This window comes from Oncorhynchus masou, chromosome 17, assembly GCF_036934945.1.
Source record: "Oncorhynchus masou masou isolate Uvic2021 chromosome 17, UVic_Omas_1.1, whole genome shotgun sequence".
NCBI lineage: Eukaryota > Metazoa > Chordata > Actinopteri > Salmoniformes > Salmonidae > Oncorhynchus > Oncorhynchus masou.
The window spans coordinates 13628604-13700692 of NC_088228.1; the positions used below are offsets into that span (position 1 = coordinate 13628604).

General features: G+C 41.6%; 2 protein-coding genes across 2 annotated transcripts in view; both read left to right on the plus strand.

The window, feature by feature from the left end:
• The first annotated feature begins 6961 nt into the window (after window positions 1-6961).
• Window positions 6962-38215, plus strand: slc25a36a (solute carrier family 25 member 36a). Its single transcript, XM_064992408.1, has 7 exons — window positions 6962-7354; window positions 13610-13774; window positions 18630-18707; window positions 27744-27844; window positions 33536-33602; window positions 33982-34274; window positions 34561-38215. Exons 1-7 carry the CDS (start codon window positions 7314-7316, stop codon window positions 34752-34754), a joined length of 939 nt encoding a protein of 312 aa, XP_064848480.1. The 5' UTR covers window positions 6962-7313; the 3' UTR covers window positions 34755-38215.
• Window positions 38216-44182: 5967 nt separating this feature from the next.
• LOC135558538 (SPRY domain-containing SOCS box protein 4-like) overlaps window positions 44183-72089 on the plus strand; it is a 136281-nt gene continuing 108374 nt past the window's right edge. Inside the window, exon 1 of the mRNA XM_064992411.1 lies at window positions 44183-44267. The gene's annotated coding sequence lies outside the window, so the exon portion shown is untranslated. The remainder of the gene's footprint in view (window positions 44268-72089) is intronic.

Consider the following 72089-nt stretch of genomic DNA (forward strand, 5'->3'; position numbering starts at 1 on the left):
ACCTCCTCTTGGAGCTATCCGTGTCGGGGTACCCAGCTCGTGTACTCCCAGCAGAGGGCCCCAACGTTGCATCATGTACCTCCCCTGTACGTGCTGGGATAGACGTGTGTGGTATCCTGGGGTAGACGTCCTAGGATACCACACTGTACTGACGTTTTGCTTGCCTTTGAGGGAATAACTACACTGTTTGTATACGACCATATTATCAGTCACCTTGCCATGGTTAAATGCGGTGGTTTGCGCTTTCAGTTTTGCGCGAATGCTGCCATCCATCCACAGTTTCTGGTTTGGGTAGGTTTTAGTAATGTCAAATGGCATTCTGTGTCTTTCTATTGATTGCTCTAATATGTCTCAATTGTAACATACAGTAGATAATCAATCCACTTAAGGTGTTCCCTCTTAAATTATCTTCAAAGTAATTTAATTTGTGATGATTAGGCTATGAATGGATTCATTGTGTCAAAATGTTCCCATGAGCAATTTGTTATATATCAAGATATCTGGGGTCAGTCTGCAATTTGTTCAGCAATGACTCAATGTATACATGAATCAGAAGTAAACATAACCCAGTGACTTTATCTCCCTATTTATAGAAGTACTACAAAGCTGCTGTCTGCATTACACACAGTGGATGAAGTATATCCTAAGTATAGTATCTCTTTCACACACACAAAAGCTCATACACACAGCCATTTTCTTGTGTTTCTATATCTTCCACACAAAATTGTGGAGATAATGGTTACCTAACAATGCAGTAAAATGTGCTTTTAATCACATAATTCCACTGCTGCAATCTCGTGATTCTCCTAAACTGTTAGTGTGAGCGACTGCAGACAACTTCGTAGTGGTAAAAAAATGTAATTCCATTTAATTAATTTACTGTGCAATCTTCCTCACAGCAAGGTGACTTACATAATGTACATTGAAACCATGATTATTTTAGCTATATATTTACTCTTGCCAAGAACCTCACTTGGGTGGGTAAATGTAGAATTATGATCAAGGTTTTGATCTGTCAGCCCAGATTTATCTATCTGGGTTGCCAGTCTGTTACCATCATTTGTCATCTCAACTGTCAATGGGAACACATAACCCCTTATTCATGCCCTGTATCGTGTTTGCCAGCTATCACTGTACTGCAGTGTCCATTGTTGCTGACTTGGAGATAACAACAAAGGGAGCTGGATATTGTTTAAAGGAAAAGTGTAAACTGCTTCCTTGGGTTGTCCAACTCTGAAAGTGTACATTTAAAACAGTTATGATTAGGGTTGGGTAAGGGTTATGGTTAGGGGTTTAGGGTAGGGACATCCCAAGCATCCCAGATAGCAGTAACCCTTAAGAGATTGGTGTCCAGGAAAACTATAGGCTTCTTCTCCTCACACATTGCAGACCTGATCACATGCGTCCTCTTTGCATATCAATGTTTTACTAACTCTGGAAGGAAAAGTGATATGAATTAAGTGTTGGCTATTTTCATTGGTGCAGTCTTTCAAGACGGTTGTACATGGTGGGAGCACACGCTATATAATCTATACAGATGAGCCGATCTTGTTTTAGTCTGCTAGGATATTCATAAATAACGTTAGCCTCCATGCATGTGACTTCAACTTGTAAAACTGTGCCTCCAATTAAGAAACCACGAGATCCATTCATTCCATATGAGTCCAGCCTACCAGATTTTCCCATAATGGATGTTACAACACACAGGAGGTTGGTGGCACCTTAATTGGGGCTAACAGGCTCGTGGTAATGACTGGAGAGGAATCAGTGGAATGGTATCAAACTGTACATCAAACACATGGTTTCCAGGTGTTTGATGCCATTCCATTTGCTCAATTCTCGCCATTTATGATGAGCCATTCTCCCCTCAGCAGCCTCCACTGCATTTTGCTGTAGCGTTGCTGGTGGGATGTGACAATTGTCCAGAGTCAAGTCAATTTCACATTTTGATTGGACCTCTTATTTCTAATTTAACTGTAAATTGTAATCAAGCCCTCAAACACAGATAACAGTTTACCTCAAACTGTCACCAAGATGACGGTAAGAGACAGAAGTCAGGCATGTTTGTCCCACCTGTGTGAAGCGAGCATTCGCTCAGCACTCGTCTTGGGGTTCAGCAGTGAGGGGTTCAGAGGTCAGGGGTTTAGCCTCCTGTCACAACTTCTCTCAGCTGATCAGGCTGCTCTCACAGGCAGAGACTTCTAGAGTAAGGTCAACTTTGAGAATTTAGAAAATTGTTTTAAATTTAGACATTCAGTTACATAGCATTGTTTAAATATTCCCAATGTAATATTAATGGGGAGCTAACATGGCTGCCATAGAATGTTAGTGTCATATAAATGCATCAATGCAGAAACCACATTGGCCCAACTCTCTAAATACATTTCTCTACTTACAGAGTTTCACATCATTGCCAGTCTGCAGGAAGCATGCTTTATAGGGCTATAGCAGGAAGCATGCTTTATAGGGCTATAGCAGGAAGCATGCTTTATAGGGCTATAGCAGGAAGCATGCTTTATAGGGCTATAGCAGGAAGCATGCTTTATAGGGCTATAGCAGGAAGCATGCTTTATAGGGCTATAGCAGGAAGCATGCTTTATAGGGCTATAGCAGGAAGCATGCTTTATTATAGGGAAGCATGCTTTATAGGGCAGGAAGCATGCTTTATAGGGCTATAGCAAGCATGAAGCATGCTTTATAGGGCTATAGCAGGAAGCATGCTTTATAGGGCTATAGCAGGAAGCATGCTTTATAGGGCTATAGCAGGAAACATGCTTTATAGGGCTATAGCAGGAAGCATGCTTTATAGGGCTATAGCAGGAAGCATGCTTTAGATGGGTATAGCAGGAAGCATGCTTTATAGGGCTATAGCAGGAAGCATGCTTTATAGGGCTATAGCAGGAAGCATGCTTTATAGGGCTATAGCAGGAAGCATGCTTTATAGGGCTATAGCAGGAAGCATGCTTTATAGGGCTGTAGCTTTGGCTCCCATGCCCCAATTCTCCTTTTTTATTACCACTTCCAGGCATAAATGTTGTCCCCCATATATTTTCAATAACAGTATAGTTTTTATGGCATCCCACAAAGCACACAATTTGCATACAAATGTTAAATGCAGTGTAGGTAAACCTAAAGATTGTGTATTTGTTGTAAATGTGCAATAGGCCACTAGGGCTCCATTTACACAGGCAGTCTAATTCTGATCTTTTGCCAATCATTTGGGCTAAAGAATGAATTGGGCTGCCTGTGTAAACACAGCCTATGAGAATATGACTAAGAATGACAATGTATTTTTATTTAAACGGAGCCACATTGAGATTACAAATATTTTACAAGAGACTTGTATACATTACAATAATTGAATTATTAAACAAATTCATTACAAATATTTAATAAAAGCAATCACGCTCAACTACATAGAGGTCCTCAATAAGTTAAACCGCTTGAGAGACGCATCTAACTGCAGTGAACTCCAAATTAGGGGCAAAAACACAGATTTTCCCAAATCTGTGGAGACTTAAGGGATCTCTTTTCTGTGGTTGCGGATCAGACCTGCACATTGATCAGGAGGATTTTGGACTATTCCTCTTTACAAAATTGTTTCAGTTCAACAATATTCTTGGGATGTCTGGTGTGAACTGCTCTCGAGGTCATGCCACAGTATTTAAATCGGGTTGAGGTCAGGACTGACTGGGCCTCTCCAGAAGGCATATTCTCTTCTGTTGAAGCCATTCTGTTGTTGATTTACTTTGTGTTTTGGGTCGTTGTCCTGTTGCATCACCCAACATCTGTTGTGGTTCAATTGGAGGACAGCCTAACATTTTCCTGAAAAATGTCTTGATAAACTTGGACAGCAGTGGCTTCTTCCGTGGTGTCCTCCCATGAACGCCATTCTTGTTTAGTGTTTTACGTATCGTAGACTCGTCAGAGATATTAACATGTTCCAGAGATTTCTGTAAGTCTTTAGCTGACACTCTAGGATTCTTCTTTCGGGCGGCAGGTAGCCTAGTGGTTAGAGAATTGGGCCAGTAACTGAAAAGTTACTAGATCGAATCCTGAGCTAGCAATGTAAAAATCTGTCATTCTGCCCCTGAACAAGGCAGTTAACCCACTTTTGCTAGGCTGTCATTGTAAATAAGAAGTTGTTCTTAACTGACTTACCGAGTTAAATAAATAAAAATGTACCTCATTGAGCATTCTGGGCTGTGCTCTTGCAGCCATCTTTGCAGGACAGCCACTCCTAGGGAGAGTAGCAACAGTGCTGAACTTGATCCATTTATAGACAATTTGTCTTACCATGGACTGATGAATATCAAGGCTTTTAGAGATACTTTTGTAACCCTTTCCAGCTTTATTCAAGTCAACTATTCTTAAGCTTAGGTCTTCTGAGATCTATTTTGTTTGAGGCATGGTTCACATCAGGCAATGCTTCTTGTGATTAAAAAACTCATTTTGTGAGTGCTTTTTATAGGGCAAGGCAGGGTAGCCTAGTGGTTAGAGCATTGGACTAGTAACCGAAAGGTTGCAAGTTCAAATCCCCGAGCTGACAAGGTACAAAATCTGTCGTTCTATTATCCACTGTTCCTAGGCCATCATTGAAAATAAGAATTTGTTCTTAACTGACTTGCCCAGTTAAATAAAGGTAAAAAATAGGGCAAGGCAGCTCAAACCAACATCTCCAATCTCATCTCATTGATTGGACTTCAGGTTAGCTGACTCCAATCAGCTTTTGTAGAAGTCATTAGCCTAGGGGTTCACATACTTTTTCCAACCCTACACTGTGAATATTTATATGATGTATTCAATACAGATAAGAAAAATACAATAATTTGTGTTATTAGTTTTAGCACACTGTTTGTTTATTGTTGTGACTTAGATGAAGATCAGATCAAATTTGATGACCAATATATGCAGAAATCCAGGTAATTCCAAAGGGTTCCCATACTTTTTACTGCCACTGTATATTGAGAAATAAGCCAAATTAGGCCTCAATTTATAGTGCAAATATGCAGGTTCTCAGGGTCAACATTTTGTGACCTAGAGAACAGCATGAACTTAGTTTTACTTGTATTTAACACTAATTTAAGATCTGTAAGTGATTACTGAATTGAATCAAAGTCATGCTGAAATTCACGAATGGCCTGCTGCACTGAGGTGGCACAGGACTACAAAACTGTGTCATCTGCATAGAGATTAATGTTACAAGTATTAACAGTGTTTCCTATGTCATCAATATACAAGGGGAATAATAATGGACCCAGCATCGAACACTGAGGGGAACACCTTTTTGAATCTTAAGAAATTCAGATTTAACCTGTCAAGATGGCCTGAGTTATGTCGCCAAGATAAATCTGAAACCATAAACAGGCTGTATATCCCAGGCCTATTCCTGATAACGTCTTCAGCAAAACAGAATGATCAACAGTGTCGAAAGCCTTTGACAGGTCAATAAACAAGGCAACACAGCTCATTTTAGCATCCAAGGCATTGACAATATCATTAACAACTAGCGTGGTTGTTGTGGTAGTACTATGCCCAGGCCTAAACCATGATTGGTTTATATTAAGAATCAATTATCAGATTAAAAGGAACGAAGTTGTACATTTAACCAAGGATTCATGAATCTTAACTAAACAAGGTAGTCTTGAAATAGGGCAATGATTGTCAATATGAGTTCTATTCCCACCCTTATGGAGTGGTATGCAGATTTACATGCTTCTTGAATACTTCCTGATAAATGTTAAATAAAAAATGTGGGCTACTGCGCCAGCAATAAGGGGAGCTGCACACGTAAACAGACCAGGCTCCAAAGGACCAGGCCCCGTGGATGTTTTTTTGTCTGTCTAATGTTAGCAAAGCATCCAGGACTTCTTTATCGGTGAATTTCCCAAAAAAGAAAACTCCTGACCCAGCATTTTCAGTATCATTCAATAGATTTTCCCCATCAACCTTCAAACTACTATTTTCAAAGCTTTGAAATGCATTCAAATATATAGCCCACTGAGATAAAATTGTGATTAAATGCATTAATGATATAAATTCTGTCAGTAATAGGCAGAAGCTAAATGAATTTCTGGGGGGAGAGAAGAGGAGACACAAACCTTCAGTGATGTAACAGCTTTCCAAAATTTAGCTGACTTCCCTGTACATTCAGGTAGTGTATTAACATAAGAATCTGATTTTGCTTTTTTAAACTAATTTAACACATATTTCTCAATTGCCTGAAAGACTACCAATCTGGTCTGAGTCTGTGAATCTAGCTTTAGCCCAGACAGGCATCTGTGTATGACTTCAGATAGCTCTGGACTGAACCAAGGCAAGACCTATTTTTAATTCTCAGTTTTTTAAAGGGATCATGTTTATCTCCAATACAATTGAAAACATTTGAGAACTTGTTCAGAGCCAACTCTGGGTACTGTATAGATGCAATACAATCAAAGTCACCAAAATAAAGGTCACAAAAAAAACCTGTTCATTGAAATATTTAAGATTAATCTTGTTGATAAAACAAGGTATGGCCCTGGGCATCCATATATCCCTGACACATACAATGGGACAGTGGTCACTAATATCCAAAGCAAATACTCAATATTTCTCTGGAGTATTTATCAAATATGAGGTCAATCAAAGTCAATTTTGTAGGGTCCTTATGCATTCATGCAGTGTGCATGACATGTCCATACAGTAGGTTCATCAGCAAAGCATTTTGAATAGTCAGGTATGACCACCAGCCATATTCTCACAACAATACTGTTAAAAAAAGAAAAAAAGTTAATCAGTTATTTATTCCCATAAAGCCTAAACTGCACCCTGTTTATTGCCCTGTGGCTGATTGATCGCGGCGTGATCATGTGAAAGATGCGTGATCGGGCGGAGACAAAGTGACGTACTTACGCTAACTGGCCAATAGCCGGCTCTATCTTGCAGACTATTCTACAGTACATACTGTGACCTATCCTCCCTCATTGCAGCGATGAACAGATAAGAGATACAAGCGAGGGTGACTGTAGCAAATACCGATGGATAGAACTGAGAATACACAGAACATGTCAAGTTAGAATTCCTCATGTTTTGTAGTTTAACGTACATAGGAATTAAAATAAAACCTATCCGTTCAAAGAGGGGATTGTACGAAACAGAAGGGTTTGTGTGACGTTAGATGACTAGCTAACGTTGGGCAACGGCAGTCAAATCAGTTTTACTGATTTTATAACCGACGTCGCCGATATTACGAAGTGCGCATATCGTCATCCAACCCGGTCTTCCTCATTGACGCAGTCCGAAGAGTGTACTGGTTCGGAGAATGCTAAAGAATGAGTCAAAGGGATACCCTGGTTCATTTGTTTGCCGGAGGGTGAGTTATTTGTTAGGAATAATGTTAGCTAGTTAACATGACCTGACTGTCTTTTATAGAGTCAAAATAATCTTGCACGGAGAAAACATGACATTTTTCCAGACGCGCGTGCATGTAACATTAGCAGCTGTCACTACCTATGCCATCCTCAGCAGCTAGTTAGCAAATTAGCCCTGTCTTGCAGCATCAAAATAGGCAACCACGGTTTAGCTAGGTAGCCAGGCGCTAGCCACTAGTTTATTACACATCGCATTATTAAATTCGACCGAAAACAGGTTGATATTAGTACACATCACACTCGACAGGGTTCGTGGTTTGCCTTACGACAGATGAGTATGCTCGTGAATGAAGTCCACGACAGTGACGCACGAGCCTTTGTTGTCCTCGAGCAGCCGTTGACCGAGTAGCTATATCGTCGAATATTATTACATTTCTTGACACTTTGTGCTTTGGCATACTCCGACAGGCCTTGTAAAACACACCATTGAAAGATGGAGAACATGTCTTGGCCTATGCAATGCATCCTCTGTATCAACCACTATTCCCTGTATCAACCACTAACCTACAGCAATATCTACCTTATTTGCCTTCCGAGGTTTTCAATGGACTGGATGAAAAGGTCAGGTCAAAACACAGGGTTGGATTCAATATAGCTAGCTACATCAATCAATCAATTGTGTTTATAAAGCCCTTCTTACATCAGCCGATGTCACAAAGTGCTACATATAAACCCAGCCTAAAACCCCAAAACAGCAAGTAATGCAGATGTGGAAGCACGGTGGCTAGGAAAAACTCCCTAGAAAGGCAGGAACCTAGGAAAAAAACTAGAGCGGAACCAGGCTCTGAGGGGTGGCCAGTTGTCTTCTGGTTGTGCCTGGTGGAGTTTATAACAGTAGGTGGCCAAGATGTTCAAAAGTTCATAGATGACCAGCAGGGTCACAGTGGTTGTAGAGAGTGCAACAGGTCAGCACCTGAGGAGTAAATGTCAGTTGGCTTTTCGTAGCCAATCAATCGGAGTTAGAGACAGCAGCTGCGTTAGTCTAAAACAGCAGGTACTGGACAAGGAAGCACGTCCGGTGAACTGGTCAGGGTTCCATAGCCACGGGCAGAACAGTTGAAACTGGAGCAGCAGCAGGTAGGTGGACTGGGGACAGCAAGTAGTCATCATGCCAGGTAGTCCTCAGGCATGTATTTGACACTCACAGGATAGGCTTGATCTGCATGTCAGTGGAAATATTGTGTTTCCACAGTTTACACAGGTCTCCCGGTGATATCGTCAATGTACTGTAGCTAGCTTATTTTTCATTCTCATTGTAGGAAAAACACAAAAAGAACATCTGTTGCGTCTTTGACCACACTACAGGAGTGTCTGTTTCCATTCCTGTACATCATTGGCATCTTCTGTGTCAATGTGATACTGAAGTCATGTTCTACCTTTGCTACATTGTAGACTTTCACATTCAATACATTATGTTGACAATGAGGACATTGGAAGGGTTGAAGGGCACCTGTCTGAAGCCTAGATTGCTGAATTTACATGTTGTTTTTTTTGGAATCAATGCTCCAAGTAAATTGAGATTGTAGATTTTAATCAATAAGCTTAGTGTCATTGAAAAGCAACCTGTTGGTTATTGGAGCCATTCTCACAATTGGACAAGAATATGCCTACTTGTCATGGAAATCGAATTCTAGTATGGTTTTTGGCTCAAGACTTAGGATAGCCTAACACTAGATAGCCTGTTTTGTATGCCAGTCTTTTTTAATATATTTATACATCAGCCTCTGGGCAAACTTTAAAAATGTCAACAAGTAAGGCCCATCTTGTCGAACCAGATTTTTTATTTGAGTTCTGAAAACACAATGTTAGGGGCACAAATTGAGCTACTTCAGCGAGAAGCAAATAATCATTTCTAAATCCCCTTGATGTTCCTCACAACAGGTCTCAAGGCCTGTGTGTCTTGATCCTCTCACTGTCTGTTGGTCGTACACACAGGCTCAGGCGCAGGCAGCAGCAGCAACCTGGAACAGCACCCTGAATCTGGGCCGAAGGTCGCTCTTGCCTGTATTTGGTTCGGTCTTTTGAAAGGCAGCAGCGGTAAACGGTCTCAATCCCAATAACCCCCTTAGCCCTCCCCCTCGTTTTCGAGTGTCCCTTGGTGGGGGAGTGACTCTCAAACGGAGCTACAAGTGTTAGGGAGAGGAATAACCCTAGGTAATGGGACATCACCAATAAAAAATAAATAAAAAAACAATAGCGGGATATTTACAACTTTAGCGGCCTTTTAAGCATTCTAGTACAGTTAAATAGTTAGACCGCTGCGTCCCTGTGTGTGTGTTAAGGCACTGCATCTCAGTGCAAGAGGCGTCACTACAATCCCTGGTTCGAATCCAGGCTGTATCACATCCGGCCTTGATTGGGAGTCCCATAGTGCGGCGCACAATTGGCCCAGCGTCATCCGGGCCGTCATTGTAGATAATAGGTAAAAGATTACACACACACACACACACTGACCAAATCGTTATTTTGTTGGTATTTACATATGTCCCCATTACCAGTAAAACATAATCAAAACCAATTTCTTTCACGTACTTACTTGCTGTGCTGTTTCTTTGTTTATTTGTTCAGTTTCATTCTCAAGCAGGAATTCTATGGTACGCTGTTTGGCTCTTTGCGTGTCAAAAAAGTTACACTTCAAATGATACTACTTGACGTGTTAAATAACACAACATCTGTTTCAGTAGCTATAGTTAGCTAGCTAGATTATAAATTAAACTGTTCCACAAAAATGTATGTATGACAATCAGAACTGGCACACAGATCAGTAGAAATAGTACGATAACTTGACACTCCAAATGGGAAAAGTTTGGTGTAGCTTATTACTGGTAACTTCAGGTAGCAGAAGGAGAACAAATTGATGTTTTATTTATTTATATACATTTTTTTAAATCAGTGAAATCCTTTCTGGTCACACCATACCCAAACTGTCTGCAGGCAAATTGATTTCGTCCCCCTACACCAAACGCGATCATGACACGCAGATTAAAATATAAAAACAAACTCTCAACCATTTATATTAATTTGGGGACAAGTCAAAAAGCATTAAACATTTATGAGAATTTAGCTAGCTAGCTTGCAGTTGCTAGCTAATTCATCCTGGGATATTGAGTTATTTTACCTGAAATGCACAAGGTCCTCTACTCCGACAAATAATCCACACACAACTGTCAACTGAATCGTTTCTTGTCATCTCTACGAGAGGTCAACCGATTAATTGGAATGGCCGATATTATTATTTATTATTATTTTTATACCTTTATTTAACTAGGCAAGTCAATTAAATACACATTCTAATTTTCAATGACGGCCTAGGAACGGTGGGTTAACTGCCTCGTTCAGGGGCAGAACGACAGATTTTCACCTTGTTAGCTCGGGTGATCCAATCTTGCACCTTTACAGTTAACCTGTCCAACGCAATAACGACCTGCCTCTCTCGTTGCACTCCACAAGGAGACTGACTGCCTGTTACGCGAATGCAGTAAGCCAAGGTAAGTTGCTAGCTAGCATGAGTAACGCTGCTTCGATGGTGGCTGTTGTCGTTGTGTTGCTGGTTCGAGCCCAGGGAGGAGCGAGGAGAGGGTCGGAAGCTATACTGTTACACTGGCAATGCTAAAGTGCCTATAAGAACATCCAATAGTCAAAGGTTAATGAAATACCACTGGTATAAAGGGAAATAGTCCTATAATAACTACAACCTAAAACCTCTTACCTGGGAATATTGAAGACATGTTAAAAGGAACCACCAGCTTTCATATGTTCTCATGTTCTGAGCAAGGAACTGAAACGTTAGCTTTCTTACATAGCACATGGCACATATTGCACTTTTACTTTCTTCTCCAACACTTTGTTTTTGCATTATTTAAACCAAATTGAACGTGTTTCATTATTTACTTGAGGCTAAATTGATTTTATTGATGTATTATATTAAGTTAATATAAGTGTTCATTCAGTATTGTTGTAATTGTCATTATTACAAATACATTTATTTTTTTAAATCGGCCATTTAATCGGTATCAGCATTTTTGGTCCTACAATAATCGGTATTGGCGTTGAAAAATCATAATCGGTCGACTTCTAATCTCTACTCCTTCCAGGCTTTTTCTTCTTTGGACATTTTTTGGTGATTGGTATCTAACTTTCATGGTTACCATGACGATCGACTGAAAGATGAATTGAGTTCAATCACCCACGTGGGTGTAACACATGAGATCTGCTTCTATAAACCAATGAGGAAATGGGCGAGGCAGTACTTGCACCGCGTTCAGTGTCAGAGAACTGACTTCTATTTTAGAGTAACGCAGACACTCGTTGGTGCACGTGAGCAAAATAATTGAATAACATGTATGTTGAAATGTATTTTGCGACGTGAGGGTGTGGTCCGCATGTTAGGCTATACTGATCTCTGGAGCTCTCTTTAGTAATTTGTCTTCATTTTTAATCGCAGTGCTTAAAGCAACAGACAAGCTCAGTAGCCTACATTTAGTTGATTTTATTCAGTGTTTCTACATATGGAAAAATACACGTTTTAAAATGTTGACCAATCGATTAGACAGCAAAAAAAATCTATGTGTTGTTTTTGACCCTGTTTAACACTGGATATTTTGGCACAATGTTTCTGGGGATAGTGCCAAAAAGGCAGTGCTAACTCTGCTGCAGGGCCAGCTATCCCTGGGCTAAGGTTGATGCTAGCTCACATTAGAATGTGCAAGTACGAACACTCTCAGCCCCGGGCTAAGGAGCAGTGTGGTTGCGCCCAAAGAGTATGCGTTCTACACAGCCCATGTTGAGGTTCATTGACAAATATTATTTGAAAGAGGTGGGAAAGCCTGTAGCCTAGCAACCACAGATGCCAGCCTACACCAACAGACATAACATGCCAAGGCGTTCATTACGGGCAGAAGGGCCACCACCTCAGTTTACACTGTCACAGACGAGTAAATCCAGGTTACCACTGTTTGTCTATTTACAGTTGCATGTTTTATGTTCACCTCCAGTTGCGTAGTCTGTATTCTTTATCTGTCCCAGATCCAGCTGCTGCTAGCAGGGAGCTCAATGAAAATCATTTGTTTAATGTGATTGATGGCTTTGAAATAAATGCACTGTTCATAATAGCTATTCAAAATACATTTGTTTGTGACAACTCTGACAATTTATTTTTTGTTCCTGTTTATCAAAAGCACTGCTGTGGGAGCTTATTTAGGCTAATGCCAAGTGTGCAATTCAAGGATATGAATAAACACATCGACAATAAAATAAATGTTAGGTGATAAATTTAATTTACACAGGTAAAGTTTACTGCCACGTTAATTGACCGTAGCGTAGTATAGGCCAATATTATTTGCTGTTTGGTTTGCAAGGAGGTATTTTCCGGCGGCACACTTAGGAAAAAAACTAAGGCTTTGGTCAGGTGGACGGCAGAAACTTCCAAATTGATTATTCTCTTGCAAAAATGTTCTCCCATTACCATACCATGTTTTTATTTTGGCTATTCACAAACAACACACACCTTTCCGAGAACTCGGTTACTGGCCTCCTAGATGAATTGTACTCTTGCATTATGTTAATAACAGGCTACCTACCTACGACATGTTTATTGAAATAGGCTATGGGAATAGGTAGGTCATTTGGTATGTCGCCCAGCTGTGCGCTGCCCGACTTCAGCGGTGCCAGTCAAGTTCAAATAGGCTGAACTATCGTCTGTCAAATAACGATGATGGTCAAACATGGTTGAGTTCCAATTGTACCATTATCACCCAGTTTATTTATTTAGTTGTGTGTTTTATATATCACACACAAGTAATTAAGACTAGAAAAACAAGATTCAGTGTTGCGGTAAAGAGTGAAATGACAAAATACAATTTAATAATTTAACTTAAAATATATTTGCTTTCAGTGTCTTACTCAGGCCATTTCATCAGGTGAGCAATGTAAAAAATAATATTACATAGATTTAGTTTAGTTTTGGGACTTTGAAAACTGTTGCTGTAATGAGAATTTTTGTGTTGGAAATTGTGGTAAATAGCATAATATCTGGTCAATAAACAATTATGAAATGGATAAATACAGATCCTAATCTTTTGATCCGAGAGCAATTATGGGGTTTCTTGTTTTTGTAAAAATAATAAACAGCCTTGTGTACTCTGGCTATTCTGACCTGCTTGTCTTCCTCACATCTTTCTTTCTCTCAACCCATCTAGGTGTGGGGGAACAGTGGGTGCTATTCTGACTTGTCCACTAGAAGTGGTAAAGACCAGACTACAGTCCTCTCATGTCACCTTCTACATCTCTGAGGTGCAGCTCAGCACCGTCAACGGGGCCAGTGTGGCCCGCATGGCTCCCCCGGGACCCCTCCACTGCCTCAAGTAAGTTCACTAACACACAGGGGTCACAGAGAACACATTACCATTGTTTGGACGGGGTTTGTTGGGTCACCGTTTCAGGAAGACTCAAAGTTTCTCACCACGTTTCACTCAAGGCCACCTCCAGTATCTCACATGCCCTTTTGACACTTAACACCCAATGATTCAAAGATGAGTTTCTGTAGAAGAGTGTTGTCAGACAAACGTCTTGACTTTCCCTTTTTAATGGTCATGAAGAGGTTGTCTTTTTATTGTCATCTAAGGTTAAAGTTTACTCTTCCACCCCCAAATGGCAACGACAGTTTGTCATAGCTAAAGCAAGACTGTCATAATAGACTATGGTCTGGGAATCTTGCTTTGCATTTCAATATTTTGATTGCATCAGTATGGGTCTCACACACATAGTGGGGTTCTATAATCTCAGATTGGGGATGTAGTTTAGCAGTCATCATTGCGAAGGCTGAAATATCCCTTATCATATTGGATATGTACAAGTTGTTCTGTAGCATACTTAAATCTGCATCACTCACTTGTAAAAATAGAATGAGAACAGGGCTTACTGTTGTTCTGTTTTGGTTTGCTGTGGAACTACCCACGTAAGTATCGTAGAGGGCTACTTTCCCTTTGCCTTTTAAAAAACATTTAGTCTATACCACCACACTGTGACTATTCCAACTCCTTCCTATCCTCCATATTGCTCAGGGAAAACATTAACCCCTTAATCTCCTCCTTTCGTATTGCTCTGTAAAAGCTCTCTGCTGATCGGACTAGAATAGAGGCTGAAATACATAGAGGACAAGGGAATAGACACGTTGTTCTTTGCAGCTGTTATTGTAATGTGGGCAGTGGCACAGTGACTGAATGTCCCTCATACCAACAGCTGTTTAGATGCCCTCACCTTAAACATTTTCCACACCACGGGGCCAGGAGGCACAGCCAGTTTCATAACTGGCGTAGTAAAGGGAGCAAAAAGCTAGGGCTGGCACGGTAATCTGGTAACCAACGATTATGGACAAAGACCGTCATGACATTTAAAATACCTGTTTTAATACAAAACAATATATATTTTCAAGTCGACAAACTACCCAACAGCAGTAAAGTAAAAGTAAGCCTGGTTCACATCTAATAGCCATTGTTTATTTTTTGAATAAGGCAAGAGGAGACATGAATATCCAGTTTAGAATTTTGTGTGTGGAATGAACAGCTGACTGAAGACGTCCAGACATGCGGTTGACTCCATTTCCGCGGTAACATGGACTCTTTATGATGTGATGAAATTGTTGCTTCTTGTTTTAGCAAGGTGTTGTGGCAAATGTGTGTGTGCATTGTAGGTTGAGTATTTTTTAAATTTTTAAATTAATTTTATAATAAGGCTGCAAAGTAACAATGTGGAGAAAGTGAAGGGTGGAATACTTTCTGAATGCACTGTATCATGAAATGCATGCACCCAATGGCTTACCAAGAACAGGGCCCAATCTGACAGACATATCTTCAAGCCGTCCCCTCTACTAGCTGTCAGCTTAGCTAAACACAGAACACCTCCCCCTGCAGCACATACAGTCTGGAGCGAAGGAGAGGAGAAAATATGCATATTTTGGGCGATTTGACCAATTTTTATAACGATGACCTTGGTCATTTGGCTGACAAATAACCTTCATCCAAAGTTCCTTGACTCACAGCCCTACATTACAGTTTGAGGGGTAATACCAAATACATTGGGCCATAGACCTTGTAGTTGTATGGGCCTATCACTTTCTTCACAAGGTCTGTTCAACAAATCTTGACCATCCAACCAAACATACACTTTTTAGACAAAATTAGGTGTCTCAAATTTTCAGTTAATATATTAACCTTTAATTCAACTAGTTATGTACAGTTGAAGTCGGAAGTTTACATACATTTAAACTCACAATTCCTTACATTTAATCCTAGTAACAATTCCCTGTCTTACTATTTTTTATTTATTAAGAATGTGAAATGTCAGAATAATAGCGTAGAGTGATTTATTTCAGCTTTTATTTCTTTCATCACATTCCCAGTGGGTCAGAAGTTCACATACACTCAACTAGTATTTCGTAGCATTGCCTTGTTTAAATTGTATAACTTGATTCAAATGTTTCGGGTAGCCTTCCACAAGCTTCCCACAATAAGTTGGGTGAATTTTGGCCCATTCCTCCTGACAGAGCTGGTGTAACTGAGTCAGGTTTGTAGGCCTCCTTGCTTCACACACTTTTTCTATAGGATTGAGTTCAGGGCTTTGTGATGGTCACTCCAATGCCTTGACTTTGTGGCAAAATGGTTTAAGCACAACAATATTGGAAGTATGCTTGGGGTCATTGTCCATTTGGAAGACCCATTTGCGACCAAGCTTTAATTTCCTGACTGGTGTCTTGAGATGTTGCTTCTTTAATATATCCACATAATTTTACTGCCTCATGATGCCATCTATTTTGTGAAGTGCACCAGTCCCTCCTACATCAAAGCACCCCTACAACATGATGCTGCCACCCCCGTGCTTCACGGTTGGGATGATGTTCTTCGATTTGCAAGCCTCCCCCTTTTTCCTCCAAACATAATGATGGTGTGCATACACTTGTGTGTATAAGGTAGTTGTTGTGAAATTGTTAGGTTAGATTACGTGTTGGTTATTACTGCATTGTCGGAATTAGAAGTACAAGCATTTCGCTACACTCGCATTAACATTTGCTAACCATGGGTATGTGACAAATAAGGTTTGATTTGGTCATTATGGCCAAACAGTTCTATTTTTGTTTCATCAGACCAGAGAACATTTCTCAAAAGTATGATCTTTGTCCCCATGTGCAGTTGCAAACCATAGTCTGGCTTTTTTTATTGCGGTTTTGAAGCAGTGGCTTCTTCCTTGCTGAGCGGCCTTTCAGGTTATGTCGATATAGGACCCATTTTATTGTGGATATAGATACTTTTGTACCTGTTTCCTCCAGCGTTTTCACAAGGTCCTTTGCTGCTGTTCTGTGATTGATTTGCACCTTTTGCACCAAAGTACGTTCATCTCTAGGAGACAGAACGTGTCTCCTTCCTGAGAGGTAAGACGGCTGCGTGGTCCCATGGTGTTTATACTTGCGTATTGTTTGTATAGATGAACGTTGTACCTTCAGGCATTTGGAAATTTTTCCCAACGATGAACCACACTTGTAGACCTCCACATTTTTTTGTTGAGGTCTTGGCTGATTTCTTTTGATTTTCCCATGATGTCAAGCAAAGAGGCACTGAGTTTGAAGGTAGGCCTTGAAATACATCTACAGGTACACCTCCGATTGACTCAAAATATGTCAATTAGCCTATCAGAAGCTTCTAAAGCCATGACATAATTTTCCAAGCTCTTTAAAGGCACAGTCAACTTAGTGTATGTAAACTTCTGACCCACTGGAATTGTGATACAGTGAAATAATCTGTCAACAATTGTTGGAAAAAAAGTAGAAAGTAGATGTCCTAACCAACTTGCCAAAACTATAGTTTGTTAACAGGAAATTTGTGGAGTCATTTGAAAAACCAGTTTTAATGACTCAAACCTACGTGTATGTAAACTTCTGACTTCATATGTATCATCAATTGCCTCATCACCATAAAAGCCAGTTCATTGATTAGATACAAAGATTTCCCTTCTAGTGAAATATCGATGAAGCAACTTGTTTTTTTACATTTGATTTTTTTTTTATTAAGATAGCTAAAGTCAGGTTTTGGCTGAAGGCTTCGTTCTGTTGGATCACCGCTCTGCTGCAGTGTTCTTGGGCCTGCTTTCCCCCCCCTTTTCTCCATCAGTCAATCACCATGCTTTTGCCCTGGAAGCACTAACTGAAACCCAACACCACCACTAAGCAGCACAGGGAGAGGAAAACAACTTGCAGAAGTGGGTCACCACCGAATGCAGCGTAGGCCAAATCGCATTTAGAACAGAGTAGCTCTGTATGATCAGTCCTGACTGCGTAGTAGACTGAATTCGCAGTTGAATTTAGAGGCCGTAATCCTTGAATTGAAGCTTAGCTCTGTCGCTGCTTTGAATATCTCCATGAATGAAGTTAATGGTGGAATAACCTTGGCTGACACTAAACAACATGAACCCCATCAGCCATTACCATGTTACGTAGAGCAGCTCATTGCAGTGCTGACCTTTTTTTATAATTCACATTTACATGTTAGTCATTTAGCAGACGCTCTTATCCAGAGTGACTTACAGCAGCAATTATGGTTAAGTGCCTTGCTCAAAGACACAACAGATTTTCACCTAGTGTACTCAGGGATTTGAACCAGAGACTGTTCGGTTTCTGACCCAATGTTCTTAATCGCGAGGCTACCAGCCGCCCTAATAACATCTTGTCTCCATTCGAGGCCTGCTGTCTTACCTGGGGCTAACTGGTCTGGAGGCCACCTAACCCTAGCTGACTGAGCCAGATCGTTGTATGTGAATAGACACCGGCTGGGAAAGCGGTTTAAACCAAACAGCATTCAGGATTAAAACAACACACTGTATTAAAAAAAAAAAGGTCACATACACAAATGCTGAAATCCATCATCTAATGTAATGCATCATCAGCTAGCTATATTGATCTGTTTTGACACTTTTGGTTCCTTTCATCCATCTTGCAAAAACACACAGTATCAGAAATGTACCATAAATGCATCTGTTTGTTACTGTATTAGTCGCCAATGGACAAATTTAGGTAATGGCCGATGTGTTATGGTCATGGCAGACTGATTATCCACATTGGCACTAGCCCGCTATCTTGATAGCCATCTTTTCTTATGTTTCAGCATATCAGTAATTAACACTTTGCGCTATGCTAGCTATTCATACACCTCTTCCTCTCTCCCTCAACAGGTTGATACTGGAGAAGGAGGGACCTCGCTCGCTGTTCAGAGGCCTTGGGCCCAACCTGGTGGGTGTGGCTCCTTCCAGGTATGACCTCCCTTCCTGTGCAGTAATTTGTCCTGTTGTGGCTTCTGCTAGCATTTTCTTGTCTTTCTGTGTCGGCTATTTTATGGAGATTTTTTCTGGCTTCAGATGTAAAGGGGTGTGGCTAGGAAACCTAGATGTATTTGGTTTTCCATTATTTGACCTTAATGTTAGCAATTCCTTTTTGTAACCACATCGGAGGACGACACAATTACCACAATTTTACATAATCTTCTTCCAGGTAACCACCCCCAAATGAATTTCTGCAGTTTAATTGCCAGTAAAATTCCACTCCCTCCCGGTCTTCATCTTTCATCTTCACAGGGGCATTATTCACACTCCCTAGTGGTAGAACCCAGACTGAGATGACTGTTCTGAGTGTTAGCCCTATTACACAACAGTAGCCTCCTGGTCCAGTCTGTTAATCAGTCACTGTGGGCAGAGTATCGGCTGTCCACTGGGTCATGGCTAGAAGGGATACAGCTTTTGTCAAATTAACAACAGATTTAACTTTGCGTAGCAGGTTATTCAAATTAGGTTGTTAGGAAAAGGGTTGGGGTTAGCTAAAATGCAAAAAAATGTGCTTTGTCAATTTTCTTTGAGTATCTGAATTTCTCTTTCCTTCTCTGTATGTAGATCATCTCTCTCATTCTGCTAGTCTGGTCCTCTGTGGGGCGTTAAATGCCCTTGACGGTCTTCCCTGTTTCCGTCTGTGTGTGTGTATGACAGGGATTTCCGTTAGGAAAATGTGAAGCTGAACAACATGTCCGGAAAGATTTAAATATACCAGCCATTTGAGAAATGTACAGGAGCTGTCTGCGTTGCGTGCATAACCCATTAGGGCATCCACCCACGGTGCTCAGAATAACAGACATCACATTTACACTGTGGTAATACATCTGAACAGAACATGCAACTACTGTGATGAAGCAGACAATAAAACATTTGCCAAAAATGCCATTCTAAACAGCGCACTTGGAAAAACACGATTCAAACAGTGCACCTGCAGAGGTTCCATAACTTAGAAAGAGGGGGAATCTAAAGATCCAACAACTAGGAAGGGTTGTTAGTGACTAGGGTTGTGCCTTCGGCTTCTGGACAATTAAATAATGTTGATATGAAAACCAATAGAACAGGAGAAAAATGGCATAGTGGTGGGTCCAATAGGGAAGTAAATGGAAATGCATTTGCCAAAATGATATAATTACTCCTCTCTATACAGAAATAGAATAATTCAAAATACTTCACCAGAAAGAATGACTTCACCACAGAGGAATCGAGGATCATTCGTTTCTTAATTTTTTGTTGTTGTGGATTGTTTCAAGTTACAAGCTCATAGGCCTATGCTTATTTGAGAAGCTGCCAATTTGGGCAGTGCGTGAGGCAATAGGCCTAGTTGATTATTGCTTTCAGTGAAAACCATCTAAAAATATGTGACTTTAATGTGTCTTGGGTATAATTTAAAATGTTGAGACGAGGAAGGAGAGTGTTGTGTGTGGTGACTATATAGGCAAGTCTCCAGAATGGTTTAGCGGTCTCCCTCTAATTTATTTTGCATTCGTTGTGTGAATTGTTTGCCCTTTTTGGTTTAATCAATTCCCCATTACATACAAACGTACGTGGGCATCTGCTCGTCGAACGTCTCATTCCAAAATCCCGGACATTAACATGGAGTTGGTCCCCCTCTACTTTGTTGCTATAACAGTTTCCACTCTTCTGAGAAGGCTTTCCACTAAATGTTGGAACATTGCTGCGGGGACTTGCTTCTATTCAGCTACAAGAGCTTTCGTGAGATCGGCCACTGATGTTGGGCGATTAGACCTGGCTCGCAGTCGGCGTTTCAATTCATCCCAAAGGTGTTTGTTGAGGTCAGGGCTCTGTGCAGGCCAGTCAAGTTCTAACACACCAATCTCGACAAACCATTTCTGCATGGACCTCGCTTTGTGTATGGGGGCATTGTCATGCTGAAATGGGAAATGGCCTGCCCCAAACTGATGCCACAAAGTTGGAAGCACAGAAGCACCTAGACTATCATTGTATGCTGTAGTGTTAAGATTTCCCTTCACTGAAACGAAGGGGCCTAGCCTGAAACTAACTTTACAGTTGGCACTATACATTGGGGCAGGTTGTGTTCTCCTGGCTTCCGCCAAACCCAGATTCATCTTGTCGGACTGCCAGACGGTAAAGTGATATATCAGTCCAGAGAACGTGTTTCCACTGCTCCAGAGTCCAATGGCGGCGAGCATTACACCACTCCAGCCGACGCTTGGCATTGCGCATGGTGCACTATGCACTTCAGCACTCGGCGGTCCAGTTCTGTGAGCTTCTGTAGCCTACCATTTCGCGGCTGAGCCGTTGTTGCTCCGAGATGTTTCTAATTCACAATAACAGAACTTAGTTTATCGAGGAAGCTCTTGCAGGGCAGAAATTTGACGAACTGACTTGTTGGAAAGGTGCTATTCTATGACGGTGCCACGTTAAGTCACTGAGCTTAACGGGGCAATGTAAGTAAGGCCATTCTAATGCCAATGTTTGTCTATGGAGATTGCATGGCTGTGTGCTCAATTTTATACACCTGTCAGCAATGGATGTGGCTGAAATAGCCGAATCCACTAATATGCTGCCTGGAAATGTAGGAAAGTGGTTTTTTTAAACATCCTTTTCTATTTTTTCTATTTATTGCAAATTATAATATATATAGAAATAGTTCCTCACACTAAGCTATTTGAAAAATCTTTACAACAATCTCCCTCTTGATAATCACCAATCCTCTCTGTGAAAGCTTACTGCTGCGTTCCATACGCTCATTTCTTTAGCCGCCAATGGATCACAGTGTATCAATGTGACCATATGGCATAGGCTGATGTCGCAGTAATTTACTTTTAACGAAGGGCTGGAACCGGTTCAAGGACAGAACCAAAAACTGGAAAATAATGAAATTTTTTGAAGAAAAGAAGCCTAATTTAAAACGAGTGTGATCTATACTCTTCCCGGAACAGAACCGTTAATTTTTATTTTACATTCCCACAGAAATTGCAACAAAGCGCCTATGCCAAGCCCTCTGTCACTCATACTTATGCCATGTTCACGTGCTAGTCGGAACTTAAACTTGAAACGCAGTATGTGTATAACTACAACCAACTAACGATAACCAACGTCTGCCTGCCAGCTCGAAGTGTGTGTGGGTTACCTGCCGCTCTGTTCTGAACCATATGTTGCTGTAGCCTACTGACGATGTTATAAGTGTCATTCAGAAATTAGGGGGAGATGTTTTAATTACACAAATTATGGATCTACTTTTTTAATGCTAGTTAAGGATACTATAGTTATCACGTTTCACAAAGATTTATTAACTACAAAAAGGTAAGACGTTTTTAATTCTAGTGCTACTCCGCATGCACAGGCTTGTTGACTAGCTAGCTAATGTTTGCTCTAGTCCAACATTAAACCAACTCGGAAGCCCAAATTTATTCAAAGCTCCTCCATAGAAGCGGCTCCTCTGTAGGTATAATTCTGTGGGCCTAATTCTGATCATGCACGTCATAACAAGGATGCCCAGTGCTTCAAGGCAAGCTTCTTCCAACCTCTCGTGCTCTCCTCACCCTCAATTTCAGTTGCATCTCTCAGCCTACACTGTACCTGGCAGCTGTGTGTGTGTGTGTGTGTGTGTCTTTCATTATGATTTAAACCATACTGTTATGGCAAAATACAGTTTTGCTCTTAACAACTTACCTATATCGATTAAATCGCTTACCCGCTCCACAGCAAGCTATTAATGTTGCGCTAAATGTAATTATTATTTTTAAATAGGAACAGAAAGGAACGATTATAAACCAATACTTTTTTGGTGTTAGAACCGGTTCATAAATGTATTTTGCTGGTTGGAACACTGGAATGGAACGCAAAAAAGGTGGAGAGGTAGGGAAGGAGGACAGGGAGAGGTGGGAGGAAAGTGGGGAGAGCAAGGTGGGTCGGGGAGAGCGCGGTGGGAGGAGGGAGGAAAGCAAGAAGGACAGGGAGAGGTGGGAGGAAAGCGAGGTGGAGAGGTAGGAAAGCAAGAAGGACGGGGAGAGGGAGGAAAAACGTGTAGGGATGGAGAGGTAGGGATGGAGAGGTAGGGATGGAGAGGTAGGGATGGAGAGGTAGGGATGGAGAGGTAGGGATGGAGGGTAGGGACGGAGAGGTAGGGATGGAGAGGTAGGGATGGAGAGGTAGGGATGGAGAGGTAGGGATGGAGAGGTAGGGATGGAGAGGTAGGGATGGAGAGGTAGGGATGGAGAGGTAGGGATGGAGAGGTAGGGATGGAGAGGTAGGGATGGAGAGGTAGGGATGGAGGGAGGGATGGAGAGGGGGATGGGAGGGAGTGGGGGAGGGACGGGAGAGCGAGGTGGGAGGACAGTGAAGTGGAGTGGTAGCTGAGGACAGGGGGAGGACAGGGAGAGTGGGGATTCTGGGACAGGGGGGGAGAGGGGTCGGAGAAACCGGGAAGGAGCGAGGTAGAACGGCAGGGAGGGAGAGGGTAAGGAGACAGACTGACCTGAGCGCACACTGCCATCAAAATTACTGCAGTGGAAAGGGGGAGAATAATGAATCATCCTTCATTACTCCTACAGGGTTCTGTTCCTCAATACTCTCCTCAATGTTGCACTGGAACAGAGCAAAAACACCAATGCCATTTCCTCAATAAGCCCTGCCAGTGACTAGACGCTCACCAGGCTTTACCAACATTAACACTGCAAGGAACCTTATCCAACCAGACAGTGAAGTGACTGTAACACTGTTGCGTGCCATGGCTGTGGAAAGGTCCTGGCTGATTGGTCTCCCCCTTGGCCTTTGCAGCCTGCTGCCCAGCAGAGCATATTGTTTGCCATTAGAGCATGGTTGGCTGGGCAGTCAGCTGTTCATCTACAGCACACATCACAAGCTTTAGATGAGTCCGCGTCACCACTACTAAGATCGGCCATCACTTAACAAACATGCATGAATATGCACCCAGTCTCTCACATGCACAGTGTACATAAATCTCACTCTCACAAACATACACTTGCACACTAAGGGCAGGGTGAGCGAGCCAAGCGCTGGCGGGTCGTTGGGTTTTAATCCCAACAGCGGATATGTTTACTTGCGTTAATCCTCTGGAATTTGAGTTTAGTAGAGGAAGCGTAGGAGTTGCATGGGAGATGAATCTCCAGCTAAAGCAGGACATGTGATTTGGGTGCCTGGTTGGGGATGAATTGTACACGCGAGTGCAGTGACAGACAGGCACTAGGCACGAACAGGCCTAATGGGCCATTCTATATATTTTAATACGCATATAGAAAGTCTACAGCCCCTTGGGCTTTTTAAAATATTGTTGCTTTATAAAGTAGGCTTAAAATATTTAATTGTAATTTGTCATTGATCTGCACAAAATACTTCATAATGTCAAAGGTAAAAGAAAATTCTACAGGTTTTTACAAATTAATAAAAATGTAATAACTAAAATAGTTGTGAAAGTATTCACCTCCTTTGTTTAGGCAAACCTAAATTAGTAAAATTTGGCAACAAATCATAAGTTATATGGACTCACTCTGTGTGGAAAAAGTAGGGGTTGACATTATTTTTTAATGATTAACCTTTTCTCTGTTCCTCATACACACACTACCGTTCAAAAGTGTGGGGTCACTTTGAAATGTCCTTGTTTTTGAAAGAGAAGCACATTTTTATGTCCATTTTATAATAATTTTCTAATAATAAAAAGTTATAATTTTTGTGTAGATTGTTGACAAAAATAACAATTCAATCCATTTTTGTCTTACTTTGTAACACAAAATGTGAAGAAATCCAAAGAGGTGTGGACTTTCTATAGGAGCTGTAGATGTTTATTTTTATGTAGGTTGGTAAACACACAAACGATCCAAATGAATGCAACAGGAGTTCCAGGCCATATCAAATTGTGTTGGTCACATACACATATTTAGCAGATGTTATTGCGGGTGTAGCAAAATGCTTGTGTTCCTAGCTCCAACAGTGCAGCAGTATATACACAAATCTAAAAGTAAAAGAATGGAATAAAAAAGATGAGTATTAAATCGAGCAATGTCGGAGTGGCATTGACTAAAATCAAATGTTATGTCACATACACATGGTTAGCAGATGTTAATGTAGCGAAATGCTTGTGCTTCTACTTCCGACAGTGCAGTAATAAACTTAGCGCGATAAAAAGAAACGTCCTCTCACTGTCAACTGCGTTTCTTTTCGGCAAACTTAACACGTGTAAATATTTGTATGAACATAAGATTCAACAACTGAGACATAAACTGAACAAGTTCTACAGACATGTGACTAACAGAAATGGAATAATGTGTCCCTGAACAAAGGGGGGGGGGGGTCAAAATCAAAAGTGACAGTCAGTATCTGGTGTGGCCACCAGCTGCATTAAGTACTGCAGTGCATCTCCTCCTCATGGACTGCACCAGATTTGCCAGTTCTTGCTGTGAGATCTTACCCCACTCTTCCACCAAGGCACCTGCAAGTTCCTGGACATTTCTGGGGGGAATGTCCCTAGCCCTCACCTTCCGATCCAACAGGTCCCAGACATGCTCAATGGGATTGAGATCCGGGCTTTCTGCTAGCCATGGCAGAACACTGACATTCCTGTCTTGCAGGAAATCACGCACAGACCGCGCAATATGGCTGGTGGCATTGTCATGCTGGAGGATCATTTCAGGATGAGCCTGCATGAAGAGTCCCACATGAGGGAGGAGGATGTCTTCCCTGTAATGAACAGCGTTGAGATTGCTTGCAATGACAACAAGCTCAGTCCGATGATGCTGTGACACACCGCCCCAGACTATGATGGCCCTTCCACCTCCAAATCGATCCTGCTCCAGAGTACAGGCCTCGGCATAATGCTCATTCCTTCGATGATAAGCGCGAATCCGACCATCACCCCTGGTGAGAAAAAAACGTGACTCGTCAGTGAAGAGCACTTTTTCCCAGTGACGGTGGGTTTGTGCCCATAAGCGAAGCTGTTGCCGGTGATGTCTGGTGAGGACCTGCCTTACAACAGGCCTACAAGCCCTCAGTCCAGCCTCTTTCATCCTATTGTGGACAGTCTGAGCACCGATGGAGGGTTTGTGCAATTCTGGTGTAACCATCCTGTACCTGTCCCGCAGGTGTGATGTTCGGATGTACCAATCCTGTCGGACATTGCAATTTATTGCCCTGGCCACATCTGCAGTCCTCATGCCTCCTTGCAGCATGGCTAAGGCACGTTCACGCAGATGAGCAGGGACCCTGGGCATCTTTCTTTTGGTGATTTAAAAAAAAAAAATATTTTTAAAATTTTTTTTTTCAGTCACTAGAAAGGCCTCTTTAGTGTCCTAAGTTTTCATTACTGTAACCTTAATTACCTACTCTGTTAGCTATTGTCTTAACGACCGTTCCACAGGTGCATGTTTATTAATTGTTTACAATCTGGGAAGTTATTTGGATTTTTATGTATTATCTTTGAAAGACGGGCTCCTGCAACAGGGCCATGTCTTTTTTTGCTGAATTTATCTAACAAGTAATCTAACAATCCCTAACAACGACCTAATACACACACATCTAAAGGGGTGAATGAGAATATGTACATGTATACATGTGATATGAGTAATGTAAGATCTGTAACAATAAAAATACAGTAGAATAGAATACAGTATATACATATGAGATGAGTAAAGCACTATGTAAACATTTATTAAAATGACTAGTGTTCCATTTATTAAAGTGGTCATTGATTCCAAGTCTATGTATATAGGGCAGCAGCCTCTAAGGTGCAGGGTTGCGTAACTGGATGGAAGCCGGCTGGCGTAGACTATTTAACAGTCTGGTGGTCTTGAGAGAAGCTGTTTCAGTCTCTCTGTCCCAGCTTTGATGGGATGATAGCGGGGTGAACAGGCCGTGGCTCGGGTGTTTTGATGTCCTTGATGATCTTTTTGGCCTTCCTGTGACATCTGGTGCTGTAGGTGTCCTGGAGTGCAGGTAGTTTGCCCCCGGTGATGTGTTGGGCAGACCGCACCACCCTCTGGAGAGCCCTGCGGTTGCGGACGGTGCAGTTGCCATACCAGGCAGTGATACAGCCCGACAGGATGCTCTCAATTGTGCATCTGTAACAGTTTTAGTGGCCAAGCCAAATCTCTTCAGCCTCCTGAGGTTGAAGAGGAGCTGTTGCACCCTTTTCACCACACTCTGTATGGGTGGACCATTTCAGATTATCATTGATGTGGAAGCTTTCCACCTTCTCCACTGTCGACCCGTCGATGTGGATAGGCTTGTGCTCTCTCTGCTGTTTCCTGAAGTCCATGATCAGCTCCTTTGTTTTGTTGACGTTGAGTGAGAGGTTATTTTCCTGGCACCATTCCTCCAGGGCCCTCACCTCCTCTCTGTAGGCTGTCTCATCATTGTTGGTAATCAAGCCTACTACTGTTGTCTGCAAACTTAATGATTGAGTTGGAGTCATGTGTGACTACGCATTCATGGGTGAACAGTGAGTACAGGAGGGGGCTGAGCGCCCACCCTTGTGGGGCCCCTGTGTTGAGGATCAGCGAAGTGGAGGTGTTTCCTACCTTCACCACTTGGGGGCACCCCGTCAGGAAGTCCAGGACCCAGTTGCACAGGGCGGAGTTCAGACCCAGGGCCCCAAGCTTAATGATGAGCTTGGAGGGTACTATGGTGTTGAATGCTGAGCTGTAGTCGATGAACAGCCTTCTTACATAGGTATTCCTCTTGTCCAGATGGGATAGGGCAGTGCGATGGCAATTGCATCATCTGTGGATCTATTGGGGGGTAAGCAAGTTGAAGTGGGTCTATTTGGACAGAGGGCATTTTCCTGTGCTTTATACTGTGCAATTTTGCCCCAATCTCACAAAAATGAAACATTTTCTGTTTGCCATATTTGGTATCGACCGTCATGACCCCCAAATATATAGTTTAACGGTAACGGCTCAGCGTTATGATATTGTTATTGATTGATTCGCTCTATTAGCTCACATCCATTCCCTCCTGTATCAACAGGGCCATCTACTTTGCATCCTACTCCACTGCCAAAGAGAAGCTGAATGGCGTGTTTGAGCCCGACTCGACGCAGGTCCATATGGTGTCTGCAGGCCTAGCAGGTAACAGTTGTTCCACAAACTCCTCCTCTGCTGTCTATAGCCTGCTTGTCAGTGCAGTTTCTACTGCTTGTCGCTACATTCAAAGTTGACTTGTTTAGACAATTAATTTCCAGCTACTTATTTTATTTTGACTGATTCCATAGAAAAGGGGATATGTTAAGTATTTATTTAAAGATATTTAGTTTTTGTTTTTTAAATTAACTGGCCATATTTGTTTATTTGATTAAATGTTTATTTTGTACATTTTTATCTTGCATTATGGGGTGAATGGGGTTTCCTGTTAATTTGAAGATAATTCAATATTTTATTAACATTGCTCTAGCCTCTATCCAGCTAGGTGTTAGACATTGCCACTATATGGGTTGCCTTGTGGACGTTTTCCAGTGTTTTGAATATCAACCACAGATGGTTTGCCCGAAAGCACAATTGAAGACTTTCAGGATCAGTCTCTAGTATAAACCCTACTTTATATCTATAGTGAAAGTGAAGAGGTTATTCTGCCCTTCAATATTGTAGTTAAGTTGTATGTCAAAAAAAAAAATCTGTGTTCTCTGTCAAAGCACTTAGTAAGAAAAGACAGTGTGAAAAAGACAAAGCACAGAGTTAACACTGTCAGTTACATGTTCTACTACTTCTACTCATATAGTGAACTGCTCTTGTGATTTCACACGGCAAATAGACCCACTGACCCACATTACTGCTTCTGTCCTACAATTATATACAGCCAACTTGGAAGAGGCCCAACGCTTTACTACATACAACTACAAGACTCCTCACTAGCTAGCTGTCTGTTCCAGCAATAAATAACATCCTCAAAGTTTGGGTTGTGCTTTCCATCCCACCCCCACTTTCCCCAGTTTTTTCTCTTGAAGCTCTTCGACTCTCTCGAAGGACCCTAAATTGTGTTAACGTACCAGTTTGTTGCTAAACAGTGAGTTTGGCCCTTCAAGCGCTGTCTATGCTGTGTGTGTACAGTAGTAAAGGCCCCAGGGTGCTAACATGTCAGGGCCCTCAGTGCGGGAGCCCCCCCGCCTCGCGGCGACACACCGGCCGGACGCCTCAGGTAGCACTCCATTTCCTTTCACTGGTATGACCATGATGATGATGCTATTGATGCTAATAATGATAATGCTGGTTATAGGTCACTAGCTGGTTTGCAGCTCTTTCATCTCCTTCTACATGATTGCACAGTCTTGATACACTGTACCCCTTCCCCCTTTTTTTACCAGCCTGTTTACCACCCCCACTGAAGGTACATGAACAATACGCATTTTTAGATGTTTCTTAGTCGGCATATGAAGTGAAATGCTAACCTTGTCACTATTAGGTTTGAGGGTCCTTATTTGGTTCATCGTCATTTACTCTTGAATCGCTGACACCACAGATGTACATCGCTGAACTTAAATAACCTACGTCTGCCCTCGTCTGATGACCATACTGTCCACTGTGCTGTAGATATCACTCATGTGACATACGTATGTCTATATTCAGGATATCGGCTATCGGTGACAACCTAGTTCCAGACACTAGGAAATCCCTATCGGATTATGGCACTCCCAGAATGATTTGAAACACCCGAATCCTTTCCCTCAGTTACACATGCAGATGTAGAATAATTACCCAAAGATGCTTTTTAGTCAGCATTTTTTTTAAATTTGATATAGTGCCAGTTCTTCAAGTACAAATTATAGAAACATGCTTACTGACTTTTTCAATTACAGATGTAGAATGAATAGACCATTTTTTAATTTAGACAACATACACCGAGTATACAAAACATTAAGAACACCTGCTCTTTCAATGACCGACTGACCAGGTGATTCCAGGTGAAAGCTATGATCCCTTATTGATGTCACCTGTTAAATCCACTTCAATCAGTGTAGATGAAGGGGGGGAGACAGGTTAAAGAAGGATTTTTAAGCCTCCAGACAATAAAGACATTGATTGTATGTGTGCCATTCAGAGGGTGAATGGGCAAGACAAAAGATTGAAGTGCCTTTGGACGGGGTATGGTGGTAGGTGCCAGGCTGCAACACTGCTGGGTTTTTCACGCTCAACAGTTTCCCGTGTGTATCAAGAATGGTCCATCACCAAAGGACATCCAGGCAACTTGGAAAAACTGTGCAATGCTTTCGACATCTTGTAGAGTCCATGCCCTGGCGAATTGAGGCTGTTCTGAGGGCAAAAGGGGGGAGTGCAACTCGATATTAGGAAGGTGTTCCTAGTGTTTGGTATACTTGGTGTTGATTCATAATCATACCCACTACTGGCCTATAAATCATGCCATTTTGCACAGTCATTCAACTCCCTGAACCCTTTCTATAGGAGTTGAGGAGTGGAGCTAAGAACTGTTCTCCAGCTGCACATCTAAACCATTTTCCCTAGTAAATGTAACACATGAGTATGAGTGGCCTTCTCTTGAGTTCAACACAACCACAGTTTGCTCAGGGCCTAGTGTCTATTTCTGTCCATAGACCTCCTGTATAGACTTGCTAGTTCATGTGTTTAATTTACGCTGGATCAGGAACCCATAGTATGTCAAAAGCCTTGAACTAGGTTGTGGACTCTGACACCCTCGAGCATAATATGTGACCCTCTTTGTGCACAGATATCACATCTATCATATTTTAATAGAGGGCCCCATTCAGCCTAAAGCACACTGCATTATAGCAGATGACTGTAGTGCTGTGCTGTAATAACACTGGAACTAGGTCACGCCATTGAATTAGTTTAGATGTGAAACGGCTGACACTCCAGTAATATGTTTCATTTGGGGGGAAAGTTCTATGTATTTGAGACATCTTGCCTCCACACAGTCCTTTGTCCAACATAAAAATGGCATTAATGCGTAACTTTTAGAAGTTGTTCAGGCGATCAGAAACCGATGGTTGGTTCTTGTGATACGCCAATTCAACAACACTGTTTATCAGAGAGAAACAAATTCTCCACTCAGCGATATTCCGTTTAACTTTGGTCCTCTTGAATAATTCAAGAAGGCCCGACTCCATCTAGTTTCCTCATGGCAGCCAATGAGGCCTTCAGCTGAGGCTCACACATGACGTCGTTCATACAATGACTTTCTCTTGAGATGTAGGCCTACTGTAGGGCTGAGCTCACCTCATCTGGGAGCTAGCTACTATTGTTCAAACTACATTTACACTATTCATTGACTAATTTATAGGGTAGAATTTAATCGGGCACACTTAACAAAGCTGGTCATTTTATAGACTTAAGTCTGCTTGACAAGGTTAGCATTTCATTCATTTATTGTGACTATTTCATTGTTGACTTTGTCCCCCATTTTATTTGACCCCATCGTTACTGTTTAGAATCAATAAAAGTGACTGTGGTAATGATGCCATTGGTTGACAATGATTGGCACCTGTAGCATCGTTGAAATGTATTTTATTATTGTGTACCACACATGTTTGTTTTGTCCTGCACATAATGAATATACTGGTGGGGGATGTTCATTTACGACAGATTTGCATGTTTCTTCCCTTACCAAGAACAACATACAGTACCTGACAAAACTTAGGGGAGAGAAACAACACAAGACGGCCTCTTGCATTTTAAAACCGGTGTGGGTCGGGTAAGGTCAAAAGTTTGAGGGTTAGAGTGGGGAGGAAGAGATCCCCCCCCACACACACACACCTTTTCTCCTCCCCCACCTTGGTTGATTTAAAAAAGGCTGGGTAAAAATGTGGGAGTGGGGAGAATTCTTAAGTTTATATATAAAAAGGGGGATTTGGGGAGGCTTTGGGGGATCTTACCTGTTTATATCAGATTGGGGGAGATGGGGGTGATACCTGTCATCCTATTTTACCTGTTAAAAAATACAGGGATTGGGTAGGATCGGTAGGTTTCCTCTTCATCTATGTAAATAAAGGGAGTTTGTGGGTGGGTTGGTTGGTTGACTGCTGCCTGTGTGTGACTGTGGTCATTTTAGGGATTTACTGTAGCTTTCACCCCTGCGTGAGGGGGGAGAGCCCCCGCCACCTCAGCCCCCCCATATCTGCAGGCTTCTAGCTGCAGCTGTGAGGCGGAGTAGCTTTGCCCCTACTCTGTGAGTACACGCCATAGACGCTATCTCCTTCTTCTTCTTCTTCAACAGACTTGTCATCCTCTTCATGCAGTTTCCTTAGGACTGTGTCCCTTGATACAGTAGAAGCTCTAGTCGTGCGTACTGTACTGTAGACGTCCCCTGGTTTCTTGTTTAGAGAAGATGCTATGTAGTGATCTAAATGTATGTTGATTTTCAAATGGTCATGTTTTAAATTATGTTCCTGTTTGGAGATTTAGTATCTTGACCACATTGGTACAGAGCACAAGTGATGTGCAGGATTTACTGTCTGTCTTTTAAGAATGCACACATTATGATCACACTAGAATGACCTGCACCTTACACATTTGTCAGATACCTTGTAATGTATATGACATAACAACACTCCTGTGTGAATTAACATACTGACTTGTTGCATTGTCAGGGGACTCATTGGTCTCTGTTATTTAAAAAATAATAATTCAAACCCAAATTTAGTACAAGCAACTTATTAATAACACTATTAAACTAGTAAATGTTTTGGTATTCATAAATACACCTAGTTTCTCTGGGAAATAACTTGTCCACTTTGTGATTTTTTTTATTTTTTTTTTTTTCCCCTCTTTGGTCCTCTTGAATAATTCAAGAAGGCCTGACTCCATTTAGTTTCCTCATGGCAGCCAATGAGGCCTTCAGCTGAGGCTCACACAATGACTTTCTCTTGAGATGTAGGCCTACTGTAGGGCTGAGCTCACCTCATCTGGGAGCTAGCTACTATTGTTCAAATTACATTTACACAATTCATTGACTAATTTAAATGGTAGTATTTTATCAGGCACACTTAATCAGAGTGAAGTATAATAATGATGTTCATTGAGGGGGCTGAACAATAGCATAGCACTATTCTATATCATTCTGTAGTGCCTTCCGTGTACATGAGATTCAGGCCCACCTTGTTTATTAACACTAAGGAATAGTAATTATAGGCTATATCTTGGTTATATTTGTTGCAACTTGTAAATATGAAGAATGTGGACTGTATCTTTAAGCTGAGTTTTTGCCTGTACTGTAATAACCTTGAGGAATCTAATCAGTCCATATAATACCATTCCTGTGTGGAACAGTCTGCCCTTAACAAAGGTAATCAAGTTTAAATGTTTTATCTCTGGTACCAGAGCACCAGCGATTAAAAGGAAATATTTTACAAGATTGCCTGGTTAAACAGAGGTAAACAAACCGCTCGTAAAAGGCCAATAAACACAGCTTAAAGATGTCAACAAATCTTACACACACTGCTGCCAGTTGAGAAGGAAATGTTTAGAGTGCACCGGGGCTGTATTTCACAAAATGCAGGATCGATAGATAGGCCAGCAGTCAGTTCTAACTCTTACTTTTCTAGTTCATAAAGCCAGCTGAAGTTGAATGTCGTTGGGTTACTACTGCAAGTATTGAATCTGTAATATCCTTCCCTATATTCAAGTTGATCTTCCTTTATCATCCAGGAAATACAGTTGTTAGATGGCTGGCTCACTCATTGGTGGTGCTTTGTGAAATACACCCCCCATTGTATATATCTCTGTCCTTGGATAGGCTGAGTCCTTCTCACACAGTCACTCCCCCTGTCTGAACCTCTGAACTCTTCTTCCCAGGGTTCACTGCTATCACGGCAACCAATCCCATCTGGTTGATCAAGACCCGGTTGCAGCTGGATGCCAGGTAAGCACTAAGGAGGGAGGCTGTATCTAGGCCACATGCTGTAAAAGTCTTTGATTCCCCAAAGTCGGAATGCAGCCAATTTTAATTCCCTAAGCTTTTACGTTAATCCACAGCTGTTTCATATTTTGTTGGTTCTCTAAATACTGTATGTTATGCATTGTCATGCTTATTGTAGCCTAGTGGTTAGAGCGTTGGACTATTAACTGAAAGGTTGCATGATCAAATCCCCGAGCTGACAAATCTGTCGTTCTGCCCCTGAACAAGGCAGTAAACCCACTGTTCACCAGTAGACAATCATTGTAAATAAGAATTTGTTCTTAACTGACTTGCCTGGTTAAAGAGGTAAAATAAAATCTTGTTTTTGATGTTTTTACCACAGGAACCGTGGCGAGAGGCGCATGAATGCGTTTGAGTGTGTGCGGCGGGTCTACCAGGCGGAGGGCTGGCGGGGCTTCTATCGGGGTATGTCTGCCTCGTATGCCGGCATCTCCGAGACGGTCATCCATTTTGTCATCTATGAGAGCATCAAGCGCAAGCTGATGGAGTCCAGGGCCCAGGCCAGCATGGATCAGGACGAGGACGAGTCGGTGAGGGATGCCTCAGACTTTGTGGGCATGATGCTGGCCGCCGCCACCTCCAAGACCTGTGCCACCTCTCTCGCCTACCCCCACGGTATGCATGTTGTATCACCCTTATGGTTATTGTTTGATATATTTGTATCGCCAATGATACATATTTTTAAACTGAATCGGGGTTAATAAGTCAATCAGTCTATCCTCTTCCCCCTGCTTTCTCTCCTCTCCCCCTGCCTTTTTCTCTCCTGCCCTCCCCCTTTCCTCACCTGCCCTCCCCCTTTCCTCACCTGCCCTCCCCCTTTCCTCACCTGCCCTCCCCCTTCCCCTTTTTTCTCCCCTCCTGTCCTCCCCCTTTTCTCTCCTCTTCTCTCTTCCCTTTGTAGAGGTGATCCGCACCCGGCTACGAGAGGAGGGCAGCAAGTACCGCTCCTTCTTCCAGACATTACTGACAGTACCTAAGGAGGAGGGCTACCGCGCCCTGTACCGCGGTCTCACCACCCATCTGGTCCGCCAGATCCCCAACACCGCCATCATGATGTCCACCTACGAGATGGTGGTCTATATGCTACAACGCTAGCCTCTCCCCTTCCTGTCTGGAGAGAAAGAGGGAAGTGACTGACTTGGTTGGGCATATCTAAGATGGAGACCAAAGGAAAACTGATATGGACCAGAACCAAGAAGAAAGAACAGGAGCCCCCCTACTCCCCATCCAAACACCTCACACCCTAATCCTACAGGCTGACCCTCAAGGGGGCTCTATGGTCTGGGGACAGAGAGAAACAGTTGGGTCAGTCTTTTTATAGAGCCTGTCAAACAGGAGATGTCTCTGAAGGAAAGACGGATATCATGTTGTGGCCTTTAAAGAGTTTTAAGTTTGTTGCTGTGTCTTTTGTAGAATGAAACCAAACTGCTTTAGCCTGTATCGGAAATTACAATCTGAAAGGGAATGCTTGAAAACAATCGATCAAAAACTGGTGTCATAACACTGAACATTAAATAAAATTCTCCAGTAGATGCATTTGATTAAATTAACGCTTTTTCACTAGGATTTAGCATGTAAGCTAATATTTGAAACAAGCTTAGCATGCTCTGTTTCAGTAACTTGACTACAAGCAACCAAAACCACTTCAATGTGCTTGGGCATAGATTCAACAAGTGTCTGGAACTCTATTGAAGGGATGCGACACCATTATTTCAGGAGAAATTCCATAATTTGGTGTTTTGTTGATAGTGGTGGAAAATGTGGTCTCGGGCATCGCTCCATAATCTCCAATAAGTCTTCAATCAGGTTGAGATCTGGCGACTAAGCCCTCTATTTTCCTATGAAACCCCTCTTTTGAAGTCCCTGAGAAAAAACTGGGCATTTTTATACATGACCCTAAGCATGATGGGATGTTAATTGCTTAATTAACTCAAGAACCACACCTGTGTGGATGCACCTGCTTTCAATATACTTTGTATCCATCATTTACGCAAGTGTTTTCTTTATTTTGGCAGTTACCTGTATATCAAAAGAAAATAGCAAGCAAACCATACATGCACTACGAGTTTGTCTTCAAGCATTCCCCTGAAGGTCCGAGTTTCCCGTTATAGTCTGAAGCAATGCATATGGTGCACTGCTGCACAAGGCTAGTGATCGCCGATCACAACACATGCCTCACACTTCAACCAGTGGTTTATTTGTTTTGAAAGCTGACTATCATTTCAGTGTTTTTGTATAATGGTATTGTTTCTCTGATACTAGTCATTGTGAAGCACCTAGTTGTCTCATGAATGAACTAGACTTCACTGCCCTAAAAGGGTACCAACATTTAGCAGAGATCTATCTATCGGTGTGATGCCGCTACTTGATGATAATTTAAGTGTTGAAGCCAGGTTGTGTCAATGTTTATTTCATCACTACTCCCAACCTGAGTGTTTGCAAGACTCTGACTGTGACCATAAGTGCGTGCGAGAGAAAGTGTGTGTGTGTTGCTGTGCATTTGACTCTGTTTGTGTGTGTTTGTGGGGTGAGAGCGAACATCCCTGATATCTGGTAGAGTTCCCTCCACTAAAAGAAAATCATTTATACTGAACAAAAATATACATGCAACTGATTTTACTGAGTTACAGTTCATATGATGAAATCAGTCAAATGAAATAAATGTAGAGGCCCTAATCTATGGATTTCACATGACTGGAAATGCAGAGATGCATTGGTTGGTCACAGATACCTTATTAAAAGAAGTGGTCCTCACAATGGGCCTCAGGATCTTGTCACATTTATTTCTGTGCATTCAAATATTAATTGATCAAATGCAATTGTTCGTTGACATCAGCAAACCGCTCACCCACACGACGCCATAAACGTGGTCTGCGGTTGTGAGGCTGATTGGACGTGCTGCTAAATTCTCTAAAATGACGGAGGTGGTTTATGGTAGAGAAATTAACATTCAATTATCTGGCAACATGTGGGCATTCCTGCAGTAAACATGCCAATTGCACACTCCCTCAAACTCTGAGACATCTGTGGCATTGTGTTTGACAACTGCACATGTTAGATTGGCCTTTTATTGTCCCCAGCAAAAAGATGTACCTGTGTAATGATCATGCTGTTTAATCAGCTTCTAGATTCTTTGTGCACAACATTTTAGAGAAATAAGCTTTTTCTGTATGGAACATTTCTGGGATCTTTTATTTCACCTAATGAAACATGGGACCAACACTTTTCATGTTATATTTTTGTTCAGTGTAGATCATTAAGGTTAGGAGCAAGGCCGAGCTACTGTACATTTGTGGTCCATCCCAGCTCCTACACCCGAGCCCTGCCTTACCAGTGGCTTCCAACTCAACATTTATGACCTTTTGGATCTTGTGCTTAACATTCTTGTGTGTGTGGGACATTTTAATCTTGTATTATAAGAATAGTGTTACTGTTTATGCAAAAACTGTATTTTGCTCAAGTTCCCATTGCAGATATTGTACAGTTGAGTACTTAATCTTGCAAAGGATTTTCATTTGTGTGTTGATATAGTACATGTTTATGCATATCAACTATTGTGTATATTTTGCTTAGATCCATGTATTATACTGCAGTTTCAGTTGCAAATTATTTGTTTTGTTTGTGTACTATTGTCAAGATATTTTAACCTGTTGCAACATGGTGTGTTGACATTTTTATTTTGTTAAAGTTGTATATTATAATATTGTATTTAATTTTACATCATGTAAGGCTTTATGCTGAAAGATGGTCTTTAATTTTATGGCATTCATAAAATAATTGGATTTGGTGTAAATGACTTAATTTTTTTTTTTTTACCCTGTTTGCTATCCATAGTAACCTCCGTATCTAAGTGTGTAGACTGCAACAACATCCTATCAGCTCTTAACATTATAGTCATTTAGTAGACACTCTTATCCAGAGCGATTTTACAGGAGCAATGAGGGTTAAGTGCCTTTGTTCCAAATTCTCAATCTGGCATTTCAATAAATAAAAATAAAAAACAGATGGGGCTCAATCTTACTGAATATTTATATTACTGTAGTGTCAATATGACAAGATTGTTTTGGCATTCAAGTTGCCCTGAAGTAGTTTTAAACTGATTCTAGATTCCTGATTTAAATACTTTTCGGCAGTGCAGAGGCTACATGGGATTATGATGCGTATCATTTAGATGGATGTAAATATCCTTCTGTACATGGAAGCTTTCAAGCACAGTGTCTTTATCTACAATAGTTGCTCATTTTCTCATGCCAATTTCAACTTATTTCCTTTCCTTTGAAATACTGTATTAAAACCGCAATGTGAAGGAACATACTGGAGTCCATTTCCCACAGACTACAGCGTAGCTGTAATCGTTACTGTCAGTGCCCTGATAGTCATACTGACTTGAATAACTAGTGTACAAAGGAATATCATTTTCACAAACCAATAACAGTTCCATGAACAATCAACTGTGATGTATTTTGTTGTAGAGCATAGGCTTGCATATAAATGACTGTCCTGTTCTGCTTTCAATTCAAGACTGTTGTATTGGAAATAAAACACACTATACAGGCCATCAGATCTGCAGTATCATGAGCTGTCTTTCTCCACAGAGTCTTGGGTGATGATGTATACAACGACAACTGGGATCTCGGGGGAAAAAATGTATTCATGACATCGGTGTTCTTCAGGTCGGAAAGTCGGAACCCTAGAAAGAGGCCCAAGGTTCTAAGTTGGATGACGGTTCCAAGCGATTTGTTGTATCCATGTTTTTGCCTGAAACATATTTTTCTCAGATGCTTGATGACTATTTAAAGGAGAAATACGGTAACTTGAGGTCAAATCTTTCAAAATGTGTAAATAGAAAAATGGATTACAAGTGAACTCATTTATTTCAAACGTTTTGTTTTCACTGCCAGCAGCCTGTATCTGAAATGCCTTTCGATCACCTGTTTACTGTTGGTTAACGTGGTCTTTACTTTGCCGCCTATATCACCATCCCTCCTTTTTGTTCAACAGTCGATAAAACCCAAATTGTAACTCAAATTGCTTGCTTGTTAGTGTGTGTGTATATATATATATATATATATATTAAAAAAATGGCCTAGAAGCAAAGCAAAGGCCATGTTTGTTCAGGCAATTTTACTATGGACTTTCTTGACTGCTGTTGTTTTGGCTATTTTATGCTGAGCCTGTTTTACACTGTAGGACATTGTACCACAAGGTGTCAGCAAAGGCAAAGCCAACGTGACAGTACTGCCTACATCCCATTAAACCATAAACTCCAGTGGCGCTCTGTTGCCATAACTAGATGCAAGGAGGTACGTTTCCAACCTGACCGATGGGACGTGTCATCCAAACAACATGAGGTCCTGAAATTCTATTGATTAGTCGAGCTACAATTTTAGTCTCCTCAAAACAATATAAAGGCATTGATGTCCTGTTTTTGGTCTTTGCGAGAATATTTGAAGCACTCACAATTGTGACCATAAGTCACTTGGGTAGTAGACCATGTAGCCAACAATACATCGGAGTAATAACAGTAATTACCTTGCAACGTTGTGGATTAAATGTATACGTAGGTAGCTTAATAATAAACATGACAGTTACAGAGTCTAACATGGACGCTTTCACCAATCTTACCTCGCGAGGTAGGTTAATAGAAAGCGATTCCATAGCCTTTGTCATTAGAGTTGATGGTATGTGGACATTCTATTGTATAAAATCCCATCAAACATTGAGTAGCCTACCTATATTCTATACAAAAAAAAATCTACAGTCGGATTGTATAATTAATCAGGCCTGAGTGGGTGTGGTATGCTTGGATACAGCCCTTAGCTGTGGTATATTAGCCATATACCACAAACCCCCAGGGTGCCTTATTGCTATTATAAACTGGTTACCAACGTAATTAGAGCAGTAAAAATAAATGTTTTGTCATACACCTGGTATACTGTCTATTATAAACTGGGTGGTTCGAGCCCTGAATGCTGATTGGCTGACAGCCATGCTTATCAGACCGTATACCACGGGTATGACAAAACATGTATTTTTACTGCTCTAATTACATTGGTAACCAGTTTATAATAGCAATAAGTCACATCGGGGGGTTTGTGGTATACGGCCAATATACCACAGCTACGGGCTGTATCCAGACACTGCTTTGCGTCGTGCATAAGAGCAGCCCTTAGCCATGGTATATTGGCCATATACCACACACCCTCGTGCCTTATTGCTTAATTATAAACTGGGTGGTTCGAGCCCTAAATGCTGATTGGCTGACAGCCGCAGTATATCAGACCATATACCACAGGTATGACAAAACATTTATTTTTACAGTTGTAATTACATTGGTAACCCGTTTATAATAGCAATAAAGCACCTCAGGGGTTTGTGATATATGGCCAATATACCATGGCTAAGGGCTGTATCCAGGCACTCCGCGTTGCATCGTGCTAAGAACAGCCCTTAGCCGTGGTATATTGGCCATATACAGTGGAGAGAACAAGTATTTGATACACTGCCGATTTTGCAGATTTTCCTACTTACAAAGCATGTAGAGGTCTGTAATTTTTTAAATCATAGGTACACTTCAACTGTGAGAGACGGAATCTAAAACAAAAATCCATAAAATCACATTGTATGATTTTTAAGAAATTAATTTGCATTTTATTGCATGGCATAAGTATTTGATCACCTACCAACTAGTAAGAATTCCAGCTCTCACAGACCTGTTAGTTTTTCTTTAAGAATCTCTCCTGTTCTCCACTCATTACCTGTATTACTGCACCTGTTTGAACTCGTTACCTGTATAAAAGACACCCGTCCACACACTCAATCAAACAGACTCCAACCTCTCCACAATGGCCAAGACCAGAGAGCTGTGTAAGGACATCAGGGATAAAATTGTAGACCTGCATAAGGCTGGGATGGGCTAGAGGACAATAGGCAAGCAGCTTGGTGAGAAGGCAACAACTGTTGGCGCAATTATTAGAAAATGAAAGAAGTTCAAGATGACGGTCAATCACCCTCGGTCTGGGGCTCCATGCAAGATCTCACCTCGTGGGGCATCAATGATCATCAGGAAGGTGAGGAATCAGCCCAGAACTACACGGTGGGACCTGGTCAATGACCTGAAGAGAGCTGGGACCACAGTCTCAAAGAAAACCATTAGTAACACACTACGCAGTCATGGATTAAAATCCTGCAGCGCACGCAAGGTCCCCCTGCTCAAGCCAGCGCATGTCCAGGCCCATCTGAAGTTTGCCAAAGACCATCTGGATGATCCAGAGGAGGAATGGGAGGAGATCATGTGGTCTGATGAGACAAAAATAGAGCTTTTTGGTCTAAACTCCACTCGCCATGTTTGGAGAAAGAAGAAGGATGAGTACAACCCCAAGAACACCATCCCAACCGTGAAGCATGGAGGTGGAAACATCATTCTTTGGGGATGAATTTTTGCAAAGGGGACAGGACGACTGCACCGTATTGAGGGGAGGATGGATGGGGCCATGTATCGCGAGATCTTGGCCAACAACCTCCTTCCCTCAGTAAGAGCATTGAAGATGTGTCGTGGCTGGGTCTTCCAGCATGACAACGACCCAAAACACACAGCCAGGGCAACTAAGGAGTGGCTCCGTAAGAAGCATCTCAAGGTCCTGGAGTGGCCTAGCCAGTCTCCAGACCTGAACCCAATAGAAAATCTTTTGAGGGAGCTGAAAGTCCGCATTGCCCAGCAACAGCCCCGAAACCTGAAGGATCTGGAGAAGGTCTGTATGGAGGAGTGGGCAAAATCCCTGCTGCAGTGTGTGCAAACCTGGTAAAGAACTACAGGAAACATATGATCTCTGTAATTGCAAACAAAGGTTTCTGTACCAAATATTAAGTTCTGCTTTTCTGATGTATTAAATAATTATGTCATGCAATAAAATGCAAATGTATTACTTAAAAATCATACAATGTGATTTTCTGGATTTTTGTTTTAGATTCTGTCTCTCACAGTTGAAGTGTACCTATGATAAAAATTACAGACCTCTACATGCTTTGTAAGTGGGAAAACCTGCAAAATCGGCAGTGTCTCAAATACTTGTTCTCCTCACTGTACCACACCCCCTCGTGCCTTATGCTGCGTTCATATTCATAACCAAGTGGAAAGCTGGAATTTACCGCATACGACTGGGAAAAATCCAGTTGAACGGCCTTCCAACTGGGAAACTCGTCTATCATCCCTGTGCTCAGTTTCCCAATTGCACCTCTCTGATGTCATTGTCAACAAAAAAAGATGGCAAGGTGGCATCTTCAGAAATAATTGTTTATTGTAATAACTAAATACAAATTCTTTATAAAACATTTATTCTGTTCATCTTCCTTTTGAGTTAGAGAGTCAAAGCAACTCTGGATCTAAACTCATCAAAAAAAGAAACGTCCCCTCACTGTCAACTGCATTTATTTTCAGCAAACTTAACATGTGTAAATATTTGTATGAACATAACAAGATTCAACAACTGAGACAAAAACTGAAAAAGTTCCACAGACATGTGACCAACAGAAATGGAATAATGTGTCCCTGAACAAAGGGGGAGTCAAAATCAAAAGTTACATTCAGTATCTGATGGCGCCACCAGCTGCATTGCATCAAGTACTGCAGTGCATCTCCTCCTCATGGACTGTACCAGATTTGCCAGTTCTTGCTGTGAGATGGATGAGCCTGCAGGAAGTGCACCACATGAGGGAGGATGATGTCTTCCCTGTAACGCACAGCGTTGAGATTGCTCAGTCCGATGATGTTGTGACACACCACCCCAGACCATGACGGACCATCCACCTCCAAATCGATCCGCTCCAGAGTACAGGCCTCGGTGTTACACTCATTCCTTCGACGATAAACGCGAATCCAACCATCACCCCCGGTGAGACAAAACCGAAACTCATCAGTGAAGAGCACTTTTTGCCGGTCCTGTCTAGTCCAGCGATGGTGGGTTTGTGCCCATAGGCGACGTTGTTGCCGGTGATCTCTGGTGAAGACCTGCCTTACAACAGGCCTACAAGCCCTCAGTCAAGCCTTTCTCAGCCTATTGCGGACAGTCTGAGCACTGATGGAGGGTTTATGCATTCCTGGTGTAACTCAGGCAGTTGTTGTTGCCATCCTGTACTTGTCCCGCAGGTGTGATGTTCGGATGTACCGATCCTGTGCAGGTGTTGTTACACGTGGTCTGCGACTACGACGATGATCAGCTGTCCGTCCTGTCTCCCAGTAGCGCTGTCTTAGGCGTCTCACAGTACGAACATTGCAATTTATTGCCCTGGCAACATCTGCAGTGCTCATGCCTCCTTGCAGCATGCCTAAGGCACGTTCACGCAGATGAGCAGGGACCCTGGACATCTATCTTTTGGTGTTTTTCAGAGTCAGTAGAAAGACCTCTTTAATTGCCTACCGTGTCTTAACGACCGTTCCACAGGTGCATGTTCATTAATTGTTTATGGTTCATTGAACAAGCATGGGAAACATTGTTTAAGCCCTTTACAATGAAGATCTGTGAAGTTATTTTGGATTTGTATAAATGATCTTTGAAAGACAGGGTCTTGAAAAAGGGATGTTTCTTTTTTTGCTGAGTTTACAATCACAGGCCTTAAATGACCTCCATGTTGGATGGAATTTCCCAGTTCAAAACATGAATGCACCAACGTCCTATTCACTTGTTCACAACCTTGAATTCCTACCTGTCACTTGGTTATGAAAGCAGCATTAAATATACCAGGGCTCAGGGCTGTTCTTTAACGCCTCAATCACACCTACAGTGGTTTTGCACAAAATGGTACGGATTAGTGTCCAACAAAAGTTCAACATTCACGCCTTGATGACCCCGAGAGTGTCATTGCATTTTGGTACACCAGAAGAACATTCCCTTCCAATGGAACGCTGTGTTTGACTTGCATGGTTAATTGCAGTGCATTCTGTGTCACTAATATGTTGGATTTATCAAATGTATGCATTCAATTGTATGTGTAGACAGCTTGACAGAAATGGTAGCAGAAGGTCAATGTTAAATTTTTGTTGCACACATATCCAGAGCGTTGGACTAGTAACGGAAGGTTGTGAGTTCAAACCCCCGAGCTGACAAAGTACAAATCTGTCGTTCTGCCCCTGAACAGGCAGTTAACCCACTATTCCCAGGCCGTCATTGAAAATAAGAACTGACTTGCCTGGTTAAATAAAGGTAAAATAAATAAATAAATAAAAATGCAAAAACCTGTCGGTGTGATCAAGGCGTTAGCCGTGGTAGCCTATATTAGCCATATATCACAAACCCTGAGGTGCCTTATTGCCATTATAAACTAGTTAAATATAAATACAACAGTAAACAAGTATTTTTGCGTTATACCCGTGGTAAATTGTTTGATACACATGAATCAGCATCCAGGAACCAAAAGTACCCGGTTTAGAAACGCCCACTGAAGCGTGAAACGGGCAGACACTAGGGCACACAAATAACCTAGCCAATCGCGTCACTCTTGACTTGTGTGTTGTGGTCGATAACCTACCTCGTTGAAGCGTTCTAGACGAGGTGAATGGATATTCACAATGCATCGACTGCTGGAGCGGTTCTGAAGTTACAATCGAAGACGGTGAGTTGCTACGTTTGTTAAAATTGTATTCATATCAACCGTTTTTTTTGAATGCTTAAAAACTTTGCGAGTTTCCTGTGGCGTTGACATTCTACATAATTGTCGATTTGAAGTTGACTTCTCGGCGGTGTACTAATGTTTACATAGCTTCAACATAGAAAGTGCGAGCGTCTTGGCTTCAGCGATAAATTCCGTAATTTTAACAGATTGACTGCATAAACAGCAAAAAACGTAATTATGTGACCAAACTTTGCATCTGCACTGTATTTTAGTGGACATTGTTACAAAGCGATATGGTTTGTTTAACTTTGCAATGAGTGGTTTTTGTTTGACAAGTAAAATAATCAAGAGTCTCAGCATCAATCTGTTACATGGAATTGGCAACTGTCAAAGCCCTCTGCCCCGGGTTGGGTTCTGAGGCTGGCGCAGCTGGCTGCCAGGCAGTCATTGACCAGGGAGGGTTTAGGCACTGAACAGCTGGGTACTGGGGGGGTCCACAGGGAGGGGACCAGGTGCAACATGTACACTACTTGACTTTAATTTGACTAAGTGTGTATGGTGGGCGGCCAGCATTTTGCAACCCTTTGACTTGGCTGTGCAAGTTTTAAAATGTATTGGTCACCTTGGTGCACTCAACATCCTCTATTTTTATAGGAGGCTAAAGCCATGATTTGGTCAAACGGTAAAGTATATTATCCTCATGATTAATGTAATGAAAGGGTCTGCCTGCCTTCCCCTGTAGGATAATGTTACCTGTTTTGCTGGGGCCTGATGCTGTGTTGAGTGAGCCACTCTCCCATTTCTGATTATATAACAATGAGTTCTGATTGTATAACATTTTAAAATCCAATTGCGGGGAAAACACCACTATCCTCTTGTCATGCTTGGAGAGGAGCGTCAGCTTTCTGTAGGTATACTTCTCAACTCAATAGCAACTACAGTGCATTTGGAAAGTGTTCAGAACCCTTGACTTTTTCCACATTTTATGTTACAGCCTTATTCTAAAATTGATGTTGTTAAATTATTCCCCTCAATCTACATACAATACCCCATAATGACAGCAAAAACAGATTTAGACATTTGTCAATTTGTTTGAAATAAACTGAAATACTGAAATATTAAATTTACATAAGTATTCAGATCCTTTACTCAGTACTTTGTTGAAACCTTTGGAAGTGATTACAGCCTCGAGTCTTCTTGGGTATAACTCTACAAGCTTGGCACACCCCATTATTCTCTGCAGATCCTCTCAAGCTTTGTCAGGTTAGCTGGAGAGCGTCGCTGCACAGATATTTTGCGATCGGGTTCAAGTCCGGGCTCTGGCTTGGCCAATCGAGGACATTCGGACACTTGTCTCGAAGCCACTCCTGCGTTGTCATGGCTGTGTGATTAGGGTCGTTGTCGTGTTGGAAGGTGAACTCGGCGCCCCAGCCTGAGGTCCTGTGCATTCTGAAGCAGGTTATCATCAACTATCTCTCTGATCCAGACTAGTCTCCCAGTTCCTGCCGCTGAAAAACATCCCCACAGCATGATGCTGCCACCACTATAAGGATAGTGCCAGATTTCCTCCAGAGGTGACGCTTGGCATTCAGGCCAAAGATTCAATCTTGGTTTCATCAGACCAGAGAATCTTGTTAGGTGCCTTTTGGCAAACTCCAAGCGGGTTCTCATGTGGCTACCTGATTGGTGGAGTGCTGCAGTGATGGTTGTCCTTCTGGAAGTTTTTCCCATCTCAACAGAGGAACTCTGGAGCTCTGTCAGAGTGACCATTGGGTTCTTGGTCACCTCCCTGACCAAGGCCCTTCTCCCTCGATTGCTCAGTTTGGCTGGGCGACCAGCTCTAGGAAGACTCTTGGTCGTTCCAAACTTCTTCCATTTAAGAATGATGGAGGCCACTGTGTTCTTGGGGACCTTCAATACTTGCAGACAGTTTTTTTTTGTACTCTTTTCCAGATCTGTGCCTCGACACAATCCTGTCTTGGAGCTCTATGGACAATTCCTTTGACCCTCATGACTTGGTTTTTGCTCTGACATGCACTGTCAACTGTGGAACCTTATATATACAGGTGTGTGCCTTTCCAAATCATGTCCAATCAATTGACTTTACCACAGGTGGACTCCAATCAAGTTGTAGAAACATCTCAAGAATGATCAATGGAAACAGGATGTGCCTGAGCTCAATTTCGAGTCTCATCAAAGGGTCTGAATACTTATGTAAATAAGGTATTTCTGTTTTTTATTTTTAATACATTTGCAAACATTTCTAATAACCTGTTTTCACTTTGTCATTATGGGGTGTGATTGAGTAAAAAAACTTACTTTCCAAAAGCACTGTGCGTTACAAACAAGATATTTGATATGGCTTTGCGAAATGCACATTGGTCATTGTGAGTGCATAGCCTCATTTGACGGTAGGCTACAACTGCAATTGAAATTTACATAATGTACTGTTTGACTAAAAAAAACCTGGAGTTGATGTCCGCTCCCACACGGAAATCTAATTAGCATAATAAAATCCCCATATAAATCTGTATTTTTAAGCTAGAGATGTTTTGTTGTTGTCTTAATCCACTCCATCTGCCGATTTTGCACTTCCACATCTGTGGTGAAAGGTGACGGAGCTAAAGCGGTGTTTGTTTGACGGAGCTAAGGCGGTGTTTGTTTGACGGAGCTAAGGCGGTGTTTGTTTGACGGAGCTAAGGCGGTGTTTGTTTGACGGAGCTAAGGCGGTGTTTGTTTGACGGCGCTAAGGCGGTGTTTGTTTGACGGCGCTAAGGCGGTGTTTGTTTGACGGCGCTAAGGCGGTGTTTGTTTGACGGCGCTAAGGCGGTGTTTGTTTGACGGCGCTAAGGCGGTGTTTGTTTGACGGCTCTAAGGCGGTGTTTGTTTGACGGCGCTAAGGCGGTGTTTGTTTGACGGCGCTAAGGCGGTGTTTGTTTGACGGCGCTAAGGCGGTGTTTGTTTGACGGCGCTAAGGCGGTGTTTGACGGACCATGCTACATCCAGAAAATCCGTCTTCTCACAAAATCGTCTGCAGCGTCCAAACGGTTTTGCCTACAAACTATTATGACCCCCTATGGAAAGATGTCACTCTCAGTTTTGCTCTATGACCCACAACAAGCATATTGGGACTTGTCTGAAGTTTGTACAGCTGTTCTGACAACTTTTCTTGGGGGGGCTTATCTGTTCTATGTATTGAATATGTTGGTCAATGCATTTGTATGGGCTAATAGCAGTAAGGCCAAATTACATTTTATTTTTTATACTTCAAGGTGTTTTACAATTCAAAATGAAAATGTCTAAATGATCCTTGGTATGACCTTAACAATTGCATATACAGTGGCAAGAACAAGTATGTGAGTCCTTTGCAATTACCTGTATTTCTGCATATATTGGTCATCAAATTTGATCTGATCATCTAAGTCACAACAATAGACAAACGGTGTGCTTACACTAATAACACAGAAATTATTGTATTTTTCTTGCCTATATTGAATACATCATTTAAATATTCACAGTGTAGGTGGGAAAAAGTATGTGAACCCCTAGGCTAATGACTTCTCCAAAAGCTAATTGTAGTCAGCAAACCTGGAATCCAATCAATGAGACGAGATTGGAGCTGCTTTGGCCTATAGCAAACTCACATTTTGAGGTTTTTTTTAATCACAAGAAGCATTGCCTGATGTGAACCATGCCTTGAACAAAGGATCTCAGAAGACCTAAGATTAAGAATTGTTGACTTACTGGAAAGGGTTACAATAGCATCTCTATAAGCCTTGATGTTCATCACTCCACAGTAAGACAAATTGTCTATAAATGGAGAAAGTTCAGCTCTGTTGCTACTCTCCCTAGGAGTGGCCGTCCTGCAAAGATGACAGCATTCTGTGCTGTGCTCCTGCAAAGTGAGGTTAAAAAGAATCCTAGAGTCCTAGAGAGACTCTGAAACATGCCAACATCTCTGTTGACGAGTATACGTTACTTAAAACACAAAACAAGAATGGTGTTCATGGGAGGACACCATGGAAGAAGCCACTGCTGTCAAAAAAAACATTGAAGTTTGCAAAAGTGCACCTGGATGTTCCACAGCGCTACTGGCAAAATATTCTGTGGACAGATTAAACTACAGTTGAGTTGTTTGGAAGGAACACACAACACTATGTGTGGAGAAAAAAAGCCACAGCACACCAACATCAAAACCTCCCAATTTTTCAGTTTTTGATTTGTTAAAAAAGTTTGAAATATCCAATAAATGTCGTTCCACTTCATGATTGTGTCCCACTTGTTGTTGATTCTTCACAAAAAAATACAGTTTTATATCTTTATGTTTGAAGCCTGAAAGGTGGCAAAAGGTCGCAAAGTTCAAGGGGGCCGAATACTTTCGCAAGGCACTGTACCAAGAATATTGCTGAACTGAAACAGTTTTGTAAAGAGGATTGGTCAAATTCCTCCTGACAGTTGTGCAGGTCTGATCCACAACTACAGAAAACGTTTGGTTGAGGTTATTGCTGCCAAAGGAGGGTCAACCAGTTATTAAATCCAAGGATTCACATACTTTTTCCACCCTGCACTGTGAATGTTTTACACTGTTCAATAAAGACATGAAAACATATACTTGTTTGTGTTATTCGTTTAAGTAGACTGTGTTTGTCTATTGTTGTGACCTAGATGAAGATCAGATCAAATTTTATGACCAATTTATGTAGATATCCAGTTATTTCCAAACGGTTCACATAATTTATCTTGCCATTGTAGCTTAGTACAGTGGTTCCCAAACTTTTTATAGTCCCGTACCCCTTCAAACATTCAAGCTCCAGCTGCGTACCCCCTCTAGCAGAGGTCAGAGCACTCTCAAATGTTGTTTTTTGCCATCATTGTAAGCCTGCCCCACACACACACAATGTTGTATTGGAGTGAGTCTCAGTCTTAAATCATTTTCCACACACAGTCTGTTCCTGTATTTAGTTTTCATGCTAGTGAGGGCCAAAAGTCCACTCTCTCGCATAGGTACGTGGTTGCAAAGGGCATCAGTCTTAACAGTGCAATATGCCAAGGCAGGATACTCTGAGTGCAGCCCAATCCAGAAATCTGTCAGTGGCTTCTGATTAAATTACATTTTCACAGAACTGCTTGTTGCAATTTTGATGAGGCACTCTTGTTCAGATATCTATAAGTGGACTGGATGCATGGCATGAAAGGGATAACGAATCCAGTTGTTTGGGTCATCCGGTTTGGGAAAGTACCTGTGTAATTGTGCACCCAACTCACTGAGGTGCTTCGCTATGTCACATTTGACATTTGTCCGTACGCTTGAGTTCATTTGCACACAAATCATACAATGTTGGAAAGACCTGTGTGTTGTCCTTGTTAATGCAGACAGAGAAGAGCTCCAACGGCTTATTCATAGCTTCAATTTTATCCCGCACATTGAATATAGTTGCAGAGTCGCTGTAATCCTAGATTCAGATCATTCAGGCGAGGGGGGGGAAAAAACATCACCCAGATAGGCCAGTCCTGTGAGAAACTCATCATCAGTCAAGTGGTCAGACAAGTGGAAATAATGGCCAGTCAAGAACTTTTAAGCTTGTCTCTAAATCCCCCAAAATATGTCAATACTTTGCCCCTTGATAACCAGCGCACTTCTGTATGTTGTAAAAGTCTTACATGGTCGCTGCCCATATCATTGCATAGTGTAGAAAATACACGAGAGTTCAGGGCCCATGCTTTAAAAAAGTTAACCATTTTCACTGTAGTGTCAAATGTCAGGGCTTAGTTTGTAGAGGGTTATTAATACATGGCTACTAGCAGTGGCTATTATCTTTGGAGTTTGTGATCTAGGTAATGGGTTTTGAGTTTCCACTTTGGCCAACTCGGGTGATGAATTAGCCCCAAATAAATTTGCCTATGATATTAGATCACATAAAGATGTAGTCAAATTCATCTCTATTTAACCAAAAATATATAATTCTGGAGCCTTATTTTTAACAGTAAAATATAACAACAATAGCATAATTGTCTACCCACAATGCATTTCAATCACTGGAATAGGTTGCACATTAAAATAGTTCACAACATAAGATGATGAAACAAAGTATTTATTCAATACCATCTCAGTATATTATACTATTTAATAAAGCACTGAGAATGATACTCATATTTTCTATTGCGTGACAGCAGATTATATATATTTGCTGGGTGCAACCAAATCATGGGCTGGTGCCACAAACTGAAACTTAGTGCCACCAGTGGGAAAATCTTAGTCTGGAACCCTGTGTGGGTCCTCATACCATCATGGCCACCTAATCATCCCCAGCTTCCAACTGGCTCATTCATCCCCCCCCCCTCATCTCCCCTGTAACTATTCCACAGGTCATTGCTGTAAATGAGAATGTGTTCTCAGTCAACTTACCTGGTAAAATAAGGATACAAATGTTTTTTGTTGGGGATGATTGATGCCTTGTCAAGGGTATTGGAGAGGAGCGGCAAGAATGACGGATAGGAAGAGGGAGGAAGAGGGATATGGTGACATAGAGTCATTTATCTGTGTGCTGGATCTGCCCAGCCAGTCACTACGGGAGACCAGAGGGGCACCTCAGGACAGTCTGCCTGTTTTAGCAGCGCTCTCTCTCTCTCTCTCTCTCTCTGTGCCTTCATCTCTCATTCTCTCTTCCTTCTCTTATTCTCTCTGTCTGACTTTCTCTGTGGTGTTTTTAAACACATGATCATGTCTCGTTAAAAAAAGAAAGTCAGACCGAGATTGACTTTGTTTCTCCTGTCTTTCTCTCTTCTTTCATTCTGTCTGCCTCATTTACTGTCTTAAACCCCCGCAGCGCTCTCCCTGCCCCAACACCCCCGCAGCGCTCTCCCTGCCCCAACACCCCCGCAGCGCTCTCTTTGTTTTCATCACTGTCCTTCCTCTCAGCCAATCTATCTTACCACAACTTTCTTTCTTGTTCTTTCCTCCCATCCACCCTCTTCTCTGTCTTTGCCACCATATCGGTGCACAACTATATTTCCTTCCTCCATCTCATTCTCATGCTATCCAACTCACTTCCCTGTAGCATATCTTTTTTACTTCATTCATTTGTCTTGTCATCTCTTTTTTGCATTTTCTTCCCTCTTTCATGCTCTCTCAATCTCAGATTGTCTCCCTCTTATCCACATGCTCTCTCATTTTCTGTCTCTCACAGCTAAAGTTATGAGAATGTATTAAGGAGAGATGTTTAGTTAACAGATGGGGTTTAGTTAATAGACCAATGGACCAGCTACTATCCCTGCTTAAATTTAGCTAGAACTGGTACCATCTGCCAAGTCTCACATGAAAAGACAGTATTCATCTCATGACTTCAGGGACCACATCGGAAATACTCTAAGTCACTGACCATTGTTCTGTCCCTGTCATGACAATATGTTGTTTTAGTTGACATACTTGCATAGCTTTTCCACCAGGGCTGTATCTTAGCACAGCAGGAAGGCAGAATGTACAGTGTATGTCAAGATGTCAACAGGTGTATTTTATTTTTTTCCTCCTCGAAGACTCATGCTTATATCTGGTGTTGCTTTTATATACAGTGGCGCACAAACACACAGCCATTGTAGGTGTTCAAACCAACTCTCTTTCTATTTTTCTCTCTTTCTCTGTCTTTCGTCTGTCTGTGTTTCTCTGTCTCTCTTTACTAAGTATTGAACAATGATTGAGTGCACAAAATCACCTGGCATGAAATGTTGCACCTATGACAGAGTTATGGCTGCCTGCAAGACTATACTACATGACCAGATGTATGTGGACACCCCTTCAAATGAGTGGATTCGGCTGTTTCGGCCAAACCCGTTGCTGACAGGTGTATAAAATCGAGCACACCAACATGTTAATCTCCATAGACAAACACTGACAGTAGAATGACTTTACTGAAAAGCGACTTTCAATGTGGCACCGTCATAGGATGCCACCTTTCCAACAACGCAGTTTGTAAACATTCTGCTCTGCTAGAACTGCCCCGGTCAACTGTAAGTGTTGTTATTGTGAAGTGAAACGTCTAGGAGCAACAGCGGCTCAACCGCAAAGTGGTAGGCCACACAAGCTTACAGAACGGAATGCCGAGTGCTGAAGCACGTAGCGCGTACACATCTGTCCTCAGTTGCAACACATTTGCATTTTGATGACTGAGGCGTCCCCCACCTCAAGCTACTCTTAAAAAAACAGCATGGCTAACACAGCAATCTGCAGCGATACACCATCCCATCTGGTTTGGTCTTAGTGGGACTATCATTTGTTTTTCAACAGGACAATGATCCAACACCTCCAGGCTGTGTAAGGGCTATTTGACCAAGAAGGAGAGTTATGGAGTGCTGCATCAGATGACCTGGCCTCCACAATCACTCAACCTCAACCCAATTAAGATGGTTTGGGATGAGTTGGACCGCATAGTGAAGGAAAAGCAGCCAACAAGTGCTCAGCATATGTGGGAACTCCTTCAAAACTGTTGGAAAAGCATACCAGGTGAAGCTGGTTGAGAGAATGCCAAGAGTGTGTAAAGCTGTCATCAATGCAAAGGTTTGGCCACTTTGAATAATCTAATATTTAAAATATATTTTGAAATAACACTTTTGGGGGGGGGGGTTACTACATGCTTCCCAATGTGTTAATTCATGTCTTCACTATTATTCTACAATGTAGAAATGGTAAAAATAAAGAAACCCTTGAATGAGTAGGTGTGTTCTAACTTTTGACTTGTACTGTAGTGTGTGTGTGTGTGTTGGACTAGTAATCAAAAGGTTGCTTGAATCCCCGAGCTGACAAGGTAAAAATCTGTCGTTCTGCCCCTGAACAAGGCAGTTAACCCACTGTTCCTAGGCCGTCATTGAAAATAGGAATTTGTTCATAACTTGCCTAGTTAAATAAAGGTAAATAAATGTGTGTGATATGGAATGTGTGGAATGCTGCAAAATGATTTACTGTGTGATCCAATACCAGTGTGTGTGATTGTGTGTACTCTGTAAGTAGGCTATACCTCATGTATGTGAATGACTGTGGTTTGCCATGTCTGGGGTGTATGTATTCATTATGTACAGTGTGGTTTCATAATGTCTCTGTGTTCTTCTAACACATAGACACTTACAGTGCCTTCAGAAAGTATTCAGACCCCTTGACTTTTTTGACATTTTCTTATGTTTCAGCCTTATTCTTAAATTGATTAAATAAAAAAAATCCTCAGTAATATACACACAATACCGGATAATGACAAAGTGAAAACAGTTTTTTTAATACATTTTTGCAAATCTATTAAATATAAAAACCGATACCTTATTTACATAAGTATTCAGACCTTTTGCTAAGCGACTCAAAATTGAGCTCAGGTGCATCCTGTTTCCAACATCCTTGATGTTTCTACTAGAGGTCGACCGATTAATCGGTTTTCATAACAATCGGAAATTGGTATTTTTGGGCGGCGATTTGCCCATATATATATATATTTTTTTACCTTTTATTTAACTAGGCAAGTCAGTTAAGAACACATTCTTATTGTCAATGACGGCCTAGGAACGGTGGGTTAACTGCCTCGTTCAGGGGCAGAACGACAGATTTTCACCTTGTCAGCTCGGGGGACCCGTGCTTGCAACCTCAACTAGTCCAACGCAATAACGACCTGCGTCTCTCGTTGCACTCCACAAGGAGACTGCCTGTTACGCGAATGCAGTAAGCCAAGGGAAGTTGCTAGCTAGCATTAAACTTATCTTATAAAAAAACAATCAATCATAATCACTAGTTAACTACACATGGTTGATGATATTACTAGATATTATCTAGTGTGTCCTGTGTTGCATATTGTCTGACTGAGCATACAAGTATCTGAATGAGTGGTGGTAGGCAGAAGCAGGCGCGTAAACATTCATTCACACAGCACTTTCGTGCGTTTTGCCAGCAGCTCTTCGTTGTGCGTCAAGCATTGCACTGTTTATGACTTCAAGCCTATCAACTCCCGAGATGAGGCTGGTGTAACCGAAGTGAAATGACTAGCTAGTTAGCACGTGCTAATAGCGTTTCAAACGTCACTCGCTCTTTGCCTTCTAGTAGTTGTTCCCCTCTGCATGGGTAACGCTGCTTCGATGGTGGCTGTTGTCGTTGTGTTGCTGGTTCCTCGCTCCTCCCTGGGCTCGAGAGGGACGGAGCTATACTGTTACACACTGGCAATACTATAAGAACATCTAATAGTCAAAGGTTAATTAAATACAAATGGTATAGGTAGAAATAGTCCTATAATAACTACAACCTAAAACTTCTTACCTGGGAATATTGAAGACTCATGTTTAAAGGAACCACCAGCTTTCATATGTTCTCATGTTCTGAGCAAGGAACTTAAACGCTAGCTTTCTTACATATTGCACTTTTACTTCTCCAACACTTTTTTTTGTTTTTGCATGATTTAACAAATTGAACATGTTTCATTATTTACTTGAGGCTAAATTGATTTTATTGATGTATTAAAATAAGTGTTCATTCAGTATTGTTGTAATTGTCATTATTACAAATACATTTAAAAAATCGACCAATTTTTATCGGTATAGGCTTTTTTGGTCCTCCAATAATCGGTATCGGCGTTGAAAAATCATAATCGGTTTCTACAACTTAATTGGACTCCACCTGTGGTCAATTCAATTGATTGGATATTTGGTATTTTATTAGGATCCCCATTGTTGCAAAAGCAGTCGCTACTCTTCCTGGGGACCACACAAAACATGAAACATAATACAGAACATCATTAGACAAGAACCGTTCAAGGACAGATCTACATAGTTTGTGTGTATTGGTATGTAGGCTATCTAGGTCAAATATGGGAGAGGCGTTGTGCCGCGAGGTGTTGCTTTGTCTGTTTTTTGAAACCAGGTTTGCTGTTTATTTGAGCAATATGAGATGGAAGGAAGTTCCATGCAATAATGGCTCTACATAAATCTGTACGCTTTCTTGAATTTGTTCTGGATCTGGGGACTGTAAAAAGACCCCTGGTGGGATATGTGTGTGTCAGAGCTGTGTGTAAATTGACAATGCAAACAATTTGGGATTTTCAACAAATTGCATCACTTTTTATAAGAAAGTCAGTCTCTCCTCAACTCTTAGCCAACCAAGAGAGACTGGCAGCATAGTATTTATATCAGCCCTCTGATTACAACAAAGAGCAAGACATGCAGCTCTGTTCTGGGCCAGCTGCAGCTTAACTAGGTCTTTCCTTGCAGCACTCGACCACACGACTGGACAATAATCAAGATTAGACACAACTAGAGCCTGCAGGACTTGCTTTTTGGAATGTGGTGTCATCTCTTAAGGCTAGACCTCCCCATCTTTGCAACCATTGAATCTATATGTTTTGACCATGACATTTTCCAATCTAAGGTAACACCAAGTAATTTGGTCTCCTCAACTTGTTCAACAGCCACACCATTCATTACCAGATTCAGCTGAGGTATAAAACTTAGGGAATGATTTGTACCAAGTACAATGCTCTTAGTTTAAAGATGTTCAGGACCAGTTTATTACTGGCAACCCATTCCAAAACAGACTGCAACTCTTAAGGGTTTCAGTGACTTCATTAGCTGTGGTTGCTGATGTGTATATGGTTGAATCATCAGCATACATGGACACACACGCTTTGTTTAATGCCAGTGGCAGGTCATTGGTGAAAAGAGTAGAGGACCATGATTTGGAAAGGCACACACCTGTCTATATGATGTCCCACAGTTGACCGTGCATGTCAGAGCAAAAACCAAGCCATGAAGTCGAAGGAATTGTCCATAGAGCTCCAAGACAGGATTGTGTCCAGGCACACATCTGGGGAAGAGTACAAAAACATCTGCAGCATTGAAGGTGTCCAAGAACCCAGTGGCCTCCATCATTCTTAAATGGAAGATGTTTGGAACCACCAAGACTCTTCCTAGAGCCGGCCACCCGGCCAAACTGAGCAATTGGGGAGAAGGGCCATGGTCAGGGAGGAGACCAAGAACCTGATGATCACTCTGATAGAGCTCTACAGTTCCTCTGTGGAGATGGAGGAAACTTCCAGAAGGACAACTATCTCTGCAGCACCAATCAGGCCTTTATGGTAGTTTGGCAAAAGGCACCTAAATACTCAGACCATGAGAATCAAGATTCTCTGGTCTGGTGAAACCAAGATTGAACATTTTTGGTCTGAATGCCAATTATCACGTCTGGAGGAAACCTGGCACCATCCTTACGGTGAAGCATGGAAGTAGCAGTATCATGCTGTGGGGATGTTTTTCAGTGGCAGGGACTGGGAGACTCGTCAGGATTGAGGGAAAGATGAAAGGAGCAAAGTACAGCAAGATCCTTGATGAAAACCTGCTACAGAGCGCTCAGTCCCAGTTTGAAGTCCTAAGATTCACCTTTCAACAGGTCAACGACTCTAAGCACACAGCGAAGACAACGCCGAGTGGCTTCGGGACAAGTCTCAATGTCCTCGAGTGGCCCAGCCAGAGCCCGAACTTGAACCCGATCGAACATCTCTGGAGAGACCTGAAAATGGCTGTGCAGCAACACTCCCCATCCAACCTGACAGAGCTTGAGAGGATCTGCAGAGAAGATTTGGAGAAACTCCCCAAATACAGGTGTCTTTGACAGTAACACCATATGACTGTGTTGATGTTATCTCTTAGCAATGTGTGATTTGAGATTAACAGGACACATGATCCAGCAGTAGTGTGTATGTATATGTATATGTGTATATATATATATATATATATCTATCTATCCTAATGTCCATCTCTTTAACCCTGGCTGTATCATGAAAGTGTTTATAGTCATGAATATTTAGATCTAAAGAGAAGATGACGTAGACTCGTGGCTGGACTGCAGGGGTGGAGGTACACACACGCACGCGCTCAAGCCCTGCCACATGCGCACACACACACCTTGCCACCAGTCAGTAGTAGGCAATGGATGATGCACCTGGTTTAGGGCAGCAGCTGGTTCTATCTGCTCCCTACTGTTAGACAATGAGGAGATGACAGAGGAGGGTGTTTGTCTGGAGAGTGAATGAGACCAGCATATAAGACTTCTCATAGTTGGGATGATGATGATAATAATAACCCATTAATAATCTTCCCATATGTCAGCCTACATTAGTCTACCACGCACGTACGTATACACACACACCTTGCGTGACACACATGCAGACCAGATGTGTTGTGACGTCCTGTTAAAGAGTATGTTGGGGTGGAAGCCGTCATGGGAGAGGGCCTTTGATTAGTCTAGGACCAGCAGCCCTGTCTAAGATTTTTCAGAGAGGGAAGAGATGCAGAAGCAATGTTCACAGTAAGAATGCAATAAATTCAGTAGACTTGTGTCTAAGTGAATGATAAAGAATTAACTGCTATTTCCACCCTGACGTTGTCATTGAAGGCATCTCACTCCATGGACTTGCTCTTACAGAATGATCTGATTTCGATATGATGACGATCTTAGCTATAATCTTAATTTTCGATGAAATGGGCCTATAATGTTCCAGAGATGAACATAAACACACATTCTCTCTCCTCTCACTGTGGGGCGTATTCACATAGTGTTAAAAAAGACGACTCCAAGGTATTATGTAATCCCAATTAGCACTGAATATTCTCTTTATGAGGAAGACTTGTGTGGCGTAACTGGGCATGTGTAAGCTAGGGGAATTAATTTTTAAGCGTTAAAATGTTTAAACAAAGTTGGGATCCTTATTGTTAAGAAAAATCACTAACCGAAAAACTTTATCCCCCCCACATTAAAATCAGTGCCATTATCACAAAACCATTATTTTCTGTGTTATAGCCTAACTAGATGATAGGCTAAGGCAAACTTTCGACTACTTGTTGGAATTTGCGAGGCATGAAAGACAATTATGACATGCAGATCACCAAGACATATGTGCACGATTCTGCCTGCCCCCTCCACTCTCTCCTTTGCAGTGCAAAATAAATGTACACACACATTATTCAATCATTGCAATTAGGGATACATGATATGTTCACTGACATATCGGAATCGTACGATATTAGCTAAAAATGCCACCATCGGTATCGGCCGACGTCTAGTTTAACGCTAATGTGCAAAACCAATGTCAAAGCTGACGTACATAACTATATAATGTAGGTACATGACGTAATGACGCCACGTAAACTTTTGGGCTACACGTGCAACACAGCATTCCTAACCTAGCCCACAATGCCTGCTGTGTGGATTGAGCAGTCATTTGAAAGAGTAACAACATTTCAGCGAGACAACTCAAAGACGAAATCCATTAAAGCCAAGATAATGGAATTCATTGCCCTTGACAATCAACTGTTCTCTGTCATGGGTGATGTTGGCTTTCGCTGACTGGTCGAGCACCGGTACACATTACCAAGGGCGCTATTTTTCAGATGTTGCCCTACCGGAGTTACACAGTAATAGCGTCATTGCTATTAGCTTCACGACAAACGATACTATGGAACACCGTTTGTCTCTTTTGCATGTCAAAAACGATACACTAGCGCTGTACAAAGAAGTCAGCAAACACCGGCCACGAACGATGTGTTTACAATACCGCGTTGGTAATAAAGCATCATTTGTTCGACCGCGACTCCTGGGGTAGCTAGCTTTAGCTTGGTACCTAGCTAGCACCAATACAACCAGCCTGAAAACGACCAGTAGAAACTGCAGTTATTTTCATTATTCTTAGCAATGATTTAGGAATCCTTTTAAGTATTGCCTAGGTTGCCACTTGTTATACGCCTATTGAACTTCAGTTAAAGAAAATAAATGGCTGGCCAGCTACTTAGCTTTGGGCAACAGGGTTAATGTTATAAGCAGCCAGCTAGCTTCATTCATATATTTTATGCACATATTCTTATTCATTCCTTTGCACTTGTTATTAAGGCAGTTGTTGTGAAATTGTTAGATTACTTGTTAGATATTACTGCATGGTCGGAACTAGAAGCACAAGCATTTCGCTACACTCTCATTAACATTTGCTAACCATGTATATGTGACAAATAAAATTTGATTTGATCTGGCTAGTGAGGCTTGATCAGACCGGGTTATGTGTTGTGAAGCTAGCCACGATAAGGATTAGGCACAATAGTGGAATTTGCGGTTTGCCTTCAAAATAAAAGTGTGTAATTGACAGTGATGCAAATTTATACAAATAGTAGAATTATGCCATACCTTTTTATTTTGAAGGCGAACCACAATGTCCACTTTTGTGGCTAATCCTTATTAAATATTGCGTTTTCAAATTTCATTTCTGAAACGGAATTGAAATGTCATTATACTTCCTGAATTTAAATGGAATTGAGCCACCCAGGTATGTTGAGGAAGGTTGTATCCATCCACCCAGACAGTGTAGTAGCATGGCGCTGTGCGAGAGCAGCAGGTTCAGAGGTTGTATCCATCCACCCAGACAGTGTAGTAGCAAGGCGCTGTGCGAGGGCACCGGGTTCAGAGAATATGGAGCACATCCCGCACTCGTGATTTATTCATTCATTTCCTTTGGGAAAGGGATCTAGGTCAGACCCTATAGTGTGATACAGAGGAAAGTGAGAGGGAGGGAAAGAATAAAAAAAATCTATCAATCTATTAAAGTCCCTGGCAGCTAAGTGCCAGACGTGACAATCCATCTGCTGGTACTTGAACAATTTAATGAAGGGTAAATGGTGAAACAATGTTATTAGCTTCCCACCTGGTAGGTTACAATGTGTGTCAGGTTGGATGTGTTTTTGGGTTGCGGAAAGCTGATTGTTGTGTTAGATTACCTAATTTCCGTGAAAGGAAATTTAGCAAGTCAAAAACACTCACTCGCACAGTCAGTTCCACACTAGACAACCCATCTGGATAGCTTTTCTCTAGGTCTCCTGGGTCACGTAAAACCGCAGAAGGATGTTGGCACCTTAATTGGGGAGACTGGGCTCATGGTAATGACTGGAGCGGAATCGGTGGAATGGCTTCTATGTGTTTGATGCCATTCCGTTTACGCCGTTCCAGCCATTTATTATGAGCCATCTTCCCCTCAGCAGCTTCCACTGCTTAAAACAGTGTTTTCCCAAATAGTGACACTGTACAAATTTAAAAGCAAAATCTGTAGACCTGGTGCTGCTCAAATACATTTCTATGGCTTTTTTAGGTGACTATTTTCTCTAAAAGCATACACATCCTGCAAACTCTTGTTTTTAGACCATGTGAGTGTAGAATCTCACCTTACACTGGCACCTTGTTAGTCTCACGTTAATTCCATTTCGAAAATTGTCAATGGATTTCACCCTTGCAGGGTTACCTTTACCTACAGGAGAACAGAGGACACTGCTGCTGGCCTGGGGAGATGGGGATGGAAGGAGGGGGGGGCAGCAGAGAGAGGGAGAGAGCATTGAATAAGGTGTAGAGTGCATTCGGAAAGTATTCAGACCCCTTCCCATTTTCTACGTTTTGTTAGGTTACCGCCTTATTCTAAAATTGATTAAAAAAAATGTCCTCATCAATCTACTCACAATACCCCATAATGACAAAGCGAAAACAGGTTTTTAGAAATGTTTTCAAATTGATTAAAAATACATAAAAGATATACCTTATTTACTTAAGTATTCAGACCCTTTACTATGAGACTCGAAATTGAGCTCAGTTGCATCCTGTTTCCATTGAGCATCCTTGATGTTTCTACAACTTGATTGGAGTCCACCTGTGGTAAATTTGGACAAAAAATTTGGACAAGATTTGGAAAGGCACACACCTGTCTATATACTGTCCCATAGTTGACCGTGCATGTCAGAGCAAAAAACAAGCCATGAGGTCGAAGGAATTGTCCATAGAGTTCCGAGACAGGATTGTGTCGAGGCACAAATCTGGAGAAGAGGGCAAAAATGTCAATGTCTGCAACATTGATGGTCCCCAAGAACCCAGTGGCCTCCATCATTCTTAAATGGAAGAAGTTTGGAACCACCAAGACTCTTCATAGAGTTGGCCGCCCAGCCAAACTGAGCAATTGGGGGAGAAGGGCCTGGGTCAGGAGGTGACCAAGAACCCGATGGTCACTCTGACAGAGCTCCAGAGTTTCTCTGTGGAGATGGAGGAAACTTCCAGAAGGACAACTATCTCTGCAGCACTCCACCAATTAGGCCTTTATGTTAGTGGCCAGACGGAAGCCACTCCTCAGTAAAAGGCACATGACAGCCCGCTTGGAGTTTGCCAAATGGCACTTAAAGGACTCCCAGACCTTAATAAATAAGATTCTCTGGTCTGATGAACCCAAGACTGGCACCATCCCTACGGTGAAGAATGGTGGTGGCAGCATCATGCTGTGGGAATGTTTTTCAGCGGCAGGGACTGAGAGACAGGACAACGACCCTAAGCACACAGCCATGACAACGCAGGAGTGGCTTCGGAAAAAAGTCTCAATGTCCTTGAGTGGCCCGGACTTGAGCCTGATCGAACATCTCTGGAGAGACCTGAAAATAGTTGTAAAGCGATGCTCTCCATCCAACCTGACAGAGCTTGAGAGGATCTGCAGAGAAGAATGGGAGAAACTCCCCAAATACAGGTGTTTCAAGCTTGTAGCGTCATACCCAAGAAGACTCGAGGCTGTAATCACTGCCAAAGGTGCTTCAACAAAGTACTGAGTACAGGCTCTGAATACTCATGTAAATGTGATATTTCAGTTTAAAAAATGTTTAATACATTTGCACAAATGTCTCAACTAGTTTTTTGCTACGTCATTATGGGGTATTGTGTGTAGATTGATGAGAAAACAACAATTTAATTAATTGTAACGTTAACTGTGGAATAAGTGAAGGGGTCTGAATACTTTGCAAATGCATTGTATAGGAAGAGCGAGTAGAAATAGATGGACAGTCAGCAACATTTATAGAGTGAAAGCATTGGAGATACAGTGCATTCGGAAAGTATTCAGATCCCTTGACCTTTTCCCTAATATTTTGTTAAGTTACATCCTTCTTGTAAAGTTTATTAAATAGTTTTTTCCCCTCATCAGTCTACACACAATAGCCCATAATGACAAAGCAAAAACGGGTTCGTAAAAAATATATTCCCCCAAAAAACAAATATCACATAGTGGGTCTGGGCAGGTGTGATATGGGTATGTTTTGTATGGATTATAAAATAAAAAAAGAAATAAAAAAAGAAACTTTCTAACCTCTTACCCTCTCACCTCTATTTACTAACTGCTCCCATTTCATTTAGTCAAATCTATGAGTCTCATTGAGCTGTGAGGTTGTTCAGATTGGGCCACTGCCCCAGATCCCCAAATCTCCCTAATCCCTCTGGGATTAACAAAGCCACTTAATCCCCAGGGAGACGGAGCCGGAGAGTTTGAAGAAACAACACTGGAAGCTTGGTGGTGCAGGGCCGTATATACAAAACAGAGTAACTCAATCCTCCATCTTGGCTCCTAACATCTCCCATGGCAAACATTCTACTGTAGTTTACATACGGAATAAAATGTTGGTGTAATTGCCTTGGAATCTCTGATGTCATGCAGGTAGAACGTTCAAGTCTCAAATAAATTTGGTGTTTTCTCAAAAGGGGGAAGGAGAGTAGAAAAAAGAACAGATACTGTATATCCATTTCATTTGGATGTATTCATTCTATTTTATGGTTCCACATCTGTACTTTAGTGGCACTCTAGCCTGAACCTCGACCCAGATGTACAGTGGGGCAAAAAAATATTTAGTCAGCCACCAATTGTGCAAGCTCTCCCACTTCAAAAGATGAGAGAGGCCTGTAATTTTCATCATAGGTACACTTCAACTATGACAGACAAAATTAGAAGAAAAAAAAATCCAGAAAATCACATTGTAGGATTTTCAATTAATTAATTTGCAAATTATGGTGGAAAAATAAGTATTTAGTCAATAGCAAAAGTTATCTCAATACTTTGTCAGTGCGAACAAAGGGTATATAACAGAGGTCAAACGTTTTCTGTAAGTTTTCACACACTTGCTGATATTTTGGCCCATTCCTCCATGCAGATCTCCTCTAGAGCAGTGATGTTTTGGGGCTGTTGCTGGGCAACACGGACTTTCAACTCCCTCCAAAGATGTTCTATGGGGTTGAGATCTGGAGACTGGTTAGGCCACTCCAGGACCTTGAAAGGCTTCTTACGAAGCCACTCCTTCGTTGCCCGGGCGGTGTGTCATGCTGAAAGACCCAGCCACATTTCATCTTCAATGCCCTTGCTGATGGAAGGAGGTTTTCACTCAAAATCTCACGATACATGGCCCCATTCATTCTTTCCTTTACACGGATCAGTCGTCCTGGTCCCTTTGCAGAAAAACAGCCCCAAAGCATGATGTTTCCACCCCCATGCTTCACAGTAGGTATGGTGTTCTTTGGATGCAACTCAGCATTCTGTGTCCTCCAAACACGACGAGTTGAGTTTTTACCAAAAAGTTCTATTTTGGTTTCATCTGACCATATGACATTCTCCCAGTCATCTTCAGGATCATCCAAATGCTCTCTAGCAAACTTCAGACGGGCCTGGACATGTACTGGCTTAAGCAGTGGGACACGTCTGGCACTGCAGGATTTGAGTCCCTGGCGTCGTAGTGTGTTACTGATGGTAGGCTTTGTTACTTTGGTCCCAGCTCTCTGCAGGTCATTCACTAGTCCCCCCCCCCCCCCCCCCCGTGTAGTTCTGGGATTTTTGCTCACCGCTCTTGTGATAATTTTGACCCCACGGGGTGAGATCTTGCGTGGAGCCCCAGATCGAGGGAGATTATCAGTGGTCTTGTATGTCTTCCATTTCCTAATAATTGCTCCCACAGTTGATTTCTTCAAACCAAGCTGCTTACCTATTGCAGCTTCAGTCTTCCCAGCCTGGTGCAGATCTACAATTTTGTTTCTGGTGTCCTTTGACAGCTCTTTGGTCTTGGTCATAGTGGAGTTTGGAGTGTGACTTTGAGGTTGTGGACATGTGTCTTTTTATAATGATAACAAGTTCAAACAGGTGCCATTAATACAGGTAACGAGTGTAGGACAGAGGAGCCTCTTTTTAAAGAAGTAGTTACAGGTCTGTGAGAGGCAGAAATCTTGCTTGTTTGTAGGTGTCCAAATACTTATTTTCCACCATAATTTGCAAATAAATTCATTAAAAATCATACAAAGTGATTTTATTTTTTATTCTCATTTGTCTGTCATAGTTAGTGTACCTATGATGAAAATTACAGGCCTCATCTTTTTAAGTGTGAGAACTTGCACAATTGGTGGCTGACTAAATACTTTTTTGCCCCACTGTATGTAGCCTGTTGACTAGCCTCCAGTTTAGTAAACTCGATTGAGGCTCATCAACTTGCTCTCTGAAGCCATCAGCTCTGCGGTTGTGACCCAGCCACTTTTGCCTCAGCTCCGCTTCAATCGTGTCCATGATAAACACTGTGATAAGGTAACCCCCAAAACATTCACAGCTCTTTTAATTTAAGCATAGGAAAATCCTATGGCCCTGTTATGATACTTTTTTAAATGTTTCCTTCCTTGAGGTAATCACTGATCTCACACTATTGGATAGATGAAAGAAAGGATCCAGTAGATAGTGATATCCTCAGCTGTTAGAGGAGGTACTAAGGATGCATTTTCCGAATAGCCTTTTTAAACCTAGCCTACCTACACTGTCAAGGGCCTTTTCTAATTTGTGCAAAAGTCTCTCCTCTCTCTCCTCCGTGACCCAGAAACCAATAAGTGGTCAAGGAGAGTGTCAATTCATTAGTAGGGGAACGGAAGAGTGGCCTTCAACTGACTAGGTATCCCCCTTTCCCTCCTCGATAGCCACCTTTCATTGAGTATCGTCAGTCCTTCACATGAGTTTTTAAAATCTTCCCCACTCCCTTTTTAAATCAGCTGTTGTGTTGTCGGAGAAGAAAAATATGAACACGTTAAACAATATGCTACTTATTTTATCTATCAAATGTAATGTACAAGTGCATTTTCGTCCTCTTTCCCTCTTCGCTGCCTCGAGACCTGGCTTTGCTGATAACTTCTTTTTGAGGAGATATGCACTGACTACGACTGATGTGTGGCACTGACTACGACTGATGTGTGGCACTGACTACGACTGATGTGTGGCACTGACTACGACTGATGTGTGGCACTGACTACGACTGATGTGTGGCACTGACTACGACTGATGTGTGGCACTGACTACGACTGATGTGTCACACTAAGTGTAAGACTCTCTGGATAAGACCGTCTGTTAAATGACTAAAATGTAAACATTTAAAAAATGACAACGTGCCTATACCTCTTTCTGCCGCAGGGGGCCTCTGGGAAATGTAGCAGTGAGTGGGATGATGGTTGCTGCCTTCAATTGGTTGGGCATTTGGATTAAGTGAAAGGTGGGAGAGAAGATAGTGTGGAGGAGGACATGGATGTGATGGAGAGATGATAAGAACCCAGCTCATTATACTGTTCCTATATTTGGCCTACTTCCTCACCCTCCCTCTGCTTTCCCTCTTTTCATCCCCTCATCCCTCCCCCTCTCTCTTTCCTGCCTTCATGAGAGAAGTCGTCTTCAGCGCGCATCAATCCCCGACAGTAAGCGAGTGTGCCATCCCTTCCTCCATGGTTGTCATAGAAACATTAGAAGAGCATCCTCCTCATATAGGGTTAGGGGGTCGTTAGATGGGATGGATAACAAACAGTATACGCCTTTGTTTCTCCCATCAGGATATTCAGCAGAGTTTCATACTGTAGCTTTAAGATGGATGTATGGATTCATGTATGCCACTAATTGAAATGAGGAGCCTTGTATGCATTGTCACAAAAATCGTGATCTATTACAGTTATTGATTGTATTTCTACTGGCTACTTAAACATTATAGACAACAGTGATCTGAGATCTTTGATAACATCTGTTTTATAGAGATTGTGCGGTCGTGTTTCTGTACGCATGTGTATTTGTAGTTATTTGTTACGGATCCCCAAAGCAGCAGCTACTCTTCCTGGGGTGCAAACACGATTTAAGGTGATTACATACAAAACATTGCACAACACATTATGTACTACACACAATCCATAATACAGCAATATTATAATATTACAATGTACAGTACCAGTCAAAAGTTTGGATTTGAGAGAATGCCAAGGGTGTGAAAAGCTGTCAAGGCAAATGATGTCTACTTTGAAGAATATCAAATATTAAAATATATTTTCATTCGTTTAACACTTTTTTTTGGTTACTATGTGATTCCATATGTTTTATTTTATAGTGTTGATAATTTCACTCGTTCTACAATGTAGAAAATCGTACAAATGAAAACCCTTGAATGAGTAGGTGTCCAAACTTTTTAAACTGGTACTGTGTGTGTGTAGAGTGTGTGTTAGCCCGTGTTTGAGTCTCCTCACAGTCGGTGTTGTTCCATAAGGTGTAGTTTTAACTGCTTTTTCCCCAATCAGATTTTACTGCTTGAATAAGTTACTTGATGTGGAATGGTGTTCCATCTAGTCATGTCTCCTATGTGGAATGGTGTTCCATCTAGTCATGTCTCCTATGTGGAATGGTGTTCCATTTAGTAATGTCTCCTATGTGGAATGGTGTTCCATTTAGTCGTTTCTGGACTTTGGCACTGTGAAGAGACCTGGTGGCATGTCTTGTGGAGCATGCATAGGTGTCTGAGCTGTTTGCTAGTCGTTTGAACAGACAGCTCGGTGCTTTCAACACCTTGCACAAAGACAAGTAGTGATGCAGTCAATCTCCTGTTATTGATGTTTGCTCTCCATGTACATTTAAAGGGATACTTCAAGAATTTTTGGCAATGAGGCCATTTTTCTACTTCCCCAGAGTCGGATGAACTTGTGGATACCATTTGTATGTCAGTGTCCAGTGTGATGGAAGTTAGAGGTAGTTTCGTGAGCCAATACTAACTAGCATTAGCACAATGACTGGAAGTGTATGGGTACCTGCTAGCATGAGGTTTAGTCTCTTCAACTTGCTCAATATTCACATTATTCATTTCAAGATTTATTTGAGGATTGGGGTTTAGTGAATGATTTGTACCAAATATAATGCTTTTATTTTTATTTTTAAACATTTTGCTTATTTCTTGCCACCCATTCTAAAACTGACTGCAGCTTTGTGTTGTGTTACAGTGATTTCACCTGCTGTGGTAGTTCGTGGAGAGTGGTAGCTGATGTGTATAGTCTTGAGTCAATAGCATACATAGACAGTCTTTACTCAGGGCCAGTAGTAGGTCATTAGTCAAGTTTTTAAAAGGTAAGAGGCCTAGACAGCTCCCTGGGGAATGCCTGACTCCACCTGGATTTTGTTGAAGAGGCTTCCATTAAAGAACACCCTCTGTATTCTGTTACAGGTATTTAGTTTTTTATTTATTTAACCTTTATTTAACTAGGAAAATCAGTTAATTAAGAACAAATTCTTATTTACAATGACGGCCTAAGAACAGTGGGTCAACTGCCTTGTTCAGAGGCGTAATGACAGATTTTTACCTTGTCAGCTCTAGGATTCGTTCTAGCAACCTTTCAGTTACTGGCCCAACGCTCTAACCACTAGGCTACCTGCTGCCCCAGGTAACTCTCGATCCTTGATATAGCAGGGGATGTAAAGCTTTTTTTCCAGCAGCTGATTATGATCGATAGTATCAAACGCTGCACTGAGGTCTAACAAACCATCTCCTTATCAATTTCCCTCTTTTGTGTAACCTGTTGAGTGTCCTTCCCAATAAGCGTGCTGAAAGCCTGTTCTAAATTTGTTTACTGAGAAATAGTATTGTATCTGGTCTCGAAGTCGACCGATTATGATTTTTCAACACCGACACAGATTATTAGAGGACCAAAAAAAAGCCGATACCGATTAATCTACCATTTTATTTATTTTATTTTATTTATTTGTAATAATGACAATTACAATTATACTGAATGAACACTTATTTGAAGTTAACATAATACAGCAACAAAATCAATTTAGCCTCAAATAAATAATGAAACATGTTCAATTTGGTTTAAATAATGCAAAAACAAAGTGTTGGAGAAGAAAATAAAAGTGCAATATGTGCCATGTAAGGAAGCTAAAGTTTCAGTTCCTTGCTCAGAACATGAGAACATATGAAAGCTGGTGGTTCCTTTTAACATGAGTCTTAATATCCGGTAAGAAGTTTTAGGTTGTAGTTATTATAGGACTATTTCTCTCTATACCATTTGTATTTCATATACCTTTGACTATTGGATGTTCTTATAGGCACTTTAGTATTGCCAGTGTAACGGTATAGCTTCCGTCAATCTCCTCACTCAAACCAGGAACACATCGACAATAGCCACCCTCGAAGCAGCGTTACCCATGCAGAGCAAGGGGAATAACTACTCCAAGTCTCAGAGCGAGTGACGTTTGAAACGCTATTAGCGTGCACCCCGCTAACTAGTTAGCCATTTCACATCGGTTACACCAGCCTAATCTCGGGAGTTGATGGGCTTGAAGTCATAAACAGAGCAATGCTTGAAGCACAGCAAAGAGCTGCTGACAAAACACACTAAAGTGCTGTTTGAATGAATGCTTAGGAGCCTGCTGGTGCCTACCATTGCTCAGTCAGACTGCTCTATCAAATCATAGACTTAACTATAACATAATAAAACACAGAAATACGAGCCTTAGTTTCCGGATTCGACCATATTAATGACGAAAACAAGACGTTTATTCTTTCAGTGAAATACGGAACCATTCCGTATTTTATCTAACGGGTGGCGTCCATAAGTCTAAATAATCCTGTTACATTGCACAACCTTCAATGTTATGTCATAATTACGTAAAATTCTGGCAAATCAGACAGCTCAAACTTGCATATACCCTGACTCTGCGTGCAATGAACGCAAGAGAAGTGACACAATTTCACCTGGTTAATATTACCTGCTAACCTGGATTTCTTTTAGCTAAATATGCAGGTTTAAAAATATATACTTCTGTCTATTGATTTTAAGAAAGGCAGTGATGTTTATGGTTAGGTACACACATTGGAGCAAGGACAGTCCTTTTTCGTGAATACGCACCGCATCTATTATATGCAACGTAGGACACGCTAGATGAACTAGTAATATCATCAACCATGTGTAGTTAACTAGTGATTATGATTGATTGTTTTTTATAAGATAAGTTTAATGCTAGCTAGCAACTTACCTTGGCTTACTGCATTCGTGTAACAGGCAGGCTCCTTGTGGAGTGCAATGAGAGGCAGGTGGCTAGAGCATTGTACTAGTTTAACTGTAAGGCTGCTAGATTGAATCCCCGAGCTGATAAGGTAAAAATTTGTCGTTCTGCTGTGAACAAGGCAGTTAACGCCCTGTTCCTAGGCCGTAATTGAAAGTAAGAATGTGTTCTTAACTGACTTGCCTAGTTAAATAAAGTCAATTTAGGCATGAAAAAATTAATTGGCCAAATTTGGTGTCCAAAAATACCGATTTCTGATTATGAAAACTTGAAATCGGCCCTAATTAATCGGACATTCCCGATTTTAATCGGTCGACCTCTAATCTGGTCAGACAAATATTTACCAGGGTTGGTAATGGACTGATAAGTTGGCTGTTTGAGTCAGTGAAGGGTGCTTTGCTATTCTTGGGTAACGGAATGAATTTTGCTTCTCTCCAGGCCCGCGAGCACATACTTTCTTGTAGGCTTATATTGAAGAGATGGAAATTAGGCATGACAATAGTTCGCCATCATTCTCAGTAATTCTCCACCCATTTTGTCACACCCAGACAATATATGTCTGCCAATCAGCTGTGTAGCCAGACTTATTTGCCATTCCTTTTGCCTCATCCCTCTCAACCATACAATTTTTCAATTCCCTATCAATTTAATAGTTTGTACAGGTATTGTCTTAATGAGTGCGTGCTTATTAGAAACTGGAATAAGCAATTTCATAAATGCGTCAAGTGCAGCTTTTGGTTGCTCCTCATTACACACCGCAGACCAGCAAATATTCTTCAACATAGGAATCACTACAACACCTCTTGTATGACCTCTTATACACTATATTAGGCCCAGTCTTTGGAACGTTGGTTTTCCTAGATATGGATACTATATTTTGATCACTAAGTCTGATGGATGTGGATACTGCTTTAGAGCAGATTTTTGCAGCATTAGTAAAGATGTGATGAATATATGTGGATGACTTCATGCCTGTGCTGTTTGTTAATACCCTGATTTGATTCACTGATAACCTGAACCAGGTTGCAGGCACTGGTTACACTTTAAAGCTTTTTCTTGAGTGGACAGCTTGATGTAAGCCAGTCAATATTTTGTTTGCCCAGAAAATATACCTCTCTGTTGATATCACATACATTATCAATTATTTCACAGACATTATCCAGATACTGACTGTTAGAACTTGGTTGTCCTATAGAAATTTCCCAAAATAATAGGCTTTAGGTTAGGTAGGTGATCCTGTAGCCATATTACTTCAACAGCATTTGACATGAGATCCTCTCTATGCGTTACAGAAATATAACTGAGTATAAACAGCAACACCACAGCCATTGACATTCCTCTCTCATTTGTAAATGGTGTAACCATGTATTGCTACCATTGTAACATCAAGGTATTATCAGGAACTTAGCGGTTTCTAGCAAATTTGCGTTTTCTAGAAGTTATCAATCTGTGTGTGTGTGAGAGAACTCCTCCTTTCCCCCATTCCCAGGTTAAAGTGGTTTACTTAGCTCCCCAGCCCAACTCGGTCTTGAGGAAATGGAAAAACCATACGTAAGTAAGCTAGCCAGCCAGCCTGTGGTAGAGAGCAGCCCTGCTGGTACAAAGCTCCTGTCTGTCCTCCAGGGCTTTACCTAGGCCTGGCCTGCACAGCAAAGTGCTGAGTTTTGTCAGCGTTTTCTCTCTCTCTCTCGTGTGTGTGTGTGTGTGTGTGTGATGTGCAAAGAGCCCCCATCTGAAAAGCCTCCTTGACAGACAGATCTGTGTTTATGTGGAAACTCTTATGAAAAGACACTTTACAAAAACATCTGTTTATGTATGCGAATGAGATTAACCTACCGTTCCATATTTGCCAAACATCATACACACACACACGCACGTCTTCTACCTGTGAAGTTATCTATTGAATCTAATTGAACAGCATCCTGTCTCAGGCCAGTGTTTATTCTCCCTAATGTAGACAAGCCACCGCCTCACAAATTTTGAGCAAGATTAAGTCATTAATATTTTAGTGCCCATGAATTTCTCTCCTCGTGATTCTTTACTGTCCACTTGCTCTGGGCCCCATTCACATGCACTTTAGCCAACGACCTCTGTCAGCCACTGGGACTGAACCATCTGTCAGGCACTGGGATTGGTGCCCACATTCATATCTGGATGACATTGTTTTATGTATTCCCACATCCCAAACCATAACCCAAAACCACACCTTTCTCCCAATATGTTGGGCGCACAACAGTCAAATCAATGGATACATAATCTGAAAAATTGCTTCTATTGAATGGGACCTGATTCTGTCTTGGATATCAAGTCAAATTTTATTGGTCACATACACATGGTTAGCGGATGTTAATGTGAGTGTAGCGAAATGCTTGTGCTTCCAGTTCCAACCGTGCAGTAATATCTAACAAGTAATCTAACAATTTCACTACAACTACCTTATACACACAAGTGTAAAGGAATGAATATGTACATATACATATATGGATGAGCGATGGCCGAACGGCATAGGCAAGATGCAGTAGATGGTATAGAGTACAGTATATACATATTAGATGAGTAATGTAAGGTATGTAAACATTATATAAAGTGGCATCATTTAAAAGTGACTAGTGATACATTTATTACATCCAATTTTTTATTATTAAAGTGG

Excerpts from the sequence above, each read along its gene's own strand:
- slc25a36a (XM_064992408.1), top strand. The coding sequence starts at position 7,314 with ATGAGTCAAAGGGATACCCTGGTTCATTTGTTTGCCGGAGG. Across the intron at positions 7,355-13,609 it reads GTTCATTTGTTTGCCGGAGG|GTGTGGGGGAACAGTGGGTG; the intron begins GTGAGTTATTTG and ends CAACCCATCTAG. Across the intron at positions 18,708-27,743 it reads GTGGGTGTGGCTCCTTCCAG|GGCCATCTACTTTGCATCCT; the intron begins GTATGACCTCCC and ends CTGTATCAACAG.